The sequence below is a fragment of the Anopheles merus genome, unplaced genomic scaffold (genome assembly GCF_017562075.2).
Source record: "Anopheles merus strain MAF unplaced genomic scaffold, AmerM5.1 LNR4000238, whole genome shotgun sequence".
Lineage (NCBI taxonomy): Eukaryota > Metazoa > Arthropoda > Insecta > Diptera > Culicidae > Anopheles > Anopheles merus.
This window is the reverse complement of record NW_024427818.1, coordinates 1-60,062: the sequence shown is the minus strand read 5'-3', so window position 1 is coordinate 60,062 and position 60,062 is coordinate 1. Positions and strand designations below refer to the sequence as shown.

The window sequence follows — 60,062 nt, the reverse complement described above, 5'->3', positions numbered from 1 at the left end:
AAACGTCGCTGAGTGATTGCACTCTCCGCGCCGATCTGTAGCTACCCACAGCAAGTCAAATCATTTATGAGTAAAACGACGCTTTTAAGAGAGCATAGAACGATCAGTAACTCACCAACAACGAATTAAACCATTCATGAGTAACGAACCAATATCCATTTTAATCAGAGATATCAAACTGTTGAGTCGGTTGAAGTCTTTGGGTGTGGCCCGGGACCGCTTGAGCCATCATTTATTTTGAATTTCTACGACACCTGAACTAATTATAAGACCATCTATCTTCAGAAAACCTTATCGGTGTTTTGCTCTATCAAAAAAGATAAAAACTCAAAAAACTGTTCGAGTTATAGAACAAAAACCAAAATGTGTATTTTGCTGAAATTGAGCAGTGAACTCCGGAACACATGTTTTTGTTTAGTGGCATGGTTACAAAATTATTAAAAACTTTTTTATCTCTTAAAATCCGTTTACGTTTTAGCTTCAAACTCATCAAAAATCGTAAATTTCAAAAATTAATTTTTCTTTTAATTTTAAGCAACCAATCAGGGTATTGTTTTGGGGAAAGTATCAGATTCTTTCGACACGGTTGCTGCTTAGAACATTATACCTGCTTCTGCAAAACGTTTATAAATTAGTTGAAATCGAGACTGTCAGCACAAAGCACGAGTTACTTTTGATAGGATGCTACAAACTTGATTTCAAACTTTCCCTGAGGCAGCAGTGACTAGACTAGACTGCAGGTGAGCAAATAGCTGAATTTAGTCGTCATAATAAAAGGGGATTTCTATGGCCATTGCCACACATTTTGAAAATATCAGAGGCTTATGGCCAATTGAAAATAATTTCCTGCAAACATCCTCTAGTGAAATGTTTCTTAAATTTAATAAACTTAATTTTGCACCAAACGTTTCACTGTTGTAGCGTAACTATTATCCCAATATGAAATGAAAGGAACTGCTTTGTATCATAGAATCACATGTAAAAAGTAGGTTGTGGCCTGTGACATTCTTTTTAGTAGCATTTTGGCCCGCAGGGTCAAATGAGTTTGACTTCGCTTGTTTAAATCAATCGAGCAACTCTTTGAGAGTGAAACCTCGGTGAGTGATTAAGTGCTCAGTAGCTCACACACACAGCGAATTAACTCTCTTGTAAGTTGGCGCTGAACGACCAGTAGCTGACCCACGGTGAATTGATTCATTCGTAATTTAAGTAACTCTTTAGAGAGTTTATCCTCTCTTAAACGAATTAATTCATTTAGGAGCTGAATAAATCTATCGAGAGTTGAATCAAGAAATTAACTCATTGTGCCAATCAGTAGTTAGCATCCACAACTAAATAATTCTAAAAAAGAAGATAAATAAGCTGCTAGGTGATTTAGTTATTTGCAGTTACTAACAACTCGCTCACAGTGAATTATATCACTGTTGAGTTGAAGAACTCTTTCGCGAACACTCAGAGCGATCACCAATAACTAAAAAACTAAAATAACTCTTATGAGAGTTGAACCTTGCTGAGTTGAAACTCACTCTACAGTAGTTTGTCATGATTCTCAACTCTTAAACTCTTAAAGAGTGAGTTAAAGATTTAACTCGTCCTCCTGACTCAAGTTCTTTTTGTTTAAAGGCTTTGGTATTCTACTGGCTTCAATTGCATATTAAAAGTCATGTAATCGGAATTTAATGATCGCACGCAATAACTCACTTGTAAGCAATCCCTTCCGGATCGATCTCGGTGACCAGATAGCGCGTCTCGCACTCGCCCTCATCCAGCCCGATCGTTGCGGCGTCAGCTCGATGCCGATCGTGTCGTCTCCCTGCTGCTTCACCAGCTTGATCTGCCGGAACCGACGCCGGATCGTACCGCAATCGAAGCCACCATTGGTAGCCGCAACGCCGGAAACGATCGACGACGAGGAGGATGACAGCCGTCTCCGGCTACCGAACACGTACGATTGGTCCTTCGAGCGGATCGCATCCACATACGCATCACCTCCATTAAAGGACGCTCCCGACAGCTGCTGTTGCTGCGCTGGTGATGATGGTGAGACAAGCTAACGCTACTGCTCAGCGACGTATTGCTTGCATCATCGATCTTATCCTCTGCGTGCCGGCCATCACTATCATACCCTGACTCGTTACTGCTCAAACAGCTGCTCAGCCGCTGATAGTTCAGCACAAAGCTGTGCTCCGTGTCGGTGAGCGTTTTGATGGAATTGTTGCGTGACATGATGCCAACGTCACTGTTTGCACCGATCGATTTGCTATCGGTCGCGGAGGGCAGAAACACATCGCTACCACTCTCGCCAGAGATGTTGAGCTGCGAATCGGTGATGGAACACTGTCGAGATCCGAGCGAAGACTAACGATTGAACCACGGTTCCCGGTACGGAGCAGGTTCTCCTTGATACGGCTGTAGTTGATTACCGAGCCACCGTTCTCTTCCGGCAGTACCGAAAGCTTGGAGCGCAGGAACGCGTACGGGAAGTGATTCTTTTTGGAAAGCGAACCTTCCGGTGGGGTTGTCTGCTGACCGACACGTGCAATGTCGTCACAGCTGGAAGATTTGGTTGCTGTCGAGCTGGATGGGGAAGCGGAGGACGTCTCGGAGTTGGATCCACCATTACCAGCCGCTCCGTTTGTCTGTTCGCCACGCAACCCCGTGAGATGGAGCTGTGAGGAAGAGGACGAACTTCCGACGGATGATTTCGTGTGTCCATTTGCTAGATTGACACCGTCGGTAGGATCATCACACTTCACGTAGGAAGACGTATTGAGCTGACTCGTCGAACTACTCCGGTACAGCATCTGTTGGTGTTCCATTTTGCTCAGGTCGGCCTGCGTTTGGGCCAGCGACATGTGATGCAGCAGTTGATGTGGTTGTTGGGAGTGTTGGGCCTGCTGTTGAGTTTGTTGCTGCTGCAAGAATTGTTGCTTCTGATATTGGTTCGACTTGTGGTTAAGCATACCGGTCGAACCCATGCGGTAGAAGAAATTTCGGAACGTACCGGACGATCGTTCCGAGTTGAGCTTGACCAGCGGGTCGTGCCCATTCGAAGCTGGACCACCGTTCGCGGAACGATGACTTTGGTATGCTTTTAGCGGGACGGTGGATTTTCCCTTCCGGCCACTCTCCTGATCGGCGCCACAGATCGTACTGATGCACGGTTCCGACGAGGAGGCGATCGATGTGGCGGTCGCACTGATCGGCGACATGGAGAAGGTGGAGCTGGTGGCCGGCGGTGGCACTACCGGTGGGGCTACGGTGACAAGCGCAACGCTACCGGGGACGGCCAGCTTGTGGGCGTCGCTGCCACGACGAAGTAGATCGAACTTTTTGCCCATCTTGCGGCCCCATGTGAACACTGGGGAGCGGGAAAAAGTGAAAACAGAAAAGAGATTTGTTACATTTCTTTATGGTATTTATATTTGGTAAAACGTTTTTTTTTACCAAGAAGTAAAGAAGTAAAGAAGTAAAGAAGTAAAGAAGTAAAGAAGTAAAGAAGTAAAGAAGTAAAGAAGTAAAGAAGTAAAGAAGTAAAGAAGTAAGGAAGTAAGGAAGTAAGGAAGTAAGGAAGTAAGGAAGTAAGGAAGTAAAGAAGTAAAGAAGTAAAGAAGTAAAGAAGTAAAGAAGTAAAGAGTAAAGAAGTAAAGAAGTAAAGAAGTAAAGAAGTAAAGAAATAAAGAAGTAAAGAAGTAAAGAAGTAAAGAAGTAAAGAAGTAAAGAAGTAAAGAAGTAAAGAAGTAAAGAAGTAAAGAATTTTAAAAAGGATAAAAAGGACTACAGAACGAAATAACTAAAATAGTAAAGAAATAAAGAACTAAAAAAGATTTAAAGAACCATACGCACTGAATAAATAAAGAGCTAAAGACTGCAGTAACTCAAGAATTACAACATCAGAAATGATGAACTTTTGCGCTTATGATATAAATAATGAAAAGCTCACTTTCTCACTAACATTTGACAATAATTTTAATCAGACAAGTGAATCATTTTCTTTTCAAAACTGTAAAGCAATCCCAAAAAAGATAGTAATAAACATGAAATGGTCCACACAACAGTATAATAAAAAGGGCGTATTGAACAGGAATTGTAAGCAAAAAAACAATGGTGGCATTTTTGCATTCACGTATGCACATTCCAGCATCAAAACACATGGCAGCAAAGCAAACGATCCCAGTTTTGTTTCGCAGCCGCCGCTGGATTCCCTTCCGGGATGAGATAAAAGCTCTATTGTGTCGATAAAAAAAACCCTCTCTCCCACCCGCGCGGCATCACATTGTGTGCTTTATGCTCACGAGCCATTCCAGCCGTCCTGCCGTGGGGCAATCATTGTCGATTTGTGATTTAAAGCTCTGCCCAGGGTTTCGATGCAGCTCTACAAAACGGCTCACCAGTGGTGTAAGAAGAATGGGGAAAAAACGGTGGAACAGTGAAAAATCCGGATTCTCCCCCAGGGCGGGCATAGGGTGATATTGTTTGTGCGCGCGACTGCACAAAGACGTCCGCGCGAACGGCAAACTGCAGCAAACGGCTTGTGCTGCATCATCGGTCTCGGCACGCGGACCTTGAACCAGCCCGCAACGGCAATGATGCATTTAATGATCGGGAAGATTATTGGCGCATGCAGATGGATGCTGGGTGTTTGTGTGTTGTTGTAACTCTATATTCCCGGGGCGCCATTTGGCAGACTAGGTGCCGGGGAAGGCTCTTTTTGCTGTCGATACATTGGAGTGAGGCCGACGCAGCTAAACGGTGGACGTCGAAATGGGTGACTGCATTCGCGCAGGAACGACGACGACGACGACGACGACTGGTGGCGTGCGGCCCGACTGCATTGTAAGGTGTCGAGTTCCTAATGCGCCCAGACATGCGGAAAAATGTTTCGCTTTATTTTATTTCGCCGGGTTTTGGAACGGGGCGACCTGAAGACGATCGTATTTCGTGCCCTTTTCCCTGCCTTACGGTGGTGTGGCACGGGGAGTCACAGAATGGGAAGTAAATTGAGAACTCATGCAACAATGAAAACATACTGGCAGCATATGGGCAAGGGAGGTTGCAATCCTGCAGCGGGTAAGGGTTGATTATGGTTCCAATAAAGGAGCTGTGAGCAATTGCAAACTGTTACTGTTCTTTGGCAGAAAGGGGGGAGCACTGGCAAAAACCGGGTACCGGAGCCGCAGAGTAACGTGAGATCAATATGGCTGGCACACAGGATGGCTTTCAAGGACAATGATTTTTTTTTCTTCCTTTGCTGTAATCTTTTTTTAATGAGCAAACGATGAAGAGTTGAGATGAGATGAACGATTTGAAACAGGTGAGTTTTTGGAGCAATATTCAAAACCTTTTGTCTGAACTGTACAAACTTCAGTAGCGAATACATCAAACTCCCATAAAAACAATTGAGTTCCAGTTCGATGGGTTTGATGGATTAGTTTCGAATATCTTATGAGTATCAATTAGCTCAGAATCGGTAGAAGTCTACATAGCACCTAAGCAGCTTGTTACAATTAACACTTAAAATCTCTTCCGTTAATATTGCTACTTCAAATAACTAATCTAACTGGTGCACAAAACCACGAGACGGCGTCTATCTTTGACACTTTCACACACAAGAGCCACCTTGTACCGATGTCATGCATTAAAAAGCTATAAAGCTCCGCTAAGTTCGGTACACGTTCTTAACAAGCCTTAAAGTTCCATCGTCAACCTTACACATAGTACTAATAAGCCGCAAAGTTCCAAAGAGTACCGTGTGCTTGTTAAATTGCTTTATGGCTCGACAAAGCACCGTTTCATCTCTTAATCACCCACAAAGTATGACATCGGAACGATTTCTCGTTAAACTTCCCCAAATCAGCTATGGAGTTCGGGCTGGCTATTTGGGTAATATACACATGCAGCAATGCTTGACACATTGATATGGAAAGGAAACTAACAAAATTAACTAACCAAGGGCTCAAGAACAGAACTAACGAACACAATAATTAATGGCCTCAATAACTTTAAACGTAAAGAACTAGATAACGAAAAGATATAAAACAAACTTGACAAAATAAGTAAAAAACTAAAGCCATGTATTAAGTAATCAAATGATGTACTAATCAACATCACAACACAGCGATTGCTGAACTGACGGCGTAGAAAAGAAGATAAAATGAAACAATTATCTAGAAGTTTATAACACGAATGCTCTAAATAACTGCAGAACGAAGGAATTGATGAACTAAAGGATGAAAGACCTAAAAAAACTGATGAAGTAAAAAATTGGAAATTGGAAGAACTAAGGATTTTCTGAACTGACGGACTAAAGATTTTAAGAATTAAAAGCTATGACAAGAAGTTAAAAGATATGTATTACGAATTAAAGAACCAATGATCTAATAATCCATACAACAAATGCTTATAAATAACAGCAGAACGAAAGAACTAAATAAGAAAAGAGCTGAAAAACTGAAGAATTGAAGAAGAGGAAATCGAAAGAACTAAGTATATACAGAACTAAATAATTAAACAAACACGATACAGCTAAACAAATGAATTCACGAGCTAAAGAATGGAAAAGTGGAAGAACTGAATAACTAACGATTTAAGCATAAAAAATCTATAAAACTCATAAACTTCTTTGAAAATACAAAACAATGGAAAACCATACAATTCCCCATTCAAAAATGATGAACAACTTGTTGAATTTAAAACCTCCCCCAGTTCAATGCCTGCTTTTGGTAGAGCTAGTGCGAATAACTTACATGGACGATCAGCTCCTTTCAATACAAGTTTCGTCGCTCGTGACCCATCTCGCTTGCCGCTTAAAGGATCATGACAATTCCCATTCGCAATTAGATCATTGCCCAGCCATAAATGTAGCTCAAGGTATAACTGTTCCCCCGACCACCACACAACAGCCGCGAGAGTTGGTCATGTGGACCTTACCGGTTGGTGAAATGGATCACGCTGAAGAACAACATCTCGTACTCATATGCCGTCCCTCCTATTTAGAGCTAATAGGTGCAGGCAGGCTTGATGGATAAGGAACCTGATAGCTTGATCTGCTCGATCGTGCCGCAAAACGAGAGCTCTCAGACCCCAGATACCAGATTCCTAGAAACGCATTTGACGGGCTGGTCAACCGAAAGCACCGTTAGCGGTATACCCTCCTCTCCTGCCATCTGCCTTATATGGGAGGGCTGCCGTAGGAAGCTGTAGGATGGAACTCGATGCGTTCCAATAAATCATTGCCCGGAGAAAGAGGGGGTAGAGACAACGAACGACGGGAGCATTCTATACCTTCGTTCCCGTTCAACATTGTGCGCTTAGAATGAGCCAGCCGGACGATCGTACCACGAAAAACGATCGGATGACAAATTTCTGTCCCAGCTGCGAGGATCTTTCGGGCTCCAGTAGGGAAATGTTCCCGCTGGATGCGTAACAGAGTGTGCATGGCACACACACACACTCACACCCAAGGTTAATGATCCTGTCAAAATAGTATCACGCACCCTGGGAGGAACTTGCCGTGATAAAGCGAACACGGAAAGTAAAATCTGTTAACGATCTGTTGCGGGGTGCGACATCCCGCTGGGTTCAGCTGCTGCCAGCTCCCGGCATCGCATCGCAAGGAAGGGAGGACCGGTTTTTGGCTGATTGCCAAGAATAGAATAATTATTATTTCCCTCCCGCCGCGCCAGACCAGGTGGATTGGAACGCGCGCGGTCACGAGCACACACACGGTTTCGATTTATGGCTCCCGTTGCTGGACGATGGATGTTCAACGCCGCCGGATCGGTTGCGTCCGACGTCTGTACGCCAGCACAAACCGAGTAGGATACGTTAAGTGCAATTAGGCGATTGATTTTATTCGAGATGCTGGGTTTAATTATGATTTAGGTCGCAGCGGGTGAAATGTGGACGGACCGGATCCGGACGACAACAACACCCGATGGATGGATCGATGGGCCAGTTCGGTTGCGTTCGGTTTTGTTTGCGTTGGCTTACTTGGTGAAAACGGTTGCAATGCAATCTAAATTGCACTAGCTTGGAATGAGGTAGCTATTCTATGCCAGGTTTGAATTGCTCAATGCTAAAAGACCTATTTGTTTCACCTTAATCGGGGTTTTTTTGTGGAGCATTTGATCGGTAGCACAGCACATTTAATAGCCCATAATTAGATGGTACTTGAAAGGGGGGTTTTGTGTTACAAGTATAAGACATTGTAAACTTTTGTGTGGATAGATCGATGTGCAGCATTGTGTGTCGTGTTGTTTGCTGAAGCATTACGTCGAATATATTACAGGACGTCCTCTTCAAAGTATGAGTTCTAAGCTGTACTTCTATACCTACATGAGGCTCAGTACTCTACAAAGTATATAAGAAAAGTAATACAAATTTGCAAAAAATATTAAATCTACCAACAGAGTTGTGTTGTCATTAGGTACTAACGAAAATAGATAATGCCGTGCAACACGACAAGAAACGAGTAGAGCTAAGTTGAGGAAACGGAGCTTGTTGTAACATGTCGATTCACATGTAAATCTAGAGCTATTTTTAGTACATTTAGTACACAAAAAGGATATGGAGCAACACATAAAGTGAAGTACCACATTGAGCTACACTAAAATAGAGCACGAAAAGCTGTAGATTAAGCTACATTGAGCCACAATAAAGGAATTATAAAGGGGTAGAACTACATTGAATTAAATTCAAAAAGGTACTTTAACGTTGGAGAGTTATTTTGATGTGTATTGAGCTACGAGTAGCATTGCGATACATTAAATGAGCTAAATTGGAGCTGTTTTGAGTAAAAATGAGTTACCTGACGTGGGCAGTGTTGATTTACATTTAAAAAGCAACATTGAGCATGTAAAACACCTAGAGCAATATTGAACGAGCTATGTTGAGAGTATGAAGCTGTTTGATCTTCATCGAACTAAACTAAAGGAGCTATAAGGAACGTGTGGAGCTATATTCGTAGCTGTGCTGGTTGAAATGAATATTTCAAGCGTGAGGAACTGCTTCGAGGTAAACTGTGATACATTAGAGCAGCGGTCGGCAAAGTCCGGCCCGCGGGTCAAATGCGGCCCACAGCAACATTAAATCTGGCCCGCGAAAGGATTTGTCTGATTTTTAAAGATTATATTCTATAGGAAGAAACTATTCGTATAAAAAGTTACTGAACAACATATAGTACGAAATTTCATTCCGTCGTACTTGTCCACCCTCGATTAACAAAATATGGATTGATGGACTAATCATTATTGCGGTTTTCAGAAGTTCTGATAATTTTGGAACACTTTTGGGATTTTTTCTTACGGGAATTGAACTTTATGGTTCGAGAAGTGTACTCTACGGTACACTTTTTGGACAGGTTCATTCAAAATACAATAAAGTCTCGATTCAATGATTTTTTTTAATAATATCTTTACATGCATCTTTCACCGGCTAAATTTTGTGGAGAGAAGTATATAGTGACAATGTAAAAATGATAGAATTTTGTAAGTCATAAAATTATAACCAGATACTATTTATCTGCCGAATCGATGTCTACAACATCTTGAAAAAATAGTAGTAAAATTACGCACGTAAACGCTTTTCAAAGCCACTGCAAGCCGCAAGCACAACTTTGTCGGAGCTTTATGATTTGAAGCTGAACCCTGTTGGAAGCAAAAACTGCCTTTTACCAAAAGTATTTTAGCGCACTAATGAAAAACAATGGCAAATCCTCTTTGATCGATATAGCTCCCCAAATCTACTCAGATGATGAATTTTGACATCGTTTGACTGCTTTTATACCATTAAGCCGTTAAATGTTGGTATATCAAGAGATGCTCCATAAATACGATCATTTTGCCTGTTCAAAGCTACCACCATAGCAATCAATTTTTTATCCAAAAAATTAATGTAGTTACCTTCATGCGCTTTAACTGAGATCTGACTACCGTACTACTATTACAATTAGTATTAATAATAGTAATTCAATAATTTTTACGTTGCTTGGATGACATCATTACATAAAAACAACAATATCACCAATCGTATTGCTTGATATCATTATTCAATTATTTGGTTTGAAATCTTGATAATGTAATAATTTGAGTGCTTATTGAATTAATAATTGCTTATTGAAGAAATAATTGAGAGCAATATTGAACTACATTAAATGAGCTATAAGAGGTTTGTGGAGCTAAATGAGACTTACATTGAAGATTGAGTGAAACTACACTGAACATGTGGAGCTACTTTGGGCTACTTGTCAGGGTGGAACTACACGAAGCGTTCAAAAATATTTAATGTAAATTAAGTCGTTTCCGATCATGTGTTTCCTAACCACAACCCTTCTAATCTAAAAAAAAAAAAAAACAAAAAAAAACTCAGGTCATTAATTGCTTAACCAGCAAGATGTTCCAACTTCCGTGGAAAAGCTTAGAGCGTGAAGAATTGAAAGCACCACTAAACGCAACTCTTATTCTACTTGGTGGGTACTAGCAAGCCTTGAAAGCTTCAATTAAATCACAACTTTATTGCAAAATCTCTTACCACTTCCCGTAACATGGTTGCCCTTTTACTTTCACGGTATGTAAAGGACGTAGAAACTCAATACCACGTACAGGCGTACAGCCCAGGCAAGAACAAAAGCATTCTCAATCGCAGCAGAAAAGGGCCATCAAAATGCATTTCCACCCATACAGAAAGGGAAGGCCAACCGGCCTTTTTGCTCGGCTTCAGTGGTGCCCCTCAGGGTGGTGAAACGATTGCAACTCACCATCAACGCTTTTTTTTTCTAGCTCACCGAATCAACGTACAGCGGATGTGCGGCTACGGAAAACACAACACACCCCCGGACGGCTTCGGGAAAGTCAGCACGTTTTGCATTCTATGCGTATGAGTTCTTGTTTTTTTTGGGGGTCTACTCACTGTGTTATTACAACGCGTCACGCGTTTACGTCCGATCGAAACACCGATGGAATGTGCTGGTTGTTTGGAAAAAAGACCCATCGACCAGTCGCTCTATCGGCTGTGTGCCATCAAGCGAAGGCTCGCGTTATACTTTTGGTGTCCACCGTACCGAATCGAATTGTACATCATCAGCGTCCCCTTCCCGCTTCATCATCATCTCTTTGGAGCAAAAAACAACTCCAAATGGCAGCCGTGGCTCCCGCCTCGCAAAATGTGTCTGTGAGCAGAGGTTAAAAACCGGAAACTGCTGACAAAACGAGCCACCGTCACCGCCAGCATTTCGGAGAGTGATCGACAGAGAGCCAGAGAGGTAACGCGTTTTTGTAGAACGGTAGACCTGGTTAGAAACAACGGTCGAACCGGATCTAACCTTTTCCGGTCCGGCGTCCGATGTCTGCGCCCGAAATGCACCGGTTTGGCAGTTGGGGAATTCGTGTGGGAGGGACATTTGGCCGCCAACGAATGCACATTTTGGGTGAGACGAGTACCAGAGTATTGTTATTGTTCTGCCCTTTTGTGTAACATTCAATCGAACTCAGGTTTGGTTTTAGTTTTCTACCTCTCCCCTCCTAAAAAAAAACGGGGTGGAGTGAAAATTCGGTCCGGTTCATTAGCTTTCACTAACAAAACATCGTTCGGGGACGAGCGTCCAACCTTTGCCCAGCTCAGCAGCCACGCTAGGGATCACTTTGGAGAGGGGTCTACTACAACTGTACAGAATTATGCTTATCGTAGGTTGGATTGTAGCAGACATTCCCTAAGAGGGTTTTTTTCTGCCCACCGTACCGGCTAAAGCGCAAAGGTCTAATGGTTCGTGAACTGATGCGATTTAACACTGGAGCTGTCGATGAGTGTTTTGTTACGCACCTTTCCTGTCGACTTCTGCACTGACTGCGTAGTGATTGTGTGTGGGCCTGAACCATGTTTCGAAGTGCTTTAAATGCTACCGTCCACTAGATGGCGTCCACCCCAAAACGAGTGAGCACTGTTAGGACAACCCCCATCAGCAACAGCAACACATCATAAACACGGCGTGCTGCTCAAGGTCTCGCCCGTTCGCCCACTCGACAGCAGGCAACGGGAGTAGTTTAATTGATAATTAGGAAGCGAATTGTTTCGGCTACATACAAATGGCCATTATTGTCGATCGACCAGCACCACTGGAGAGGGAAGACCCGGCGCCAAACCATCACCGATCTGTTGCAATTAGACGGGGAATTGTGTGCTCCGCGAGCATGCCTTTCCGCCGCTTGTGCTCCAAGCATCTTTGCATCGCTGTGCGTGTGTGTGCGCTTCCCGCGGGTGCGTTAAACGCTAGATTGGTTGCCAGTCGAGCCGGATGCTTTCTTTTGATGCGGCTAATTGATGTGTTTTCCGGAATGTTTGATGCTCAAGTGTAGCCGTCGCCGCCAGTAGTGCCAGTGTGCTGGCTTCCGTCCTTTTGCAACGTGTGCTACTGAATGTGTCTGTACACGAGCGCGCGCGCGCGCGCGAAGATTAGAGAGGGATTGGGAGACGGAAAAGGACAGGGTAGGCAGATCCCGAGGGAATGGACAGAGGTGCACGTAAGTGCACGTTTGAAAGCGATGCTGCTGGGGCGAAATAATAATTTCCAACCTGGTGTGGGCACGAGCCCACTGGCACGGAGGGAGCAAAGCACACCGAAAGGAGGCAACACCGAGTGGGCCATTAATTGCACTGCGCTGCATGGTATGCATCTTCTCCAATGCATTCCACCGTTTTGTGGGGCCAGGCTGCATGGGGTACATGATGGTGCGCTTTTGTTTCTTGCTCTTGCTACCAAAGAAAAATGTGCGGTGCACATTCTGCAGAAAGCGCGTGTGTTGTTTTGATGGCTGCAGGGGCTGGGGGGACGAAAGGACGGCATCATTGGAGAGCCCTGGATGCTACGAATAATGTTGCAAATGTTTGGGGCCCTCTAATGTAATTAGCACTTCGTGTGGCGGTCCGATGGTGTATCAGTAATTTTGCCTTTGGGTGGAATGTTGATGCTACACGTGTGAGGTAGCTTCGGGGGTATTAATGTTTACGTTTTGTTCGTTCACACAGCACCAATAGAGGCGGTGTGCGGTTCACGTGTGTACTGAGGAACTGTTTCGGCGAATAAATGTTGTGTTATTGCATTAGCATGATCAGCTCTCGGTAATCACAAATAGGGTATATCAGCTAATGTTTTAGGTTTGAGGAATAGCGCATCACGCGTTAAGGTTCAGATCAAACATACATTGTCCAGCTTTAGGAATTACATCAAATCAACATCATAGTGTACACACTAAATTCATAGAATAACCAAAACACCGAACAAACTAGGGGTTATCCATCAATCACGTAACCGAGCTTTATATTGAAACACCCTGGTTGCGATCAAAACACTAATCCAGCAACGAACCTTTAACTTCTGTCAAATCATGAAAGTTTTCAGGCGTTTGGCTACACAATTCCAAATGAGATTCGTAAAAGTTTTGTAAAATATATGCCAACATGTGACAGTGAATGTTAGCATTGGTTTAATTCCTTACCCTATCTTCAGAAAGGTTTGAATTACATACGTGACTGTATACGTTGCAGAACTTTGTGAGGCCTTTGTTTTTTGATAAGAACAAAGTAAATTAAGGAATCCTTTTCAATATGAAAGCACAGCCTTTTTTATATTTTATTTCTTCAACTGAAACAACAACAACAACTACTACTAGTACTACTACTACTACTACAGTTTTCCCCCGAATTAAGCGAATAATGCGTTCCGGAGACATTCGCGTAACTAAGATTTTCGCGTATTTCGAATATTAATCTTTTTAGTTAAAGTATAGGTGATAAATATAATTTTTAGAACAAATTTGGAACCTTTGTGCGCTTAATATTTATTTGATAGATTTCATGGGAAAAAAATTGTTGTTTTCATCTTTCCAGCGATATTAAACTTTAAGCACAAATCAAAATAATTTTTAAGAATTTAATCTATTAATTGTTGGAGAAAATTGTACCGATTCAACATATAAACTGTCAAAATAAAAATTCGCGTAGCTCGGGGAAAACCAGTACTATTAATTGCTACTACTACTATTTAGTACTACAGTAACTAACTATTATATTCTTCTTTCTTCTTGTTCTTGTCTACTCTTTTTTCTTCGTTTTCGTCTTCATCTTCACATGATTCTTCATATTTAGTGTAACAATTGGAGTGGGGTATTATTCGCTGAAAGATTCGAGCCAGTTCACATTTGAACCCATCATGTCGTTAGGTCATATGACTTGGCTACTGTACTACGCATCAAGATCCCAGGTTGCAGCATGGTTTCAACAGGGAAAACTGTCACTTGTACTGTCTGATATCAAATATAAGTGCCAATTATCTGATACAAACGGAACAGTGTCAAACAAACCCGCTGTATACGAATGGAAACAAAATCGGTATTATACAAGCATGTTAGAGGCGCGTTTCGTAGACTCGAGACATTGCTGCCAAAAAGATCCAAAATGGCTTTGTTTGTCAAAACAAACTGCAATGCGAAACACTTCCTGCGTTTACATCGTACAATGTTATAATTGTGTATTATTTAAATGTTTTGGCGATGTCATTTAAAGTGGCACTGCAAAGTAGTGTGTTTGTCTAATTTCTGTGTATTTTGTCATTTCTACACATCTTACAGTAAATTATTAATTTAAATAAATGGAAAATTATTCTGAATGTAATAACATGCGATTCGTATGGTTTAAAACTTTCAGTTAGAAGTAAAACGGTAAAACAAAACGTTTTCCATAGCTTTAACCTGAGGGAATGCTACTAGATAAAAAACCGCTTGAGGTCTCCGCTTGAGTCATGTAATGCAAATGGCCATCGTTCAGTTAGATATATCTAAGCATAGACAAATCGAGTTGTCTAACACGGATCATAATAGAAAGTCAGCATTTTGTATGTGTATTTCATACTTTTCCTCAAACACTCGAGTCACATAATTGACCCCATAATCTCATCATAAATGACCATCCCATGCAAACAATTAACAACTATTATACCTGTTTAACGTGACGTAGTTTATGGACGACCCCATCAACAACTCCAAATATGCTATTTTTGTTTGTTAAACAATAGAATTGTAGCCAAACGATATTAAAAGCATCTTTCCTAGACCATGAGACAATAATCGTGCACAAATTCATTCCAACGAATGAATGTTCATTGTATGGCTGTGGTCCCACAAACAACAAATATTTGTAAACTAAAACAAACACTTTTTGGCCAAAAACACCAAAAAAGGCCTCAAATTCTTGCCCGACATTCTCGCGCACTTATCACCGTCCGAAAACACTCGTGTATGTAATGTTTACATTCTTTTTCCTTCTTCCTTCAAACCCTTTGTTCATCACCCCCTTAAGCCTAATGTAATGCTCACGGGAGAGACCATATACTGTCACTTATCCGAAAAGTTACTATCTCCTCCCTAGACTAAACTTTTGTTGTTGTTTTTTCGGACAGTGAGTTTTGTCACCGAGGCCACAGACGCGTACGTGCCATTATGGATGGGCACGTTCATCGATTCGGCTCCATTTGTTTGGTGTGGGGGACACCCCAGCACAGTGCGTTAGATCCGCGCCGCACTGCATCTTTATCCCGGGTCACATGCGCGGCACGCACACGCGACCCGCGTTCTGGAAAAAGTTGAAGGCAAACGTTAAGCCGCGTGCCGTTGGGGAAGGCATTTGGGTGATTTGGGGTGCAAACTTGACCTCGGCGCTCGACGTCAGTGGTACTGGAATAGATGGCCTACAGTGTGTGTGTGTGTGTGAGTATGCGGTCGCGCGCGTGGACACTAATTGGATCCGGCTATTTGGGGTGATAATTGGTTTCGATGCTCGAGTGCTGCAGGAAAAGCTCATCAGAAGTTGCGATGATACTTTTGGAATGTTGGAATGCGTGTGCGAGACCTTCGGGACTGACCCCTGCTGTAGTAGTCTAATAGTATGCTCTCTTAAGCAGACGAACCTTTTCGACTGGCAGCAGCAGCACTGGGAACATCTCACCGAGCTGGTGACGCCACCGAGCTTTGGCACCCAATTTCGGTGACCATACCCGGAGGATATTGGAGCATTGACACTGTAGCACTAGCGCTAGCAGCTACCACGGGAGTTGAGTTAATCGGATTTGTTTCGGCACACACTATCTCATCACCCAGCGATACACAATCACACCACGCAACAAAGGGAAATGAACACTTTCGCGACGGTCGCGACTCGGGCGCTTCTTCCCGTGGAAACACTTTGCGCGCGCGATGGTCACTTGCGCGCCGATTACCATTAGTCGCGCCAATCTTTTGCGCTTCTTCCCCTGTTACCCTGTGCAGCACGATTCATTCACGCTTTGGTAAATGGCAATCAAACGGGGAAAGAAAACAAAACAAAGCACAAACGCACACCGAAATGCGTACGCGGGCCCGCGGAAATCTTATTCGAACGGTGTGCGGCCACAGACTGCCCGGCAGACACCACTCTGGGCCGGACCGAAACGGATCGAATTGCACCGCGTGCTTGCACAGGTACACACACACATACACACAGACATACCAATACACTCCGAAACCGATGCGAAAGTTCCGCTTAACGGAACGGTCCAGGGCGAAAGAAAAACCGGACTGACCATCGGGCCATGTCCGCACCAAAAACCCCGGTGGACGGAGTGGGGTGGCATTTTTGCCGTAATGTTGTGGTTTTGGAATGTTAATCAAGTTCTGCGTACAGCGAGCCGGGCCACATCGATATGGAAATCGGCCTCCAAAGTCGACCACAACCACCACCACCACCGTCCGTTTTCCCTTTTCTATTGCCACTCGCCACCCCTTCCCGTCGCTGTGTCTGAATATGTTGTAAGCTGTCGGTGTGGTGCAAGTGCACCGCATCGAACACACAGGTGCACTGGTGCATGGTCGATGCATCTAATGCACTGGGTGCTGCTTGGTGTGTGCGATCGGTTCGGTCCCGGCGTCCCTCGGCCGTTGTTAGACGCGCGGGAGAAAAGTGAAATTATTGAAATGCAATCGTGTGGTGTGGGAGGAGCTAGAGGAGCAGTGAAGGTGGGTGGTGAATGCATCTCGCTGCTGACAGCAAGCAAGAAAGTGCAGCCGTAGTGAATGTACGGAAAGCAATCGGAGGGGAAAAAAGCCAGTGATTAGCATGAGGATGGTAAATGTGCATTAGTGCTCGCGCGCCAAACATGGTCCGCTTGCATTGAAATTGTTCTGCAAAACATCCCTGAATGTTTGAGGATACTTTGCTGTAGTGAAATGTGGGGCAAGTGTGCCACCTTAAGCATTGCATATTATAACTCACTAAAACCTGTTTATGAAAAGGCAATTTAAATAAAATAGCCATTTCACACCTATTTTCTCACTTGTTTCTGAGTTTCAGTGGATAAAAGTGCAAAGAACTGTTTTTGAAGCGCCGAAAAAGACGTGATTGTTTTTGACCTACGGGGCAAGAGTGCCACTCGTTCGAAACAAGATTGGATAATTGGAAATTTCTACCTAGCAATAGTGTATGTGTTGCTACATGTCTTGAGCCTTCAGTTTATCCTTTTTGGCTACCAACTATACTGCAATATCTTAGCTACTGGCCAGCTTTTTTCGGGGCGGAAACTGCACACCATATCGCTGCACGCTACAACAAGTTTTGACAGCCCGCGCCTATGAAAAATAGTGGCACATCCACGCTTCAAATTGTAACTTTTTTGAAATAGGTTTTTCAGTGAAAAAATAGTTTTTTTCAACTAACCCCACAAAAAAAATCATTAATTTTTAAAAATACTACAGTCGTTGCCACCTAATTTTGGCTCTAAGGCATCAATTTTTTACAATGCGCATCAATTTTTACCACAAATCCATAAATTTTTTACAATGCGCATAAATGTTTGATTCAAACGCACCTTTTGATGATTGTCTGTGTATTGTCAATTTTTGACTCTTGTAGAATTCATGATAATTTAACTAGGTATTGGAGCAGGTATTTTACACCTGAAAACACATGTCAATTTTTTCACTCCATTAAAACTTCCAAAATAGGCAAAACGATTATGAAATTTAAATTTTATCAAAGACATTATTCACAACTTAAATTAATTTCAATAATTTCGGAATACATGGTATCAGCAATTCGGTTAAATTTAGTAAATAAAGCCCTAGAGACAAAAATTGATGCGCACTGTCAAAAACAGATGCCTTTGAGGCAAAAATTGTGACAAGCTGTCAAAAATAGATGCCTTCGGGACAAAAATAAGTGAGTTAGATCGAGAAAAATCGATTAATCTATAATAAATTAGGCACACTTTACCTATTCATTGGAATGCCCTCTCAGACGTCTCAGACGAAAGCTCCGACTTAGTTTAGTTTAGATCATGAAAGAATCTTGCATGGCGGATTTATTTATTTTACTTTTTTAACGTATTAAATAAGTTAAATTAATTAAATAAATTAAATGAATTAATTAAATAAACAAACATTATTGTCACAAAATCCGCTAGTTATCTTATTTTGTTATAAAATTTTCATTGCATTTTGGTTTGATATCGTATCCAATTTTTATAAACAAACCTCTTTTATTTTAAACAAATCATCCCAGTTTTGTCGGATGGAAGAGATATTTGTGTTTTTTCAGAGGGTTCAGTGATAAAAATGACATATGTAACACAAGTAACATGCATTTTTAGTACCGAATACTGTACATTTTTAAGCAGCACAGAAAGAATTCAGGATTTAAAAAGTGTAAATTTAATGTTTGAATGAGTAAGATGTATTTAATTCTTGACATGTTTGAGCATTTTCCTATAAATTATTTTGTTTCAAGTTCTCTGCAACACCGTGTAACATGGTTGATTGGATAGTAGTTAATTTGTTCCTAATTTATTAGTTGTCGCCTAAGGTTACCCCACTTTTTAAATTTATGACAGCGTGTCTCTAAGGCACCAATGTAGTCGAAGAGCTCTAAGATAGTCAAACATGATAAAATTATGGGCATACTAGATCCATTAGTGGCAAAATTGGAATCACATAGTTTAAAATTTGAATTTTGTTGTCAACTACTGTGAAATTGTTTGGCATTTTTTTATAGTAAATTCAGCACCATGAAACGACTATTTTCTATTATTATGTAAAAAATTATTAGAAAAATATAATAAATAAATCATTATAGAACTAGAGCACTGCATAGCATCTATCATTCAACATTTTATATCATATAAAGTTTTAAGAAATAAACATTTTTTTATATGTTTTGTTAATTATCTGCGCCATGACAAAAATGTGAGCAATGAGGTTTCAAAAACTCGCTCAAACATCAACCCATTTAAATGAAGCTGTGAGCAGACGCACTCATGTGTAGCATTGTGCATGCAATGGTTGCAATTGTTAGCATGTGCCGTGTGCGTGTGTCTGTGCTGGTGACCAGGCCGGTGCAGCCAACGGGGCGAGGGAAAGGGGACTGCAATTATATTTCGAAGCAGATCGAATGCAAACGCAACCGGTTCAGGAAACTAGCTGAACGACATCAACAGAGCCATGAAGTGGGCATGAATATAAACACAGCCACACACACAAACACACACACACACACACTCATACACACGAACGTTAGAGTCCAATTAGGAGCCCACCTCCGGAATTGCTGTGGAGTGTAGAGCCTTCTCTGTATCTTCTCCCATCGCCGGCATCTAGCTGGTGAAAGGCCTAATCATTGCTTGATTTGAGACTATGCAGATTGATCAGTGATGCGGTCAATTATTAAAAGATTGGCATGCCTTTCGGTACTGGGGAGGGGTTTACACCATTTTTCTTCGGTCTCATCGCCCGGTGGAAAGCCACGGTTTCTCTCGGCAAAGCCACTTTCCTGCCTGACTGCTGCCGAATAGAGTTGTGTTGTGCAATCCGTACCAAAACACCTGTGCGCCTGTGTTGTTGATTAGTCAGTGATTAGAAAGCGTCCCTTGGGGAGAGACGGAGGGGGTACACACACGTACACACGCGGGGAGGTGAGTGGGGAAAAATAACAAAAACTAGTTTACCATCGATAGGATTATGCTGATTAGCGTATCGAAGGTGCAGCAGGTTGCATCGGAGAGCATTCCCAGAGCGGAAGCGCCGGATGTTCGCGCGGAGCAATCGGGTGGAAAATAATATTTCGTCGTTTGACGTTTATTTCCTACAACCCTCCATGTTGTTGTTGTTGTTGTTGTTAGCACTGAAAGCGTGACGCCATCGGAATGCCACCCCTGGGCAGCGTGTGGCCGTATGTATGCACAGGTGCAACGCCAAAGGGCATTCGGGCTTGATAATGGACACTCAATACACGATTATGTTTGTCACAGACCACCCTCCCCCCCCGGCTCCGAGGGCGAGCTGTTTGCATGTTTGTTTAGCCGTCATATTTAGCAACAATTGAACAAATCGAATGCGCGCCGCAGTCCGCCATGTTTGTGTATTGAGTGGTGGCGGAGAAAATGGGAAAAACTGGCCCCTCGCTTTTTTTTTTGTATTTGCTTCTTCTCCTCTCCAAACCGAGCACAGACGCAAAGCAAATAATCGTTTTACTTTCACCCCCGAGGCGAGATGTGTTAAATGATGGTCTTTTTCGCAACAGACGGGGCTCGGGCCGTCCGTTTCCGTCCGCCCAAGGGAACGCTGTTTGGATTGGGATATTTTAATAAAAAGGTAGTATCAATCGGGGTCTCGTTTTGAAGTGTTTCGTTTAACCAATTATTAAAAACATAAATCGCTCGCCTCACCTTGATGACTGTATTAAACGGAGATGGTGTGTGTTTTTAAACACGTTTTGATTGGTTATTTGCATATCAAAAGCAGAAGAGCTTTGATTCGTCTGATTTAAAGAGTTGTTTTTTTGTGTGTGGAGCGACGGGATTTCACTTTCATTTCGTTTGTTTTAAAGAGCGTGTGTAACGTTTAAAATGTAAATATGACTCATTGGGCTAAAATACTACAGCTACCTGATCTTTTTGGTTTGATTCGTAACAATCAAGTGGTACGATTGTGACTTTTGGATTACTTCCCATAGCAGAATAGTCATTCCCACGTATGGCGGCACGGTCTAGTTGGGGCTTGAACCCATGATGGGCATGTTGTTAAGTCGTACGAGTTGACGACTGTACCATGACAGAGACCGGCTTATAATGCTTCTTACTGCCATGAAATCCAGTCCTGCTAAATGTTTCAATATGTAACTACCAGTCCTTTTATTACTTGGTAATCACTGAATTGAATACTTCGCTGGTGCCGTGACCAGGATTACATTTGATCGTAATTACTCATGCAGTTTTCTTACAGTTTTTTCAGCATTAAACAAATACAAACAATAACCGTTTGAAACGTTAATTTGCACACATGAAGTATTGAAATTAAATTTTTCATTGATGCCGTGACCAGGATATGTGTTCTATTTATTACAGTTTTTAGCCTACAATTAGTGTTATTTACTCCGTTTACTCTCCAAAAACAAATACAATCTTGTATTTAGGCGATATTGGTTAGATAAGAGTGTATTTACATTACAAATAAGCCATTCAATTACATACTTTACTAATGCCGTGTTTGATGTCGTCTTTCTTTGTTACATTTAGTTGTTAAAATCGCATCATACTCAAAGAGTTTCAGCATTGGATGTAAACAAAAATTGAATTGATGTACAAAAAATGATTCCTGCGGTGAATAAACAGTTTATTTTAATGACCCGATGATTTCAGATTTTAATAACCTATTGGTGCCGTGACTAGGACGTGCCATTTCTCTTTTACTTATTGCATCTAAGAAACCGTGTAATTTCCGCCATTTTTTCCACACTTAAAGAATGCAATCAATTTTTACACACCAATCCATGAGAATCCGGCGAGGAGAAACTGCTCACACCTACAAACCAGCAAACCTTCCACCCCACAATTACTGCCACTCCTTGTGAGAAAGCGCTTGCGACGACGTTCTTCGCTGCGCGGCAAAACTTTCCACCCCTGTCTTCCATACATTCATAAAACCATAAATTATCCCAATCTATTCCCGACAATTCCCGATGCCGCCCCCTACATCGGCACGTTGCATAAGCACCAGCGCCACCAAGTTCTGCAACTTTTCGGGGAGAAAGTAAAGTCTGGGCCCTTACGTGCCACCGGTGCGGGAATCTAAGATCTTTCGATCGTTAGAGCACTCGAGGTGCTTTAACGCTACATACACACTAACACATACACACACAACCACACACCGAAGAAGACCGACACAGGCAGAAAATTTCGCCTCCCGTTCGGGGAAATCGAAAGTAACGCGTATTACAAAATAGCTGTTATTACTTTCATTTTCATGCATGCCTGCATGCTTGCACGGTGTAAACCGCGCGCGAACCTTTCGGGCGATCATTTCCTCTTTCGCCGACATCATCATCATCATCACCGCAGTGGCACCGGGAAAAAAAGGGTGCTAACGGGTGTTATGGGTGTGTTTGGTTGTAACGATGTAGCAACAACAAACAAGCAACACTGTTGTAGTGTTGTGTTGTGTAATTGTATACAGGAATATTCTTCCCCCCCGAGTCATACATCCGTCGAAGGCACCCGTGCTGAAGGTTATCGTGCTTTTGTTTTCACCTTTCAAATATATTTTACGAGATTGCGGAAGACTCACAGTTTATGAGTTGTTAACCACTATTTCTGCAAACACGATCGATCGCTCGAGTTAACTTGATCGTACACCCGGACCGGATGTGTGTACTTGGCGTTGGAGCTGTGCCTACGCTTGAAGACTCCTTCGCAAATCAAAATCGAGGCCAACATACTTTACCGAAGGTTGTCACAACACATTCCAGGTTGATATTTGGCACGCAGTCTGCACTCAGCAGTCCGGAAGACAGGCGTCGGTGCCGGTGCCAAACCTGATCGCGTGACAAATTCCTCAAGAGATTTCGACGCTCTTCATCATGCAAATCAGCCGTAACTTCAAATTTGTCTTCCGTTGTGTCTGCTTATTTTCAAACTTCTTTCCTTCTGTCTCTTTCTCTCTCTCTCTCTCTCTCTCTCTCTCTCTCTCTCTCGCATTCTTCCACACGTAATCAATCAACTCAAACCTCCACTAGGTTGGTGGCAAAGTAATTAAGACGTTAAATGGCCCGCAATGGCTCGACATCTAAGCAAGCAAATCCCAACCGACCGTGGGATGTCCGGGAATGAGCGCCATGCAAAATCAAAGCGTGAGTGTGTGTGTGTATGTGTGTGTCGGTGGCAATCATTCGAAGGTCAACAGCGCTGCTACCAAAGCAAAGGTACGGGCGGCAGGTTTGGTGCGCTCGTTTTAATTGGCAAATGGGAAGCGACGGGGGCCTCGCGAACTGCAAAATGCCACCACGTGGGCTGGTGCCGGTTTAGCAGGCTTATTAGTTTTCCCTTCATTTTCTAAGCTCTTGATCACGTTGCTTTTTTTTTCCTTCTGGCTGGTTGGCTAGTCTTAGACGAAAGCTCAGTTGCATGTGTGTGAGTGCTCGGGGTTGTACAAATTACCTGCAAAAGGTCGATGATGTCAAAGTGTGTTGCCTCCAAAGCCTACGCGACGGTGGGTCTAGAATTAGCCAAACGGTGGAGTGTGTTTAAAGCTTACGCTTTAGCTGCAACTTTTTCCAGTCCGCCATATATGTCCCGCTTTCATCGGGATTGATGTGTAATTAAATAAAGGGGATCTAAATTTAGACCGTGCGGGCATGATAATTACATCTGCGGGTCTGGAACGTGGGCATGACGTCCAGCGAATGGTGTAGGATTAGCAACACCGAAAATGACTACAAAACAATATCACGTTTCACTGGCCGTTTCGTGCCTAGAACGATTTTACATCGGCCAGCGCTGCAGCCTGTCAAACATTCTCCTGTTATTCAATACATGCAATTTGAACAACGAGCACCATCTTCTGGAAGGCTCGCCTGGGAAGGTTTCAGAACAAAAGAGGCCCTCAGATATTATCGCTGATTAGAGAAACGGTCCAATGTGTGTGATGGACGGTAGCGGACAAGTGTGTGGGTTGGGCTTTATTTAAAATGTTTCTCCTTCTGTTTCGATCATGATTTCATTAAGTTAGATTGTATAATTTTACACACGCATAGAGAGAGAGAGCCTCCCTCTCGCTCATGCTGGAAACGGATGCAAGCTGGTGAACATTGGTGAACCGAGTGCATCTGCCGTCCAGGCACTCATCCCAGCCTCGATCGATCGAAGAGGCCTTTTGTCGTCGGTTCGAGTGTAGGTTTGCGGTATTTCATCTCTCGACACGGTCCAGTTGCCTGCCGTTGGCGTATGTAAATGTCGAAGGTGAGGTGGTCCTCCCGCTCCCGATTCCGCACGATTCCGTGCACGAGTGCAACCATGATTATGCAAGCATGACCATAGCAATTCGGGCGTTTTGCTTCGGATATAGATCTTGGAAATATTGTCACAAGATGCCTAGGCACCGCAGGGTGCGCCAATATCAGCATGTGGCGTTTCTGTGCGTTACGGAATCTGAACCGTTGCCGCAAATGGTATCCTGCTCTGACCACTGGCATATCGATCCCCGGACACAAGTGGCAGGAAGATGGTGGTAGGTTGCATCATTTTCATTATCCTATCTCGGGCAATCGGAAATCATTTTTAACATGTGTTTGATTGTAGTCCGGCCAGCAGTTCCGGGGCGGCTTGGGAGCTGGATTCTCGTACCATCTGGTGCCAGACACTGTTGACACTGATAGAAACGCCTTCGAGCTGAACGATATTGCAAGGTTAGAAGGTAGGAGAGTTTCCCACCACTTTCCTTTGATTGTTTGAGTGTCTTTTATTAAATGATATTGCATATATGGTCGGATAGCAAGAGCGGATGGAGAAATTTAAATTTATATGATTTGTTTCAACACTTACAAACTGATTTAAAAATAAAATAATGGAAAACAAGCAAACGAAACTATTACATGTAGTAACAATATCTAAACTTTGATTTGAATGTAGAATTTCAATATCAATTGACGTTAAATCACGATCTAATGGAAACTTTCTGAAGACTCAGAAATTCAATAAAGAGAACGTTTAATGGAAAATTAAAACATATTAATGTTCGAAATGCGATATCCAAAATACATCTTCGTTTGGTCCTTTATATTCTATTCATTAGATATAATACAGCCAATTTGACGGCCTCATATCAAAAGCGGATTAAATCGTTGCTGCCCTACCCTCTCCGAAATAAACAAGATTATACCCATTATGGTATTTTATGATGCAAATTAGGCGACCGTAAAAGGTAATTACGCCTGTCAGTTTGGCGGTCGAACTTGACCTAAAGGTGTCACAATGGTTTGGTTGGTTCAGAGCAGCAGAATTAACGCTTGTTCGTTAGAAAAAAAAGCGACGATAAAGCTGGTTCAAATAAATCAGATTGTATCGATCGCGACGGACACAAAACCACACACCGGCCACACATTGCGGCTGCTCGAAAGGGTTCAAAATGAACAAAAAAGGTTTGAAGTTTTAAAGTTTCATTGGTTTGCAGTTTACAGGCAATCGAACCAAGCGACACAATTCACTAAACCGCATTGGACCTGAAGATCTGCTTCGAAATGAAACAAGGAACATTAATTCAGTGCCAACAGCCAGTCAATTCATGCCACCTTGCAACCTGTTTGACATTTTAACTCTACTAGTGTTGGGTAAAAAGCCGATCATCCGAATCATTTGCCCGCGTAAGGACGACCCCAAGCCGGTCTGTTTTTGCTGCTGCGAGTTGAGAAATTTAAAGTGCCTTGAGAGATTAAAGTATAATGATCGTGTTTGCCCAAGTTAACCGTGGTGCTGCTTGTTACAGAAACAATAAAACTGATCGCCCCAAAACCGGAATAAACAATGTGATACAAAGAGTGTGTGTGCGCAAGTGTGCAAGGGTGGAAATGCGGCTGTAGGCCCTTCCCCGCTCGAGGGCATCGGTTTCGACCGTCTGGTGTTGGATCCGTCCAGGCGCAACCGAACCAATATTCCGATCGATCGCAATCGGATGAAACCGGTCCGGCTACTGCTCGCTAGGATTTGATTTCGTAAAGTTTCGTAAAAAAAACACGCGCGCCCCTCGGACAGGATGGATGCACCAGTTCGGCCTTGGGATGTTTTTTTTCTCTGCTTTTCGCTTCCGTACTTACCGTTCTTGCTTTCCTTGGCCGTCCTTGGCAGGGGCGGTTCGTCCTCGAGCACCAGCGCCGGTACCGCGGTCACCATCCGAAAGCCCGCGAGCGCACCTGTGAGAGTGGGGCGAGGCGTGAAACGAAGCGAAGTGAGGTGAGCGCCAGAAGTGCATCGAAGGGACAGGTGTGTGAGTGTGTGTGTGTTTGGATACTTGTACAAACTAACATCGTACAGGGTTGCAGCGATGGAAATGGAAAGGCACAACACACACACAGTTGAAAGTTCTACAGTGGTAGTTAGCGATTATTTGTAGCAACGAGAGCTTATATTAAAACAAACTACTTCTACTGATGGTTTGGTGTTAAGGAGAAAAAGGACAGAGAGGTGATGAGAGGAAAGGAAGTTGCATAATCTCCCTCGGCAAGGAAGTGGCCGGCGGAGGTGGATTTTTGCCGACAAGTGCTTATGCACAGATGCCGGTGGAGATGGAGCCGCCGAAGTGCAAACCCAGTGCGCGTGCTTGTGCTAGCTCGTTGTTGGTGGAGGGCCTTTATTGCCTTGTTTATATTGCAAGAGGTGCTTAAAACGCTGGTGCTGCTACAAAGTTAAGTGAAAACGTTTGATCTTTAAAAACGATATTTTACCCGAGTGGAGAACCAGTTCTCTGCACTGGTGACGTTTATATTGCCTCGTTTGCCTGTTGACGTAAAGCGGGATGAATGGTATAGTTGGGAGAGCGTAGAATTGCAGCAAACTTGTATATGGATCAACTCTCAACACTCAAACTAGTTATGATTTGCATAAAATTGTAACGAATAATCAAAGCTGTATAGTTGAGCTAAATATTACTTAAACAAACTGATTGAAGAAGATGCGTTTATCAAAAATGATATTTAAACTCAAAAATAGATTATTTGTATGCCTTGAATTGTTGCAGATAGCAACATATAGGAAAAATAAAAGCTTCAAACAGGACGAACTGAAAAAATTTTGAAAGTGGTTGTCTTTTCTTTTTGAACATTTTTATTATTAATTCTACTGGACTTGTTTCTCTTCGATTTTATATGGATCATATTTCCAAATTATTTGCGAGTAATTAGCTTAATTTACTTGTAACGCTTACTTGTGAGTGAAATGGAGCTCTAATTGGCCACTTTTAATGTTTTATTCTTTTTTTATTGTATTTTGAAAACGATTGCGTCTTTTATTGTTCCTGAAATTAAATATTGCCCCAATCAGTGGATCATTTGTGGTACATTTTCAGTAAAGGATGTCCAGCGCTATCAACTTTTTTCAAAATGTAGTAATTTTGTCGAAAATATCGTCTGGTAAAATCATCGAAAGAAGCTGCATTAGCATTGTTACTTGAGTCCAAGTAGATTTTTCAAAAAATCACAAAAAGTGTTTCGGTAAATCTAACAACCAGACTAGAACTTGCCTTTGCCATAAATTGCATGTTTTAGCCTTCTTCAGTTTAAAGTTTCCAGGATATGTGTTATGAAAACATTATTTTACTATATTTATAATCAACCTCTCTACATGTTATCGCAATCATCCAAAAGACAACAGCTCAAAAAAATTCAATTTATCACGGCCATTGAGAGCTTGTACACGCTTCACGGCCACCCAACGGTCCAACAGGTCGGAACATCGCGATAGCCCGATACAGTGATCAGGCTAACGATCGCGTGTGTTTGGCGTGATCGAGAGCTTGAGATTAAAATCGACCAGCGGCAGCAAAACACCACCTCAGAAAGCAAGAAACAAAGTGCCATTCCATCGATCTCCGATTTCCTATTCAACCGTCTGGGCTGGCTGCAGTTGGCTCGGAAGGAAGGAAAAGAAATGGAAAGTGGCACCGGTGGTCGGTGATACTTTCCAGGCCTCACCCGCCTTCATTTGTCTTTCAAGTCCAAGTTCAATCGGAATAGGCTTACGAGGCGCCTGACGAGCAGTTTTCTATATCATTTTACCACACACACACACACACACACACACACACACACACACACACACACAACACACACACACACACACACACACACACACACACACACACACACACATACACAGCTTAAGTACCTCAAAAAAGGTAAAATCGTACGATGAAAAGCAGTGTAAAAAAATGATCCCATTCATCTTGGTGCTTTGCATAGTGGAGAAAATTACCAGCCCGTCCGAAATGAGGCACAAAAGCGAGCAAACAGTGCAAGTGAAAAGTGGGAAAGGTTGGAAAATTGTCCACAGTCCACAAGAAGAAGGAGGTGAGGAGGTAGCAAACAATTGTGCACACCACTTGGCACGGTCGGTGTCAATGAGCGGCTTGTTTAGTTTTACACTTTGGTGCATCCTTTTCTCTCCCTCTCTCTCTCTCCCTCTCTCTCTCTCTCTCTCCCTCTCTCTCTCTCTCTTATTCTCTAGCTCTTTCTTGTTTTCGCTCTTTGCCAATTTTCTGACTGACTGACCGACTCTCGACAGACCAAACGGACAACGACCCTTGAGGGGCTTGGTGGTTGGAAAGAGGAATGGTGTGTGTGTGTAATAAATGGTCGCAAATCAACATCGCAGATGCAGCGGGAAAAGTGGCCGTGCCTGATCGGGGGGAAACCATATCTCCGGTCGATCGTCGGCTGCCGATAATAGTAATGAGCAGCCCCCGACGACGACCATGATGATGATGATGATGATGATGATGGCGATAATAATGCTACTTCAGCTGCCTTTGGTGACGACCATCGATGTAGATGGGGAGGTGGTGGCCAATTGGAATTGGAAATCGACCCCTCCCTGGTGTGCATCGAACCGGTGCACCGGTGCCGATTGCAAGGATGCTTTTGCGTTGGGAAAGTAAATCATCCACGGTGCCCTAGCATATCGCACCCTATTTGGGCTTGATTTCAGACCACAGGAAATCGTTTGCGCTGGTAAGACTCTGTTTGACGTTGCTGTACTGTTTGAAACACATAATGTGTGTACCCTTCCGTCCTCTGTTTGCCGCTCAAAGCTTACAAGCAACGTTTTTTTTCTACGTGCGTAGATGCGCTAATGTGCCCCCAGGATGATGGTCGCTTTTAGTAGCTCCCTCCACACCGTTGAATTTTGCGCCACATTAGCGATGAGCCGCACCAGTAGCATCGGTTCCGTGATGTAATTTTTTTTTTACGATGGTGTGATTTAGTGAGTGAGTGAGAGCAACAAAAAAAAGCCTGAGTTGAATTAAATAAACACAGCCTTACGCTACTTCGGCAGTGCAATGGGTCGGGGTAGGTGTTTCTCAATTTATTCGATAATCGATTGTGAAACCGGTGAAACGGAAAATGAACAACTTTATTCGCTCATCAAACAGTCACATTGGATGGGTAAATGAAACATTTGAAAATGAAATAAAAAGCCATCAAAACTATTTAGTAGTAGAATAATGCACTTCCAAAAAAGTAGTTTAATAATTAGTCTTCTGGAACGACGTTGCAATAAACTTTTATAACCTTAAAAGCAACTGCAAACAGCTTACTTTACAATGTGCACTTTAAACGCAAGTCAAATTACTTCTCCCTGTCACCTTTTTTGATGTGCAATTGATTGGATTATCGTGCATTTCAAGGATAGTTATACTTGCGGAAACACTATTCAAATTATAATAATGATGCAGTTGCCTTGCACGACCAACTCCAGCGATAAAACGACCAGCAACAAGTAGGTTGAGCTTTGTAAGATTAGCGTATAATAGCCAGAGAGATCAAAGACTGACTATATATTGGGAACTAAGGAGTGTAGCTGTTGTAAAGTTATTGTTTGAAAATTTTTGCAGTTCTAAATGTATCGTATTTTTGGATTTTTAATAATTAAGGACAATACTTTCCTTGTACTACAAGCTAATCAGTAAAGTCTGAACAAGCTGTGAGCTGAAATGCTGTCGGTCAACTGTATTAGTTCAACCTCTTAGTTAGTTCTCTTCTTTGGGTTCATAGGCTATAAGGAAAAAGTTTTACCGATAATACTAAGGTCTACATTTAAATAACTAAATTAAATTAAATCAAAACATTCCCAGCCCAATTCTAAATCAATGCGAGTAGCCAGGTGCCCCAAAACAAAATGGAGAATCTCAAAGAATCAATTAGTATCATACATATCTTAAATTTAAATTGAGAAGTATTTTTTATTCCGCAATTTGGATATTTATTTGATTTTTCGAAGTATATCTCCCAGCTTAGTATACCTTTGCTGTCGTTCAACAATCGATTAAGGATTTGAATTGGAATAAAATGACAGCAAATGAAATTGTTTACTGCTTGATTGATTATGCATCAAAGAAGAATATTCATATTTTAGACGCTTGAGTGGCCACACCTTGCCTTATTCGCTGCACTTTCAACACAAGTCAAATTACTCCTCTCTTCCACCGTTTGCCATGAACAATCGAATGGATTATTCCACATGTCCAGATTGGTAACGTTTGGTGAGATTTGTTCCATATCAACCTTTGAAATGCAGTTCGTATGAACGTAAACCTCAAGCGATGGAACAGTAACAACTGATAGGTTGAGCTCGGTGAGATTGTTGTTCATCAGCCAGATACATTTGAAGCTGGCTGGATATTGGGAACTGTTGAGCATGATTGTTGTTAAGTTGTTGTACGAAAGATCTAGTCCTTCCAATAGGCTCATTCGCGCAAAGCTCTGTATTGCTACATGTTTTATCTGATTGCGTGATAAGGATAGCAGAGTAACACTGGGCAGATTCTCCAAACAGGTCGGTATCGTGGTTAAGTTATTGTAGTCAAGCTCCAAGTACACCATGTTGGGCACATGCCATCTGCACAGATCTAACGCTTTCAATTGGTTTTTTGACAAACATAAGCGCAAATGTGCTCCAGAGTTGAAGTCACCGCGCACCGATACCATCCCATTATGTTTCGCATTCAGTCGCTGCAGTTTCGCTAAATGATTGAATGGATCCAGGTTGAAGTGTTTCAACATATTCTGGGATATAGAGAGTGTTTGCAACGATTCATATAAGCTGCAATGTGTTGTCGCACTGTTAACTATGTTATGTATGCGGTTTGCAAATTTAATATTTGCAGCTTGGAAAGGTCACAAAACATCTCAATGTCCACTGTCTCGATAGGACAATTTGTGATGGCAATCGTGAGGGCTGCTTTTAAATTTCCTATTGATTGTGGAATAGCGGTCAGCTTCGAAACACTCACAGTAAGCTCCGCGATCGTATTATTTTCATCGATCACGAGTTTGTTCACTTCATTATCAGCTAAAACTATCTCGGAAATATTGGTTCCTCCTGGGACACTGATTGATTTCAATAAGGTCGATTGCCCAATGTGCAAACTGGTGATATGTGCGGGAATGGTCTGGAAAAACTCACTATCCACCTTATCGAATAGTAGATTTAAATATTTGAGACCTTGCACATTAGCTGGAATGTATCGGTACATGAAAATGTCCTCCTTCTTCGAGTCCATATTTTCGATATCACACTCTTGGAATTGACTGCAAACCAAACGCACGGCATGAACATATTTCACAACTACAACAAACGTAGTGAGTGAACTACAAAGATCAAAATAATTTTGATTAGCTACTGATTTGTAGATGAAATAAAGATTTCAAACCTGATCATTTTATGCACCGTCAGTTCCATAGCAAATGTGTAACCGATTTACTTCGATAAAAAATATAGAATGTTACTGCTTTACTTTTGCCAACAGCTCATCAAGAAGGAATGTGAGTTTTTGAACTGAAATGCTTCACGTTTAGAGCTCGTTAATTACGCAATAATATACGCAATATGTGTAAATATACGCAAATTGATAAAATATCTTTTTCCCCGAAAAAAAAAATTTGAATCATTGCTGTTGAAGCTAATGCGATTTAAATTGATAGAAAAGTGTCACATTTATTTAATTCAAGCAATTTGTTTCTTGCCAATATTGTTGCCATACGGCGCCATACGGTTTCTTGCCATACGTTGCCATACGGTTATCAGCAACTATATTGATTACCATAATGATATGAATATTTATATTTTTTATTTATTTATGATTTTTATTAAACGGTTTAAAATTAACAATAAATAGTAGGTAAGGTTAATCAATGTCCGAAATAAATATCTAAATGATTCGACGTAGATTGAATTGCCCTGAAGTAGTATTTTCATTTTTGCAGGTTACAGTTAAGTTCTTTACTTGTAGTTATCAACGATGTACTGACGGATATTCGGCAGTTCATCCTGTTTTCAATTTCATCATATTTCTATGTCATATTGGAACATCCTGAATGCAGTCATATATCGAGAGTCTCCTGAATTTAATTTCAATTTTTTCACAGCATTTTTGAAGATATGGTTACATGTTTTTATGGATTGGATTACACAAATAATTACATATCTTTTTTTAAACTCCCTTTCTTGTTTGTTTTCTTTTCATATAATTTTGTTGATGCACGCTATAGTCTAGTTTTCCAGATGTTGCCAGATCAATAAGTTTTTGGCTATTATTTTAATAATAAGAACATATAGATGGAGCGTCCGGTTTTTAGCCGGTCTCATGGTATAGATGGTTTTTAGCCGGTCTCATGGTACAGTCGTCAACTCGTACGACTTAACAACATGCCCGTCATGGGTTCAAGCCCCAAATAGACCGTGCCGCCATACGTAGGACTGACTATCCTGCTATGGGGGGAAATCAATAAGTCACTGAAAGCCAACCCCACAAGTGTGTTGGCAGGCCTTGACCGGCATCGGTTGTTGAGCCAAAGAAGAAGAAGAAGATGGAGCGTTTGGTTAGCTTTGGGAACAATATTGAAGCAAATTAGCAAGTATGTTACTTATTGTACAGCCGCCGTGCCAAATCATTCTAAAAACATATAAATATACTAATAAAACAGCTACGTGCACCTTAGCTTAATCGATACATTTTCAACGCAATTCAAATTACTCTTCTCTTCTTGCCACGAGCAATCGGTTGGATTGCGCCACATCATAAGCTTGGTAACGTTTGATGAGATGCGTTCCATATCAATCTTTGAAATGCAATTTTCTTTAAAGTAAACCTGGAGCAATGGACCGGGAACAAACGAAAAATCAAGCTCGGTTAGTTTATTGCTCTCCAACTCGAGAGCTTCCAGACTGGCTGGTTACACGGAACTGTTGAGCGTAAATGTGGTTAAGTTGTTGAATGACAGTTCTAACATTCTTAAACGCTTCATTTGTGCAAAGTTTTGTATGGTTGCATGCGTTACTTGATTGTGTGCTAAGTTTAGCTCAGTTACATTGTCCAAATTCTCCAAACAGGTCGGTATCGTGGTTAAGTTATTCTTGTCCACTTTTAATATTATCATGTTGGGCACATTCCATCTGCATAGATCTAACGTTTTCAGTTTGTTTTTCGTTAAAGCTAAACTCAAGTATGCCACTGAGCTGAATCCGTCTCGCACCGACACCATTCCATTGTGTTTAACATCCAGCTGCTGCAGGCTGCCGAAAGGGTTGAACAGATTCAGGTGAAATTGTTTAATTAGGTTCCTAGATATAGAGAACATTTGCAACGAATCATAGAGAGTGCAACGTTTTGTCGCACTATTAAATAGCCTATGTATACGGTTTTCATTGATATTAAGCACTCGCAGCTTGGACAGGTCACAAAACATCTCTAGGTTGAGTACCTCGATAGGGCAATTTGTGAACATGATCTTGTGCGCTGCCTTTAAATTGCCTATCGATTGTGGAATGGCGGCCAGCTTGGAAACACTCACTGACAGCTCAGCGATCGTGTTAATCTCATCGATCTCAAGTTTATGCAGTTCATTCAAATCACTTAAAATGAGCTCAGATAGATTGTTTCGTTCCGGCACACGGATCGATTTCAGTATGAACGATTGCGAGTTTGAAGTTTGAAAAAACTTACTATCCACCTTAGCGACCACCAGATTACGATATCTTAGGCTTTGTACATGGCCTGGAATATATTGGTGCATGAAAACGTCATCTTCCGTAAAGTACATATCTTCTATTATACACTCTTAGAATTGACTGCAAACCAAACGCACCGCATGAACATATTTCACAGCAAAAAAACAAGCGACGAGTAGACTATAAAAGTAACAGGGAGTAGAGGATTTACTGCTGGATGTGTGACATTTGATAAACTTTGCAAACCTGATCATTTTGTACACTGTCAGTTCCATAGTAAATGTGTCGTTGCTTTGTTTGAATGTAACAGAAACGAAAGATACTGCTTTACTTCTGCCAACAGCACACCAAGGAAGACTGTGAGTTTGTGAACTGAAATGCTTCTCGTTAACTGCTCGTGAATTTGTATGTAATATACGCAAAGGGAAACAGTTTTAACAATAAAATTGAATCATTATTGTTGAAGCTAATGCGATTTAAATCGATAGTAGAGTGTGACATTAAATTCACTCACATTCATGATTCATGATTCCTGGGAACTAAAACATGCAATGCATGTATCTCGTGAACGTATGATGTTTTAAAATTAATAAATTTTCGAAAAATAGGTTAGTTAACGTACACTTTATACAAATATTCGGCCTGCCCCTTGTAATTATCAACGTTGTATTAACGGATATTCGACGGACACGACTAATTCATCATGCTCCGGTACATTTTCTCCGTTCTCAATGCAGCCGTACATCGAGAGTCTCCTGAATTTCATTTCGATTCTTTTACAGCGTATTTGGAAATATGTTTCCATATTCATAGGATAATTAAAATCACAATATAAAATTTTATTTGTCTACCGTTCCAGATCGTTTCCTTTTCGTATTACTTTGTTGGTGCTCGCTAGAGTCTTGTATAGATGATAAATGTACCAATGCAACAACTACGTGCACCTTTGCTAAATCGCTGCATTTTCAACGCAAGTTGAATTAGTCCTCTGTTCTGCCGTGTGCCATGAGCATTCGGTTGGATTGAGCCACATGAAAAACTTGGTAACGTTTGGTGAAATGCGTTCCATATTAATCTTTGAAATGCAATTTCTTGCAACGTAAACATCGAGCGATGGACCGGGAACGAGGGACAAATCAAGCTCGGTAAGATTATTGTTTACCAATTCAAGAGCTTCCAGACTGGCTGGATACTCGGAACTATTGAGCGTAAATGTGGTTAAGTTGTTAAACGACAGTACTAACATTCTTAAACGCTTCATTTGTGCAAAGTTTTGTATGGTTGCATGCGTTACTTGGTTGTGTGCTAAGTTTAGCTCAGTTACATTGACCAGATTTTCCAAACAGGTCGGTATCGTGGTTAAGTTATTGTAGTCTAACTTTAAGATTACCATATTCGAAACGTTCCATCTGCATAGATCTAACGTTTGCAGTTTGTTTTTCGTTAAAACTAGCGTCAAATATGCCTCCGAGTAGAAGCTACCCCGTATGGACATTATTGCATTGTGTTTAACCTCCAGCAGCTGCAGGCTGCCGAAAGAGTTGAACAGGTCCAGGTAGAACTGTTTCAACAAGTTCTTAGATATGGACAGTGTCTGCAACGTATCATAAAACCTGCAATGTTTTGTTGCACTATTTGATAGGTGATGTATACGGTTTTCATTGAAATTAAGCACTCGCAGCTTGGACAGGTCACAAAACATCTCCAGGTTCAGTACCTCGATAGGGCAATTCGTGAAGGTGATCTTGTGCGCTGCCTTTAAATTTCCTATCGTTTCCGGAATGGCCGCCAGGTTAGAAACACTCACTAAAAGCTGTGCGATCGTATTATTTTCACCGATCTCGAGCTTTTGCAGGTCGTTTAAATCAGTTAAAGTAAGCTGGGAAAGGTTGGTTTGTCCTGGCACACGGATCGATTTCAGTATAGTCGATTGAACAATCTGCAAACTGGTGATATGAGCGGGAACGGTTCGAAAAAACTCACTATTCACTTTATCGAACAGCAGATTACGATATCTTAGGCTTTGTACATGGCCTGGAATATATTGGTGCATGAAAACGTCCTCTTCCGTTAAATGCATATCTTCCAACACACACTCTTGGAAATGATTGCAAATCAAACGCATTGCATGAACATATTCCAGAGCTGCAATAAACACAGTGAGTGAACTACAGAAAGCAAAAGGGAGTATAGGATTAGCTATTTGAGTTGGACTTCAAGTAAAGTGTACAAACCTGGTAATTATGTACGCCATCAATTTTATGGTAAAAGCGTTGTCTTTTTTATGATAAATAATTGAAGGATGTAGCCTTACTTCTGTCTACAGCTCGTTTTCAGTTGGAATGTTTCTCTTTTACTGCTCATTCACTTATATATGAATTACGTAAAGGGGAAGAGTAATACTAATATAGCTGAGGGCACTATTGTTGATGCTAATGCGATTTAGATCTATAATAAAATGGAACATTAATTTCACTCACGCAACTTATCATTTTGCTTCTATTAGTCAAATAGATATGAATCATAGCTTGAAGCATTATTGATTCCAAGTAGCACAAAAAACTTTGAAATCCAAAAAAGGAATCAAGAACTAAAACTAAAATGATATTTCCAGCGAAAACTGTGCCAATTGCTAAATGCGCGAATGTAGGTGAAATTATAAGAGAGTAACAATCATTGAAATCGATTCAATTAACAAAAACAGTATTCGCATCGATTGTACAAACCAACTATCTTTCGTTTTGTGTTACATCATTAAAACACCCGTACCGAAAACAACATTCAAACCAAATTACAATTGACAATTGACCAGAGTGTCTATAAACAATTCACAGTCGGCCCAATCCAATCGACCTCTGTTACATATTGATCGCCAGTAACGCCTTTTTACTGAACCACATCAGGACCGATTGAAACAGTAAACATCCTTCCGTACGAGCAAAACCGATAGCCAGGCCGCTTTCGGTGAGTTACAGTCTTTGACAATGCCCCAACGCCGACCGCCCAATCTCTCCAAAAGCTCTCGGGAGCTCATTCCTTCCCGCAAAATAATTGGATTTTCTTCCTTTCGCATAACCCAATACGGTTCTTCCGGTAAGCATCTCACCACCGATTATGCAACACGTTCGTCCCATCCGCTTGGAATGTGCACCCGAACGGAACGGTTATCGGAACGAATGAATCAACGCTTGCCTCTTCGCCTCATCTTAATGGTTCCATGGCTTTGGCACTGATACCATTGCAAGCGGATGCGTGCGAATGATCATATTCTGACAGCGTGATATAATGTGCACACACACACAGACATGCACACGCTCACAAACTTATATGTGAGTGCCGATGGGCATGATAAGATTGATCTTGGTATCATCATCGTTAAAAGTACCGCTACCAGGTGCGTCCGATAGAAACCGTACCGGGGGGCCACCGTAAACCGTAGCAGGAACCCCGCCACCCCCCATGGAGGATGGGGATGAGTTGGACGTTGAGACTGTGCCGGGTTCTGGTCGGGCCTTTCCTTCCATAATTGGTGTGTCTTTGGACGCTTGCCATTCCCTTCCCATACCCGAAGACCGACCCAAGCTGGACGGGGCTTGGGTATAATCGTTCCTTAATTAGAACGTACATGAGATTCGCCGATCACGCCCCTCGGGTTCAGGCTGGAGCGGAACGAGCTGCCCTCCTTCCGAGCACCCCCTTGGTGAGGTGTGCTGGATGTGATTGCGGATTAATTTGTACACATATTTGCTAACGTTGGCTCACGCCATCTTTAGGCGTGTGTGTTTGTGACGCTTTGTCCGGCACGACATGGTCAGCTAATCGTTAGTTCTTCCCTGACAGCTTCTTAAGACAAAGTGTCGGTAGAAGCCCCTTGGAGAGCTTTTCTTGCGAGCGATCTAAGAAAGATAGAGCGTGCGTCTGCGTGTGTGTGTGTAAGGTTGGAAAAATAATGCCCGTGAACATTATTAGGACATTGATTGGACTCAATCTATCGAATCGTGTTGCTGTTAATTAATCCCTGCCACGATTGGTATCTGTCTTCACCCGAACACACACACACACGAAGGGCCGGTTGCTGCATTTAAACCGCATTTGTTTGTTCCTTTTTTAGCTGGTCTGGGTTTAATGGGATTTGATAGCAAAATTAAGCTGGAGCCACTTGCTGGAGTGTGTTGTTGCGTTTTGATTGGTTTTCCAGTAACTATCAAGGAGGATCCTCGGATGCACATAAAACGCTAATTATATTATTGAGCACAGTAATTGCTCGCAAAATAGTGCGTACATGGTATCGAAGCGAAAAGGATTTTTCGTGGTACTTTATGAGTACAAGGTTATGAGTTGTATTAATTATATATTAAATGTTCCTGGAATGCAGTCCTCGCTGTGTGGGTTCATTTGTCTCGTTGATCGTAGAAATAAAATCTATTCATCTTTAATTTGTTCCCCAGTCACTGATATTTCATCGTTGAAATGAAGACATTCTCTGGTATTGTAGGGTTGTAGGGCTGCCATGTCGATGGGTCACAATATTATTATGCATTATTATTATATCAGCAATGAAACAAACCTAATTTATTAAATGTAAATTTTGTTTTGTATTGACGTAGGTTTTTACTCTTGCATGTGCAGGTTTTCACGCCATGGTATGCGCGAGATACTGTATTGACCTTAATGTCCGAAATCTTTAAGATGCACTTAAAAGCGCATCTATAGTTTGTCGAAAGTCTTTTCAAAATAATAACAGATTTAATACAAACATAACCTAATTAACACTTTTGGAAAGAATTAAGACTCCCATGGTACAGTCGTTAACTCGAACCACTCAATACCATGCCCGTCATGGGTTCAGGCCTAGAATAGACCGTCCCTTCGCAACAAGGATTGACTATTCGGCTGCGTGGTGCTTAATCAAATCTCGAAAGCCTGTATAGGCCGGCATATCCGCGTGGGACGCTACTCAAATAGAAGAAGAAGACCTCAGGATCCATATAAATACTATTATTATGAAATGTACTCACAATGAAACTTGTTTAAAACGTGTCAACATACTCAACTCAACTCTCCAACGTTGAGAAGTGATTATGAGAATTAGAATCTTTTAGTATCCTCCTTCGAGATTTTTACTATTGAGCAAATCCTGCATGGCGATTTACTTTTTTGTGATTCAATTTACTATGAGTGAGTCGGCACCAAATGTTATAAAGATACTTGTAAATGCGACACGTGTCCTAAATGTAATCTTTCTGCAATATAGCCTAGAATGATTCTCTCTCGATCTGGTCTTCCACCATTTGAAAGGACACAATATCTATAAATGAGAACTTCCAAACGTCATGCCCGAAGAGATTTAATTGGTATGTCTCGCATCTGCCTTCCACATCATCAACAGAGACGGTATACATATGGACCTTCCAATGCCATGTTTCGCGTACGGGTTTGGGAACAGTTTTGATTTTGTGAGTCTATTTTAAAACCATATTACGAAGACAACAGGGATAAGGCACAGGTTAGTGACCAGGAGACATCAGGGAGGGAAGGGGTGTTTACAAAACAGCAACAAAACTAAAAGTCTTCAGCAAGCTGTGTCGTATCTACTTACCGATACCATTTCGGCCGATCGTTGCCGTCGGTTGACCGTGTTGACCGGTGCCGGGTGGTGAGGGTGTCCTTGGCCGCCGCTGATCCCGCATCAGCCTCGCCTCGACACTTTGATTGCGTATGTGCGGTGACTCCGCTGATGAGGCGTTATTAATACTGCAAACGTTATCGGTCCCCATGCTCGCTACGGGAGCCATTGGGTCGGCCGGTGGGAGCGTTTGATTGCTGTCGGGCGTATCGAGCTGCCCACTGCCCGGTGCATCCGGCGCGGGTGTATCGGCGACACTGGTTGCAGGACTGTTGCAGCCACCGAGCACCTCGACCACCTCGCTCAGCAGCGAAGGGAGCTCGGAGTCAAATTTGAGTTCGCTGGGGCTGCCGAACCGGGCAGTACGATAATGTCATTATAGGCGGACGCGTTGGCAGGCTCGGAGATCGGCGAAAGGACCGGCGCTGAAGGTGATGCAGTACTACCGCGTGCCAGCACTTGCGGTCCTTCGAGTAGCTTTTTCGCCTTAAACAGGCGCATATTTCGAGCGCAGCTGTGAGTGTTTTTACTGTCGAAGTTACCTTCCGTTCCGTTCCGTCTTCTACCGTCTAGCGGGATGTGGCCCCGTAGGCGATAAAATCACTCTAATCGGATCGGTCTGCGGGGCCATCGGGTAGGAAATCTGCAAACAAAGAGCGAGAGAAAATGGCCACTGATTAGTATGACTGCCCCCGTCTAACGGATAGTGAAAAGGAATTAATAGCCACCGAAGGACACCTGGCTCGGGGTGCGATACGTTAACCGGCATGGCCCCCCACAGAGAGGTTTGGCTACGCATGCTACGGAGAGTGATCGCATCACAGCTCACGCCCAGCGAACTGTGAAGCCGGTGCTACAACGCCCCGGAAGATGCTACATCCGCTCCGCGTATAATTTTGCACACACATACCGGAGCTTTTCCACTCCGGGAGCCTTGAGCGCGAAGGAAAAACCTAACGAGCTGGATCGAAATTATGAACAATCGTGTGCGCCTTTTGATTTCTCGGCTGGATCAAGCAAAAAAAAAAAAGAAAAGAAAAGAAACTCAACCGCTTGTGGTGTTTTGGCACCTTGGAAACTTTGCTGCAGATGTGTCACGTTACGTCAATTTCCCATTCGATTTAAGTCGACTTTGCGGGCGCAAAAAAGTAAACATGCACGTCATAACATAAACCGCTTTACGCGGCGCCTACTTTGTTATGTTCCGCGTTCAAAGTCACGCAGAATAGCGCCTCAGCAAACATCGCCACAAACGGTTGCGTCTTGCGAATTGTTTTACGGTTCGGGTGCTTTGCATGCTTTATTGTTAAGTGTGCGGCGCCGTCCGGTGACGGCACACGCAGCCACAGTTTCGGAAAAGCCTTTGATTTGGGGGTGATAATTTTGTCACCTCCTGGGGAGGAAGGGCATGAAACGGGGATGCATCTCATGGCCACATCGTGAGGTTTTGAAGGGATGCTAGTTATACAGGGAAGTTATTTTGATTCGGGGCAAGATGAGACTCTCAAATCGATTTATGATATTTTTTTACTAAAGTTTGTCAAACAGGCAGCATTATTTTACTTATAAGACTTATAACTTCCTGTTATAACGTTTCGTTCCAAGGCGATGACGCTGGCTCGTGAAACAGGTAAATAAGCAATTTTAATTTTAATGGATCATCCATCCTTTGTTTGTTTGCATTCGTTTGAAGTTGCGCGTGGTGGCGTGACACACCCCGCTCGCTGTCTGGCGAGTGGTGAGGAACAAAATGGCATAAATAAATCAAATCTTTAAAGATGCAATCTAATGTTGAAACGTGTTTTAAATTAATGCTACAGTCATCAGGTGAAGCTGTTTATTATTATTTTTGCGTAGACTGTTAATGGAGTCTTTAAGAGTCTGTCTTATCGTTTTTTATGGGTCTTTTGTATGGTTTAGTATTGTTTAGTTCCTCATTGAAATACTAACGTCTATTCTTACACCTTTAAAAATTCCAATCTTAAAATCAGAGTTTGGCAGACAAAATTATTGAAAGAACCAGATTTAATCAGCTGAAGAGTCTTATGCCCTGGATTTTGTTTACTATTGATTGACTTTTGAAAGAAAACAAACAAAACAAAAGGAATTATGAAAAACAATTTTCTAGCTGAATTTGAAGATGAAATTTCAGATATTAAATCTTATATTGAATTTATTAAATATTGATGAGTTCGTTAGATTTAATTTAAATGTTTGTATTTCAATTTTAAAATAAAATGAAAGGGAGATCAATGTCACTGAATTAGACAGTTTCATTGGATTTATACGCTTTTACAAAAACATATTTACTAATCCTTCTCTATCGAGCCAGACCTTTACATGCCTTCGAATTAAGATACATTATCCTAATGTTGTCAGCTGAATATTACAGTCCAGACTTTACCGACCTTTGCTCTAAGTGAGTTTCTTCTTCGATTGAAATAAAGCTCACATTAGGAAATAAGAGTCTCACTTATTAGCACAACCACATTATCGGTACATTACTGCTGAAAGCTTATAGCATTGAGAAACGCTCACAGCACCTACAGCACCATAAATATCATACAAAGCGGCAACAGCTCGTCAAGTGCAGCTCGTAAAACCATTCACGCGGCCAATAGCTTACCAGGCAAAGTGGTACAAACTCTCGACTTTTAAATTCCATCTTGGCTGGCTGGTTAGTCCGGTTTCGATGAAATATATACGAAATGCCGTTTACTAATTGAAATGAGTGGCGCTCATAGAGGAGATTAGCACTAACATTTGGATAGGAGATCACGAATATGCATTAGAGAAGAGACTGTTTTTGTCTAAATTTTATGGAAAACGCTACGTTGCATATTAGACGGCAAACCCACCCGAACATACGCCCCAAATCAACCGCGCAAGTCAAAAAGTAGTAATCCACGTGGGGTTTTTATGCCGCCCGCTTGGTCTCACCACATGTTGTGCGATGTGTCGTGATCTATAATTTTCTTTCCGGTTCAGTGGCCGGTTCTGCTTTCTCTGCCCGCACAAAGCGGAGGCACAGAGGGGCAAAGTGATCTGGATGCAGCAGCAGCAGCAGCAATAACAAAAAAAGGGAGCCTCCATGTGCGCACGTGATCGTGATGCGGTCTGGGGATTATATAAAGTATATAATTTCTCCGCAAATGTCATGTCTCATTTCCGGTAAGGCAAGGCATTAGGTACGGTTCACACGAACGGCTGGCAGAATTATCTTTGGCAATTAATTTAAGCCTATTAGAGATGCACAAATTGGTCTTGGGTGCACGGAGACGGAGACAAGTGGCAGCCTCCCAGCGAGCGCAACAAAGAAAAAAAAAGCACAACATGGGAGGACTTTGCCAATGTTTCTGCGTTGGGTGCGCTTGGTAAGTACATGCCAAAGCAAAAGCACATCTGTAAGCGGTTTGCTAACAAGCAGTGGCGTTAATAAATTATTTTAAATCCACCGTTTGACGTGAAAAGAAAAAAGGACACGCGCTTCGTCCCTTCTCAACTTCTTAAAGAACAAAGAGATTCCCGCTGCCCGCTTTTTTATTTCCTCCCCAAAACCACTTTGCTCATCCCATCACAACGCTTGTTCAGGCGCGAAAGGCGCTTTGTTTGGGTGAACATTATGCAGAAGCAAACAGCCAACCACAGGTTGCTGGCTGACTGGGCTGGCTGGATGGTGTTGTTAAAGCGATTAAAGTAAAGTTTCCCCTCGCGAACACCGGTGGCTCTCCAGGTCAGCCGAATTACAGCCGCTTTCGGTGACCCTAATGAGCGGCAGGGCCTTCTAAAGCCGGCTAGTACACTACCGAACGACGTCCTGGAGGTTTTTTTTTGCTTCTTCTGTCCCTGTCTTTAGTCCGACCCGTCCATTTGCAAACTTAACCCCTTTCCAGCCCGCAACCTATTAGCTGCGCTAATGGTGCTCGATCAATGCCGAAATCATGATGGCGAACGATCAGGCTCGGCTGATGGCTGAAGTTATCGTTAAATATTTTGCTTGCAGCTCAGCCGCTCAGGCTCGTCAGGACTGACCGGCCGTGTTTAAGGTGCACTTGATGAGTACGCGCACCACAGGCAGGGAGTGGGGGGAGGGGGCTCACACGGGGGCTCATGAGTTGAGTGACTAGTTATGAACCACTTCTACCGTTATTATTATTATTATGATGAAGTTGACGATGTTGAGCCAACGTTTACCCGGGCGCGGGCTACCCTACTCCCTAGAGGCTGGCTGATTTCGTCGGAGGATAGAGTTTTGATGCCTTCGATACCAGGAATCATGATGATGATGCGAGCAGCACCAGTGCTGTAGGAAGAGAAAGTGCTTTCAAAACATTCAAAACGTTCTCATTGGTAGCTCAAGTTTGCTTCGGCTGGGGAGTGTTCTGTACCAGGACGAGGATTTTGGAGCACTGGATTTGAGGAGTGCTTTGGTAGTACTAATGAGTTGATGTTTCAGTTACATAAATTTGTGGAAAGAAGCACTTCTGAAATTAAATTTAAAAAGAACTCAAACATCATCAAGCTAAACTATTTCCAACAATTCATTTCATGCCACTGCATTAATAACAATCAACATCATTTCTTAAACTCTAACCTTACATCATGGCCTAACGGTGCCCATGCATCGTTTTTATAATTTGGATTATTAACTAGACAAATTTCAATACCTTTTCCATCGCTCCTGTACATCATCAACCCATCATCAGCCGGAACTACCGTTAGGGCCGCCGGCTTGCCTTCATTACCCATCTTCGGACCATTCAAAAACGAAATTGAACTGACAAGTAAGTAGTAGCTGTAGTGCTTCGAGGCTCCAACAACCGAGTGAAATAATGACAGATGAGTATGATGATAATGGCAGGCCCTGGTCGTGTATGGGGTAGTAGTAGTAGTAGCTGTTACGAAATGCGACTCTGATCGATGCACGCCATCAGCGCACCAAAACAAACGGGCGTACTTTCGATTTCCGTTAACATCTTTAACCCTTTTTTGTCGGCTTTGGCAGGGATGGTTGTTTGATGCAACGGAATGTTGGGATGCGAAGGCAAGGTGGGTTTGTTTGAAAAATAAGGCAAATGCACATGTTTAGCACCTGCACTCGGGACTGCGCGCACTTTCTCATTACCTGTTGAGACACTAAACGATTGTTGCGTGTGTGCAATGTGGTTTTAGTTTTCATGAGCACAGACCACAATTTGTCTTGGATGTTCGTTGGTGGGTAATTTCTCAACGTCAACGTGAATTAAAGGGAATACAAAGAAAAGAGCGGGGCTTCAAAAGTGTGAAAATTGATGTGAAATGTCAAACCCTATTACGAGTCTAATTGCCGAGATGTACGCGAGCAGCTAGCGCAAATATTGAACCGAACATCGGGAAGGCCAGCGGGCTAAATCGCTGGCTTCACGTTCGTGTGAACATTTTTCTTGCCCCGTGCATCGATCATAAATCAAAGCGATTTGTGTGTCTGTATGGTTTTTTGTTTCTCCTCTCTTTTCATTTCTTCTAAGTTGGTTTTTGGGAGTGCGATGATGATGATCATCCACAAGCGAGTGGTTTTAGTGCCGGTTGAATGTCTTTTTGACCTAACCAAGTTCTGTGAGGAATTTTGGACTTTGCGGTTTTAAGGGTGCACTATACTTGGAAGGAAGCTTAGCAGGTTAGGATTCATTTTTGGAACTAAATGAAATCGTTGTTTTAATACTCTTTTTGGTCTTGTTTGTTTTCCTTCATTGATTATTTAAAATATTGACTTAAAATGATCCTCAAGAGAAATTCTTGAATACAAACATTGATTAAGAAGCAACTTATAACATTGCTTAAGTATAATTACGGTTAAAGCATGTAGTTTTACATTAAATGGATGAATGAATTGATGGGATTTAAAAAAATACCCTGGTAATTTTATTTTTGTAGCAATCGATTAATAAATGATTTTTGAAAAATTCTATTTACTTTCTGTTTAATCAGTAAAGCTCTTTTTATTTACTATTCTTAGTTACTTCTTGGTTTTATATATTTTGCTTACTCAATGCCTATTATTATCAATGCTAGTAATAAGTTAAGGCTTGTTAAACAATATATAGGTTAGCCTTTGATAAGAGTATAACTGAATAGAATAAATAATTACAATTTTAATGATAATAAAATGCTATACATAACACGTAATCTCCGCTGGTCAAGGCATGGGCGTTTCCGAAGACAGCCCTAAAGCAGTTCCACAGTGTTTTTTTAAAGCAAAATAAACCATAATATTATATCATACCCTTAATCGAATCAATGCCTTACGAAATTACCTTCATCTCATTTCCAAACATTATTGTCCTCCTTAACTGCTCCCTTGTTTACCATTCCGCATGCCGGTAATATCCCAATCCGTTGTGCCAACAATTCCGTTGCAATGTTTGCACACAAACACACACAATTCGGTTACGATAATCGGATTTCGACCGGATGAGCACCGATCATCCGCGCAGTAGATCACCGCCTTTTAATCCGCCGATGATTCAAAACAACCCGACCCGACTGGCCCGACGCCATTAGGACTGGGCAAACCGGGTCCCACCAGGGGCGGCAACTTTTTTGGGTTGCTGCCGCTGCTGCCACCACTGATTAGGGGTAACAGGTTTTCGGTGTTTCGTAATTTTACTCCGCCAAAAACCCGCTGCGATAATATGGATGCGGTTGTCTGTGTGTGTGTGTGTGTGTGTGTGTGTGTGTGTGTGTGTGTGTGTGTGTGTGTGTGTATGTGAGTTTATGTTTCTTTTAAATTTGTTTCACCTTCCTCCGATCTTTTCCCAGCGCCTGGAGAAGGAAGCCGTTTGCTGGAGCTTTTGCTTCTCCGCGAGCGTTCGTGCGATCGTCTTGGCATCCTATCAGGCCCGATGATGTCATACCGCGACAATCCACGCCTGAAGGGATCGCAGAAGTTTCCTTTTTTCCCCCTTCACGTACCAATCATTTTCATTGTGCCCGCAGATGGTGGGTGCAATCAAATTTCGGTGGAGCACTTTTAGCGCAATGTTCTTGGGGCGCCTTTAGGGCGGTCAGGAATTCTCCTGCGATTCGAAAGTAATAGTCCGTTTATTTGCTAAAAGCTTAACACCCACCGCTCACTGGACGGACGGTGCGGACAATTGATATTCGGTGCACACACGCACACTTGTGGCGGGCTGTGTCGGATAATGAGTGGGTACCGGCGACTGAGCGTCAACTCCTCCCAGCCGAATGGGGCAAATAGCTCTCGCTGAAACTTGCCCGATGAGAGCGATTTTCCTTAAGGACACAACTTTTGCTGCGCATAATTAGGTACCATAAAAGACAATGGCGCACAGTGTGCGGGGAGGGCGCATCGGGCACACAAAACTGTCGCCAGTTGAACGGTACAGGGTAACCACCGGCTGGTAATCGTAATAATTATAGCACTAATTATAATCATCATAATGGCAACTATTACGAACGAGAGCATCTTGTTGTCGCTGTCGGTACGTCGCAGGGTTGATTAGGGCCATGGCATGGGAGGTTCCTGGTGCTAGTGACGAGGGGGTAAGACTAAGAAGAAGCCTGAATATAAGCCACAGCAGTTAGAGAGCAGCGCATTTATTTAGCGCTATTTAGCTAAAAAAGATTTTCAGCTTCACTAATCTTCACGGGTGGAAACAACAAGAAGGTAAGGAGATATTCCCTTCGGTTAGCTAGCGAGCAAAAACTTCCGATGCTCGCTTCTACCTTTTGGTGGAATCTTGAAGTCATCCCGCGTCCGTCCATTGCAGCTGACGATGACGAGTCAGAACTTGGGATCGTTTCCATTCCATTCGCGGATTAAGTGACCGAACGTGGAACACACTTGATGGTGGAGAAGCGCAGGAAGAAGAAATGCCAGCACGAGAGAGAGAGATAGAGAGAGGGAATGCAAGAGCAGGAACTCAACACAGAAGATCGTTAGCATAATTTTCTGTCACATTCTTTGACGAACGGATGGGATGAACTTGGACCAAGCAACACTCCAGTGGTCGTGCAATTTGCAATTGGTGGTATATTTTTTTATGCACTTCTCTCTATCCTGTCTCCATCTTACAAATGCTGAACCTTTTTTCCACTATTATTCCACCTTCAATTTAGCGAAGAAAGCTCTTTTTTTCGCTCGCGCTCACCACCCACAATCATTAGCGTGTCTTTTTCTTTATTGCTTTGGAGCGATGTAGCTTGCAGCAGCAGAAGAGAAGAGTGAGCTACAGAAACATATCCCGTCTCCAGAATGCTACAGTTTGGTAGGCCGAATGGTTGTAAAATTCCATTATCATACTGCCAGCACGGGTCGGACAGCACGGAAAACCCGGCTAGATACGGCAAAAAACCAGCCACGGGGGTTACGGGGCGAGCAATTTTGATTAAACATTGATGACTTTCAATTCACCGTGCGGCTGGGACCGGGGGTGTGGTTAAAGGAAGCTGGAGACGCTGGGACCGGTAGAATCCAATGGGTCGAACCGGTTTTTTGTTGCTTCGAAAGTGGCAAGAAACTGCGAACGCCACGAGCCGGTGGTAGCGCGTATCGTAAGACGGCATGTCGGTTCGCAGCAGTAACCACCATAACCATCACGGTTGTCCTATGGCTTATCTAAAGCTTTTTCTAGGCTTGTTGTTGTTCTGCTGCTTTGTTTTTGCCACTTGCTCCGTGGGCGACTGAAGCTTAATTTGTTGGGCTTGTGTTTTTTGGTTTGTTCATCCGTTTACATGACACTGTTCCTTTTGAGGCTCTCGGAGTTTTTTGCTTTCTTATTCGCGTACAATAGATAAGACACAAGTTTGTTAGAAGAAGTTAAGCGATACAATGATGGAATTTGATGTAGAATGTGAAACAAAGAACAAAAATAGGAAACTTTGTTCAACAAAGCAAGAAGAACATTAATAAAAAGAGAAAAAGAAAAGAAAAAAATATAAAGCAAATGTAAAGCGAAAACAGACAAAGAAAATAGATAAAATAAAAAATGATATGCAAAATTAACAGAAAACAAGAAATAATAATAACAAAGAGGTTTTCCAAAATATAAGAAACAATAATCTGACTAAAAATTAGCACGTTCAACAGAAATGAGAGTAAACAAAACAAAACAAGAAAGTGAAATGAACAAGAGACAAACAACTGAAGCGGACATACAAAGAAGAACACTTTCCCTGCTTGTGTACACACATTCTGGGTGAGTTCTTCATGCAATTTAAAGTTAAAATTAAGCTGCCAATTCGTTAATGTAATGGAGCTGATGCCGAGTTTATCGCTTGCCCTCATCTTCGCGGTAAGCCACCAAACGAAGAAACCGCGAGAGAGTGAAAACTCCATCTTCAAATTAACACATCATTCTCGGAAGGCGAATTTTCACCCGACGGTTTCGCTTGTTGTTCGTGATAAAATGCACCAACAGCTTTAACGCTTAGCCCGGTCCGCTGTAGCTCTCCCTCGCTCACCACCCAACTCACCGCATGCTTGAGAAGCTTTCCTTCGGTGCTGCGAATTCTGGTGAAATTTAAGTAATTCCTCTCTCTCTCTCTCTCTCCCCCCTCCGTGCTCCTCGTTGGACAGGTTTCACCCCTTCTTCGTAAATACTTCCACACCGCACGACCGGCTCATGGGCTGACCTTGACGTGGTCCGTTGTGTGCATATGGTGTGTTTGTGCGTGTGATGCACGGTGAAAGAAGAACCCGCTTTCGCTGCATCGCTCTGGGGCGGGCAGGGCAGTAAGCATACATTTCCACCTATAGCGATGCTCGTTTCACCATTTGATGTGCTTTTCTCCCAGTGCCCATACATACATACGCTCACACTCAAGCGTCACGTGATAAGCTCAACCGGGTGTTGCCTCGTCTCTAACCAATCAATCGCTGAACGCCGTTGGCCGGTGGTTGCTCCAGCTTCCAATCTGTTCCGTTCCAGCCAGCCCCTCGGTGATCTTTTTTCACCCGCTTCGTCTTTTTCCCGTTCAGGCGCCACTCTCGTACCGGTTGACTGCGAGCGTACGAGCATAGGCACGGGCGCATATCGTACGTGCGTGGTGCATTTCCATGTCGAACGGAACGGCTAATTGAATTGTTTTCACTTTTCAGCGTCAATTTGCGGGCAGCAGCGGACAGGCGGCGGCGAGTGCCGTTGATTGGTACACAATCAGTCACCGCGGGCACCGGACATTCCCGGAGCCGGATGCGCCGCGTACAGAGTATGTTTGTGTTTTGTGTGGCAACACTAGCGCGTGTGATTAAACATTCGCCATTTGCAGGGCGAGCTATAGAGCAAATTGGCATTGCGAACAGGAGAGAGAGAGAGATGCCATGGAAAATCGTCCGCTCGGTATGCGTATGTGTGTGCACAATTTTTGCAAGGAAAACAAATCAATCAACGGCTGTAGCCTTTCTTCTACTTTTTTTGGGCTTTCTTTGAGCTTATGGAAACGAGCGATGATGATGATCCTGGTGTGCTGTCGATGATTTTCCAGCGCCGAAAAGAACATCTGTTGAAAACGGGGTGCTTTCGTTTGCGAGTTGATTGATAGCCTTGTGATAGAGGGTTTGTTCTTTTTTTTTGCTGTTGTTTGCTAGACGGACACATTTTAAAGCAGATGTCGAACGACTGCACATCACGTAGCCGTTTGTAGGTTGGTTGGAGATCGGAGGCTCTCATATCGTGGGGAGAGTTTGGACTAACAAGTGATAATGACTTTACCGTCGTTAGGTGTTGATTTGTAGCATTAGCCATCGCCTGCCGGCGTGTAGCGTGATGTGATTATGAATCGGTACGTGGTGCCTTAATTATATTTTAATGCATTATGCATCGAGTGCGTAGAAGCTGAAAGTGGCGTTTGACTGCGTTGCATCATTGCTTTTGTTTTGGCTTATTAATATCTCATTCAATATGACAAATATCTTACTATTTTTAATTTTCACGTTTGAAGGATGTTTTTTTAACTTAATCCTTTTTTTCATTTATACTGCAAGCAGCTTTGAGGGATGTCTTTTAACAAAATCGCTTTAGGCGGATTTTAGACAATTTTGCAAATACAGTGCACTACAAAAACCGTTTTACAGGTGTTTTCAAATGTTAGAAATATTTTGGCACACAATATAGAGACATTCGGCCCAATAACAAGGCCGAGCAAGGGAATCATTGCGTCGTACTCAAGGTACTGGTCTTCATACTCCAGAGAAAGTCTTTATATTGGGTGCCAAAGTCTTTCTAGCGATTGAAAACTGAATACTAAATAAATAGCTAATAGAAAATAACAATTTAGGCATCTACTTTATCTCGGTCGACATCCTTCCACGCTAGAAAAAAATGTATTCGGATTTATAGAAATATTTTTACAAAATATCAGGTATATACAATGTACTGCGGTTTTTTTAAGTACTAAAACCCCAAACACGCAAGTACAGGGCGTTCTATTCTTTGTACGGTAGTGCATGTGAACGATTTTTGCACCATGCAAAGGCGCGCGCTCCAAACATGTTTGAATTTTTTCACATTTGAGGTTAAATGATAAGTTTGAATTTTAGACAGCATGACATGTTGACGACATGTAGAATGAGGTTTGGTGAAAAATGAGGATATACAAAAATATACTTTTTTAAATGCATTAGCAAAGCTGAAAAAGCTAATTGTTTTAGTGCATTTTTTTCAGCTTGTAATAAAAAAGGAACTAAACCAAGAAAGGATTTTTTTCATTAAAAGTGAATCAATTTTCGTGCACCTACTGCACAAATCTCATTATGTAAAAATAAGACAAAAGATGGGGAAAAATGTAATTTGGAAAATTTTGAAATGAAATGATAGGACTTTAATGTTACATATTTTTCTTAACTATTTATTTAGCTTTATAATAAACATTCTGCTGTTTTGCGGCTGTTCGATTATCCGTGTTATTGAGTAATGATAGTTCAATACAAAGGAAACTTTGCGTGCTGAGGATGATATTTGAAAAAAAAAAAAAAACGATTATCAGAGTCCCGATGAGCCTAAATAAACGGCGCTGCAATGTAATTTCAAATCGTAGGCTTGTTCTATGTGTGACGAGTAGGCAATATTGCTTGTGAGAATTCCTAATAACAGTTTTTGAGTTTTTGTTGCAATGACTACACTTTAAAGCAGGTTGTTTGTTATTTATCTTTATTCAAATAGTTTATAAAGAGCAGATAATTAAATGCGATTTAAATGCAATAAAATGCGTTTTTGTTTCTAGAAAAAAATACTAAATTTAACACGACACCGAAGAGCAGGTCTAACAGTGTAATGGTGAGCTGGTCATGCTAACTCAAAGCAGGTAGAGATCTCATTCTGGCTGATTATTTAAAAGCCTCTCATACAAAAAAACGTAATCGTTGATATAATGAATGTGTTTTGTTTGTTTAATATTTGATTCATTTATTTCTGGTAAGATATGAGATGGACCGACTGTAAAGAGATGGACCGACCATACAATAATAAAAATACATAAAACACAACACAAAAATCAAAATATACGAGATATAAAAAATACAGTTAGTAGCTTCACTATCGAAAATATACTAAACAATCTTAGGATAAAAATGCTAGAGGATTAAAAAGCTACAAATTGAGAGATTGAAATTTTTTTTCAATTTTTCTTTTTTCAAAACTCACGAAAACCACTTTCCAACCATTTTACAAAATTTAACAAACGATTCAAATGTAGCATTTTACCACTCGCTTTGATTTTGAAGCACAAAATATATGCTCGACTCTACACACCAGCAAAAGACTGCAAAACAGTACGAGCCAAAAGCATCCGAACTGGTTAAACAAAATGTAGGAAATCGATCAAAACTTGTTGCTCGCTACTACTCGCCAATGAGTGCAGAGGATAAAAAAACACAGACAGCATTAATGTTTAGTACCGAAACAACACGAGGAAGAGAAACAGTAGAAAACTCCCCAGACACTGCTCGCTTCCATACACATCGACAGACATACGCGCTTTCCACCAGCACTAATAAACCGGAAAATGTTTCACACTCGACCTATCGTTTTGGTTGGCGGGGCTGCCTTTTTTGCCGTTTGCAATTCGAACGGTGTGCACCAAAGCGAACAGGGATCGAACAGGGAGGGGTGTGTTGGTCGATACGGAAAAGTTCACTTTTGATGAATGATGATAATGAATATCGGTTGGCTCTGGAGAGGTCCGCTGGGCTGTGGTCGAGTTCGATGGACTCACTTAATTATGTCATAATTTATTCATTGCCACTTCGTACTTCCGTTCGAGGAGCCGGAAAAAGGGTTAGAGGTGAAAACGGGCGTACATCTCCTTGCACAAGCTCCTAGTGACATCCGGTGGGCATGGTTTTGAGCTCCATTCGAGTGCAAAGTTGATGCTTTTGCGCCTTAATTGAGCAATTGAGCTCCCACTGCCGGACGGAAAATAATGATCGATTGAGGGCGAGCGGCGCCTCGGGAATAAAAGAGGGTGAACGAAATGGGTTCTTAAAAGTTCCCGACGACACCCACAACACTTTGCACAAATGACCAATAAATAATTGCTGCACATTAATGCGGGTACGGGAGACAGTGCGAGCATCGAATGCCGTTTATGAGCAGATCACTTTGTGGAGTTTGGGGGCGATGGGAAGAGGACAATGAAACGATTTTAGCATGGAAAGCCTCGGGACGACTACATCGGAAACTGTTAAATTATTGCCCACTCAAACACACACACACATAGGAGCAGGAACGGAACACAGGATAGTGAATTGTGTGCAATCAACAGCACAAAAAAGCGAGCCCAAACCACCGAACGGACGAACTCATCGGTACGGTACGCAATTTAATAGCGTCCGGAGAGTACTTGGGGCCAGTTTAAAAAAGAAAGGGAGGAGCGTCGTTTGGTTTTGTCGCTTGCGTTGCGGTAAAATATATTGCAATAACCCTCAAGCGATGTCTGAGATACGAGCTGAGGCCGAGGAAAGGGGAAAAAGCAATCGCCGGGGTGTAAAAATTGGGAAATCGTTCTCGTTTTCCGTATCCAGGGGTCCCTGTGTGAGAGCATCGAAGCATTAGGGATGGTATTAATCTCGTTACAACTCGGTTACGATGCACTTACTTACCAGTCGGAAAGCATCGAGAGAAGAGCATTTAGGGCAGTTACATAAATCATACCTTCGATACAGTCAACCGCTGTGGGGCTGCTTGATCGAGAATACAGTGCTGGTTGGGGGTGAATATCCCTGGAGGACACTCCCACGGAGGTAGGTGGGCGATTCCTTTTAACCGATTCTACCATTAGCACCCGCAAGCATGATAATTCCGATAGTCAAATGGCTGTAACCGTGTGCTACCCAGTGGTCGGTCCAATTTCTTTCACTAAATCATCAATCTCTGCCGAAAGCCAAGCCCTTTCGGGCTGGATTGCCAGTGCTCATTGCCGCCATCGGACGCCACTGTAACACGAGACCGAGATGGCTCGAGAAGCGGCGTGTGCATTATTGGTCTTCGTCGTCGGCCACCGGTTCTGGAGTAATTGGATTAGTCGTGCTCGTCGACTGCATTTCTTGTTCGCTTTTCCGCCGACCGCTCTGCCTTGAGTGCCAGCCTTGGGGGTTTAATGCAGTGACGTCCCTGCCAAATCCAAAACCCACTGATGGCAGGCGATGGTGTGTGCAGGCTCGTGATAAAATGCATGTTGCAACATTGCAACCTCTTCCTGTGGTGTCTCTCCCACACACACACACACACATACACAGACACACTGTGAGTGAGAATAATCGGACAAACGGTTGGCCACAGTGGCGTGTGTTTGGCATTTGGCGGATTTGTGCCTATCCCTAGGACTAATTCGCACTGCCAATGGTTCGCTTCTGCAAAGGCAAGCAACATACCGTACCGTTCCAGCTGACCTAGAAGCCGACGTCTTGCCGCATTGCCGTAAGACAGGGCAGTAAGACGGATTTCGGACCTAACTGAAACCGTTGTTCGAGCCAGTGCGGTCAAACGGGCGCGCAGCAAATGGGTATAATATAATCGAATGTGCTCGGCCCCGGCTAGAAGTTCGTCCCGGGCCGGGGAGTCATAAAAGATAAACCCGTTTTTACCCCACTAATTATCACATTTGTAACTGTAGCCGGCTGGCGGGATGCGTTCGGTCTGTGTGTGTGAAAGAGAGAGAGAGAGAAAAACGGAAAAAGGGAAAGATACGTAAATCATCTCAGCGCTCGCCGGTTTTTGGGGTGTATCGCACCCCGACAGTTGTTCAACTGTTTGATTTGTTACGCCGGTAGAGTGGCTTCCACCGACCCATTCTTACGATCTTGCTGCCTGATCCGTTCCTTGGGAAGCGGAAAAGGGTAAAAGCGATCGAGCTTCTTTAGATGGTGCCGTGTGCGGTAGAAGTTTTCAACAGTTGATTAGGTTTGATGATGAGATGATTGCCTAGTGAATGCAGTGGGATCAGAGGGGTTTGAAGGGATGGAAGGAGGGCATTATCCTACCAACCGTCGTGGTTTGCAGTTTGATGATTGACGACCGAGAGAAGAGGATCATCATTTAAAGCTCGTTGCGTGAGAATGTTAAGCAATTAATTTGATAGCCATCTTGTAAGATTGAGGACAAGGGCGAGATTTATTTGAATTTAATTAGCTTTTGAAGAGCTTTCAGTTACTTTCTATTCTATTTTCTCAGAATGCTACATCTTTTAATTTTCTTTAGTTTTATTTTTCGAATAATGCGCTTGAATTCTTCATATTTCAGATTGTTCCTTAATTAATCAAATAAAATCTGCTTGAAAAACATTAAAATAGATTAAAATTAACTGACAAATAGCAAAGATTTTACATGTATCACAAACGTTTTTTATCATTACAGATGGTTCTTTCGAATTGAACTGATTTTTATAATATTTTATAACATAAATTAAGTTTTTTCAAAACTATTTTCACCAATTCGTTTATTAAAAAAGCTAAAATTCTAAAAAAAAGATTTAATGTTTTTATGGTTGCAAAATAAATTTGTAACAATCGATTCGATTTTTCGCACTATGAAACAATAAATTTGGAACTAAAACTACTCCTCGTTTCGTAAAAAAAAAACGCTCCCAAAATGACCAATATCGGCGCGGTAATAAACGTTACTTCCAAAAACCTTCGCATTTTTTGGCACAATCAATTCTTTCGAAAACAAAACCCCCTCCCGTCAATGGCAAGTCCGAACGAAACCGAGGTCTGCGTATGAGCATTATTTAATTTTAATTTATTTCTACTTATTGCCCGGTAACTGTGCCTCCCGGCGAGGCGCCGTAAACGATTCCCGTTTCGAGATCATGAAAATTCATCACAGTTTATCGCACGCCGGTGGGTGGGGGTACAACGAACCGATAGATCGGTTTCAAAACCCCGACAAAAGCACAATTTTTACGCCCCCAGGAATCTTTGCCGGACGCGAAAAAAAAAAACGACTGGAAAAAGATGGAACTGTGAGTATAAATTGGAGATCTACGCAGAGAGAGGAAAAAACCGATTAAATTTCCATCCACAAGTGTGCGACTTATCGGTTACGTGCGTGTGTGTAGAGTTTTTTTGTGCGATTGGGACACTTCAAGAAGTACCAAAAAAGTATGTTAAATTGCTGACAAAAAAAGCCAAAGCTTACGGTTTGATGGATAGAGCGCTTCACGCCGGCCGTAGCAGAGACAGAATTGGTGGTGGGCCATAAACCATGCCGAAATGGAGCATGCTTGGCTCGCTATGCGTGTGTGTGTTTGGGAATGTGAGGCAAGAGACACTCAGAGGCGTTTGTAAGAAAACACCGCTAAACCGAGGCGAAACCAGCAAAGCGCGAACTCAAGCACTCGCGGTGCATACATTCGAACGCCCTGTGCCCTCCCAGCGGGTGTGCGTATTGGCGCGATTTATTTAATGTGGTTTTCTGCTGTTGTTGTTTTTTGTTTTGCCTGCCTGCTAAAAGTTAAATCAATCTAATACTGAAATCGTCAAACGCGCTGCTGAGATTGCTGAGCATTCTTGCAGCACATTAGCACCAGCAAATCGATTAGTTCATGCAGTTTCGCAGCTCTTTCGTAGCGCCAGGGTGCCTTCTACTCTTCGAACCTGTTCATGGTGCCGGTTTTTTTATATTACAAATAGCAGCCTAGGCAAGGTATTTTCCCGCACGGCGAGTAGCAAAAGGGGTAGCGCCAGCAAATGTTTTATCTGATTTCTTTTATTGCTTTACAGTCGAGCTTTATTTCAAGCATCGACTAGCTGGAACTTGAGTTGGAAGTAGGAGTAAAAACTACATAAAAACCTCTCGAGGCCAAAGAAAGCAAAATGTGAACAAGAAAACTTCCACAAAGTTTGCGCCAACGAAAGCACTCCGTTAGGAAAGGCTGGAAAAAAGGTGTTTATAGCTGTTGATGTTGCTGCTGCTGCGGCTACTTTTTCTACTTCCAACCCACCCATGGTATGCGTTCGGTTTCGGTATTAGTTGTTTAACAGACGACATAAAATGTGCCAATATATGCGCCCGCGTGTGTATGCACAGGATTCAATCAACGATGCGTCCCATAAATGTATTTACTGATGCAAAAAAGAAAAGTCCTAACAAAAAAGCTCTTCCCGGGAACTGGGGTTTTCCCTCTCCCCATTTCACAAATCAATTCATGTGTCATTCCACAATGGAGCTCCGTTGCGCTTTGTTTGATTGAGAAAATAATTAAGTTTTCGATGGAATTTTCATTTATTGCGCTGTGAATGAGCATCGATCCTGGGACGCGGCTCGGCCACTGCCATTCGATGGGCCAATGCTGGGGATGGTTGTCAATATACAATGGTGGAAAAAGGGGTTGTTGCTGAGTAAGCAATTCGAGGGTTTTTAATTAACAAAATCCTATGAACGGCATTGATTTTAAAAGGGTCAAAACATTGAAACGGGGTCGATTTATTTGCGTACCGGGCTGTTTTTTCAACAGAATGAAACTAATGTTCGAAAATAAGTTTATTAAACGTTCTGTGAAAATGGATTTGACCCCTCCTCTTGCAAAACAATCGCATTCGACGAAATTAATGCAATAAATAATTCATTCGCAATTCACTCACTTTTCCCCGAATGTGTAGATTATGCACTGTAATCTCAACCTACCTTAGCGTGTTATAGCAGTGATGGAAATTCACCCGGCAGGGGAGCCCGTACTAGTAGAATCGTTATTTTTCCAGGAAAAACTGCTATCAGCGTGTTGCGTTGAGAATAAAACTTTTATAAATTTTCTCTTTTTTTTGCACCTCCACTCCCGCGAGAGAGCGATTCTTCCGGGCAGAATATTTTGTTCACTCGTGCACCTAATCCTGCCACGCGTTAAGCCCGTTCGCCCGAATAAGCCTTTGCGTACGGAGAAGAGATCAATTTTCACACCCCGTTTCTAATCACACTCACCTCACTAACGCACACAAAACGCATCCCGGGCTCGAACGCCCAAACCTTCACGCACGTGTTTCGGTGGAAAATCACGCGATTTTTTTTTTCGCACGCTGCACACAGCAAAACCCGTATCGCAATTTCACGCGCTAAACTTTTGATGCGGGGCTTAGATTCGCGCTCGTGCCAACGACACACACCCTCCCGCGCGCACCGTAACGTGATCGAGCCGACTGAAGCACTGTAGAAACACGCACGCCAACACTGGACGCACAAAGACAGAATAGAAGAAAAACAAAAACGCACTCACACCCGAACACAGCCACGCAAAAATAGTTAAAATACCAACGGTCGTCTTAACGTCACCCCAGGCACCCCCAGGGCTCACTGAAAGCGCGTGGTTTTCCTTCGCAGACTGATTATGTGTATCGCAGTACGTACGTACAATAACAACAGCACCACACCACACAACATCAGCAACACTCACGCGCACTAATGCTAATTCGGTCTGCAAGCTTCGGTCGAGGTTTGGGCTTAATTCTTCGACACTCGTTTTTTCCTTCGTTCGTACCGCGTTGTACCAGCAAAGGGCGAAATGCGTGTTTGAAAGTGTACTGGTGTGTGTGTGGGGTGGTTTTGTGTTTTCTGTGTGTTGTTCCACCCAGCCCGTGGTGGTTCGTTGTTCGATTTTTTTTTGTTATGTTTCGCTTGCTCAGCTTTTCTCTCTCTACCGCAACGGGACCGACGGGACCGACCGTGCAGGTGATGTTTGCCTTCGAAGGCACAGCCGAAGACTGAGGTGCGTTTCGCGCGGACGAACTGTGAGTAGCCGCGAGTAGAAGATCGCTCGTGTGGCCCCTTTTCCTCTCCTGCCTTCGCCGATCAACCGCCAGCAAAGGGGGAACCGATCGGTGCTGATCTGACATGATCGTGGAGCCAGGGAGGGTTTCCGATCGATGCTCGCAGCTCCGATGCTGCGCTGTTTGGTTTAAGGTGTATTTAAAGAACAATTTTATTTTATTATATTGGGAAAGTACAGGACAAAGAATTATCGCATAACACGTTCTAAATCATCATATAACATAAAAAAATTCTAAAAATAAACTTCCACAATAATTGAAAAGTTTGCGTTACAATAGTCTGTCTCTTAATTAAATGGAGATAACTTGTTCATTATCTTTGCAAAATTGAAAAAATAAGTTTTTTTTTGTTTTTTTATTTTTATTTATGTATGTTTATTTTTAAGCATTTTTTGTAAAATTCTAATGAATTTTTCAAACATTATGTATGTCAACGCTTCCTCCACTGTGACACTGAACAGCACGTTCTCTGCTGCTCCTCGGCGGGTCCACTTCACGCGTGCTTTTGGATGGCTTCGTGACTCGTTCTCTCGGCCGGTGGAGCGAAGATGGAGAGAATGAAGGAAAGCGAGCAAAACAACCAACACCCTCAAACCCCCCCCCCCCCAGACCAATCCAAAGCACGCGGAATGCGATGTCAATGTGCTCTACAAAGGGCTTCTCCGGGTTGTGCAAGTGTTTCGTTGTGTGCGTGTGCTCCGCCTGGTGGTTCAGCTTACGCGGGCGTAGCGAATCAAGAATGGCTCTCCAAGGGCGAAATAGAGAGTAAGTGGGTAGGTGGTTGTGGTGGCAGTGTTTAGGCTAAAGCCATCCCGTGCCATTCTGACCAAGCACGTTTAGGCAGGGGTTTTAGCTCGCATGGTGATCTGTCGTATTTGTTATTTATTAATTAAAATTCAACGGACCGCGAGTGGCCCTTTTGAAGCGAATTCGCTGACATACATTACATTAAAGTCATGTTTTAGTCATTGTTGTGGCACGTTTCTCAAGTCGCACGGCACGAATATTTAATAATGCGGCTCGCAACATGTCAGGTTGATGACGATCACAAAAGACATTAAACTCGCACAAATGACACATACGGATAATCGGATCAGAGGAGCCAAAGCGAGTGCGGTAGT

General features: G+C 42.5%; 1 pseudogene; it reads right to left on the bottom strand.

The window, feature by feature from the left end:
• Positions 1–1,643: 1,643 nt before the first annotated feature.
• On the bottom strand, positions 1,644–40,019 carry LOC121601948 (annotated as a pseudogene).
• Positions 40,020–60,062: the final 20,043 nt, after the last annotated feature.